Below are 60948 nucleotides of genomic sequence, written 5' to 3'. Positions count from 1 at the left end.
CCACTTTACAAAGGGATAACCTCGGAACAACAAAAGTGCTTACTGCTTAGTGTCTTTCTTAATTTGCCTTAAATAATACTTAGTGCAGACCACTTTATTAAATGAAATTGACGACCGGAGGAGCCCTTTTATATATGTTTAGACTTTAGATCCACCGGTCGATGCCGACAATCGTTCCGGTAAATTTATTTATGGGAGGAAAGTTTTACTCTTTCTACCTTTCAGTAACAGACTTGAAACCCACTCCTCTGTTCTATTCATACTGTTTAGACGAGTGTTCACTGAGCTATTCATTTTCTTACCACACAGATCTTGTTACCAGTCTGGAATTGGGACTCAGCATCACAGGATTTGGCCAATGCCACTGGGTATAAACCCTGAAAAAAAAAAAAAAAGGAAACCAACATACTGGGAATTGCATTAGGGTAAAGCTGGCATACACGAGCAACTAAGAGAGCCAATTCACACCACCAAGAAATCCAGTAACCTGATGATGGCAGATCAGAGAGATAAGTAAATAAAAATTCTGAAACTGAAGTGCCAGGTACAAGAAAAACAGGAAGCTTCTTCGATAGATAAACAGCAAGCTTGGAACTATCCCACATTGGTGATTTTAGGAAAGAACACACAAATCAGAATCTTGATTATTAGGCCAAAGAAATACAAACAAGAAACTTAAAACTTTGGATAAAATTAAGAACTAATAATTGGCATCCAACCCCTTCAAAGAACAACAAGAATTAATAATTGCAAAGGAAAAGAAAAAGAACAACAAGACAAAGGCTTTAACTGAAAATGGCATCCAACCCTTGAAAGAGTTGCACAAAAAACAATCCAGAATTAATAATAGGGTCTGTTCTGGGCCACTTCTTACTATTGAAATATTACACATGGTTCAAAATATTGCAACAACCTGTACCTAAAAACCAAATACACCTAAATACTAGTTCTTGTACATATACAAGACAAATATAAACACAACTACAAAACTTATTGTCAAAATCTGCATAGCCTTTAATCCTTCGGTAAATAACTGCTGAGAAGCCTTCAGAGCATTCGGCCCTTCAACAACTAACTTCTCTAGCTTTTCAATATGGCTTTCCAGATGCATTGCATTGTTCCTTGTTCTCACCTTGAGGTGGCTTCATCCAAAGTAATTATAGAAACAGTCCATTCAAAAAAAATTGCAAGACTTCAAATTGGATTTTCGAGTCTCCTCATCGGTATCATTTACCTACATACATTTAGACACAAGTCAATACATCTAATGTAACTAGACCCCTCATCACAAACACAATGAAACTAAAATACTACTTACAGATTTGTTAGGTTAAGTGTAAAACAATCTTTGAGGATTAGCAGGTGTATCTGACACTCGAATTATGCATTTTTTTCCACACTTGCAGTATCTTCCATTATATTTCAGGTACTTATAAAACCTAATTTTGGATGTGGATTGAGAACTCATTCCTATACTTATATGCACAAGAGTCAAATTTTAAAATAACATTCATTTCTAAAAATATAAATTCTCAAAATATTCAAAACATATGCTAAGTTTTATTCAGCATTCATCCATGGAAGCACTTTACTGTTTTTCATAAATTTAACAGAGACATCTCTCCATGTCTCCAAGGCTCATAATTCATAAACATAAGACTTTCAGAGTTTTTTCCATAAACTCTTTGTCAAAATTGATCAAACAGTTAGTCATGATTTGAATCAGCTCTAAGGATGTAGCTGCAAGATAAATCTATTCTGGTATAGTTATGATTTGATCAAGACAAATCTATTCTGAAGTCTTTTTCTCTTTCCCGGTGCATTGTGCATTAATATGAAATGTATGTCGGTGGCTTATCATCAGTTAAATATTTAACCGATGATAATACAAAATTATTATTAAATTTTGTACTTTGTTTTTGTCATAAATAAAAATAATTTTATTTTAATAATTATTTTTATTTAATATGACGAATATACAACATTAGAAATATTCCCAAATATTTTCAACAAAATTCTGTACTTTTTTTATTTTTTGTGTTTTACCTTTTTCTTTAAATATTTATTATTAAATTATGACATATTTTCTTGAAATGTTGGATCATTAATGCACCATCTAGATAATAAAATAGTTTTGCTTTTAGATCAATTTTAAATTATATATGTCATTTACATAATATAAAGAATTGCTCATCACACTTAATTTTTGTTTGACATAATTAATATACAAGTTTTTATATATTCTTTTGGCTACTTGTACTTTTTATTTTTTTAAAATTTATTATTTAACTATCATATCATCGATTAATTCATTTGACCAAAACCGCTAACCCGTCACCCAAAAGAAAAATAGTTTGATTACTAGGTTGACATTAAACTTTGTGCCCAAAATTTTCTCTATTTTTTATTTTAGTGATTTTTTGTATTTTCTATTTTTTAAAATTTTTATTATTTGATTATGGTATCATTTCATTTCTAGGTTGATTTTAAATTTGGCATTCTACTTTCATCATTAATAAAAATATTTCTTACATTTCATGCTTATTTTTGTTTAATATAATGAATATACAACATTAGAGATATGCCTAATTATTTTTTTGTATTGTATAGTTTATTTATTTTATTATTTAATTATGACATTATTTATTAACCCATTTGACCCCAAATGGTTGAATTGCTTATTGCTTATCCACCATCGGGAGGGAAGAAAATGGTTTTGTTTTCAAGTTATTTTTTAAAATATTTATTTTTATAGTATTAAAGTTAATATTGTAGATTTAATTAGTAGAATTTAATGATGAGAAAAATATATCTTAAATATAGGGTTTAATGAGAGAATATACCTTAGATATGAGATTTAATGAGACATAATAGGAAAATAGTCTTATTTCCAATTGGTTTTAAATTTTACATTCCATTTCCATCATTAGTAAAAATATTTATTATTTATCATACTTATTATTGTTCAATATGTAAAATGTATGATGTTAAAAATGTTTCAACTTTTTTTTAATTTTTATACTTTCTGCATTTTATCTATTGTAAATTTTACTATTTAATTGTGGTAACATGGATTGGCCCATTTGACCCAAAATGGTTTAATTTCTTACTACCACATAGTTGAGAATACTATTTTTTCTATGTAGATTTTAAAAGTATAATTGTTTATTTTATTAGAAATATTAATTTATTATATATGGATTTAATTAATAGAATTTAATGATGAAAAGATACAAAAAATGCCTTAAGTATATGATTCAATGAAGGTGAATGCAAGTTAATACCTTAAATGTTGGGTTTAATGAAAGGGAATTGAATATCTTAAAGTTACATCTTTTCAACTCATTTAATACCAATAACAAGTTACCCTATTTAACCTCATTTTTTAATCAATAAATTTAAATATAGAGGGATAAATTTTGCCCATAAAAAATTCCAGAAATATTCTTGGTGCTGCCTGTGTTTTTTAAAGTAGTATAGATATAGATATATTAATTATTTCTTATAAAACATATAAGATATATTTATTAGGGTTTGACTATGATACCAAAAGAACTTACAACCAATAACGAATCAGATGTTTTCTTGTTAAAATTCACAAGGGGTTTTGATTGGTCAAAACTCTTCCAATATCATGTCTTCCCGTAATCATATATTTTCCCATGCTTAATAATATATAGATGGGTTTACAATCAGGTAATGAGAGTGAGTACATGAGTATTGGGTTTGGGTATTAGGTACCCTGAGGGCATAACCCAAACCTTACAGGGTTTTAACCTAAAATCCCAAACTTATACCTTATATAGGTTTTGAAAAATGGGTCCTATTGGGGTCGGGACAAGTTGGGTGTCCAAAAATTTCCACAAAATTGCCATCCCAAAATCCAAATCTGATATAGTGGATTTTGAATTGGATTCGGATATGGTTGGATGTAATCCAACTATGACCCAATTATAGCCAAGGTTCAAAGTATTGTTACATATCGGTCAATACATATCGTTTCGAGACCCTTCCGATATGCCCCTACAGTGGGTGTATCGGGGGTCTGACCGGTTCAGGGGATGGAGGCATCCTAGACCGGCTCCCCTGAACCAATTTTGAAAAAATAAAAAAATAAAGTAAAAAAACAAGTATCGAAATGCCCGATACGCCCCTACCGGCATATCGGGCGTATCGATATTTTGAACATTGATTATAGGCCTAAAAACATGGATAGTTTACATGTAATTTTTTTTTTGTATTTTTGCATGTTTATATATTTTAATAATAATAATAATAATAATAATAATAATCATATTATTATTATTATTATTATTATTATTATTATTATTATTATTATTATTATTATATGATTTATGATGCCATAGGTCCAAACGGTTGGACTGTTGATGCACCATGGCCAAAGATGATTGAATTGTTAATATGGGCCCAATCCTTTTTTATATGCAATATAAATTAATGCTATCTAATAATTTCTTTGAATTAATTGTTTTAGTGTACGTAATTTTATAATTCCAAAAATGTGGATTATTTCAATAGTTTATGGATCTTTCATAGACATTCACAAATCCTTAATTTCATAGAATATTTAAGTGTGAAAAGAATGAACTATAATGCTAGACATAATGGCTAAAAAGTCTTACAGGGGATGTATTATTTAGTCCATTTTGAAAACAAAAGAGAAGGGAAAGGAAGGTCTTAGTATTTAGAATAAAAGTAGTGGGAGATTCGAAGTCTTTTACTCTATTATATAAACGACCTTACTTAGCTGGATAGTTGCAAGGAAACCTCTTTCTGTTTCTGTTGTTGCTCCACTGAGAGTGAGGTTTCAGGATTGTATTCTCTAGGAATAGATAAAGCTGCTGCAACAATAACAACAACAACGCAGAGGTACGTAGATGTATCAAGGAATAATGGGGTTATTTCTGATGCTCTTCTTTTCCTACCTGCTTTGTCTGCCAACAGAAGAGACCTCGGTTTCAGGTATTCGATCTCTTGTCTTTTTTCTTAATTTCTAGTTCTTCAAAGTCCACATTATTAATTTCCGCCTTGGATCCCTATTCATTACTGACTATACAATTCTTGGATCGGCTTGATGATGTACTAGTCTCTTAATTTGCTCAAAACTGACTGAAGTTGCAATTGCAGTCTAAGAGATCAGTTTCATTAATTAGGATGGTTCTAGGGTTTATCACTAGACACAGAAAGATACTGAAGCATCAATTGCTTTACCCTCTGTTGTTTAATACTGTTCCTGCCGACACCCAGAAGTGCAACTTTCGTTTCTTTTTTTTTTTTTTTTTTTTTAACTGAGCAAGTTAATTCTCTCTTTTCATTAAATATATATAACAACTCTCATCTCTTACCTAAGTGCACGTGAAGTCTGTAAAGCAAAAGCAGAGGATGAGAAAGACTGGGTATAGGAAGAGCCTACATGTGCCCTTCAGTCATCTATGGAATTATCAGTGATTTTTATTTCGCAGATTCTAGATCATGGAGTTTTTGTTTTCTGAAAAAGTTTTCTTCATAATAAGAAAGCAATAGTTCCTTGATTTTAAGAAGGGGAGGATTAGATAATAACTATCATCATCCCGCAGACTAGTCATGATTCATAATGACTTTGTGTTTCTTCTGGAATTTTGATTTAGAGATACCTAATTAAAAGAGTCAGGATCTCTTGCCAACAAAAGTTGTCTCTGTGTCTGCATATCTCACCATAAGACTGAGAAATCTCATAAGGCTGGGACCCACTATGACTATACATGAGATGTAAGAACACATATCATGTTGGAACCATGTTGGGACAGTTTTTGGCCCTAGCCCTTTCTGCCCCTTCAACTTATAATTGATCACTTCTTATGGGTGGTCTGCCATGTGCAGGAAGAAACCATCTTAATCCACTTTTTTCTCTTTTTATCATCTGTTAGATATATTCTTAATGACTTCATCTCTGTTTCTATCATATTTGTAGTTTTTCCACTCATGCATGCACCAACAGGTTAATATCAAGGGTTATTTTCTTAATATTATCATATGATATGATCATATCATAAGGGGGAAGGATTCAATCAGTTAAGTCTTTAATCAGATGCCAAGGTTATGTTTAGTTTGATAGAAAATAAGAGAGAAAGAAAGTTGAGGGAAGGAACTTTTACAAATTCCTTATGAATTTTCTCCCAGCTTCTTGTTTTCTCTCTAATTTTCCATCTCACCAAACACTACTTAAACGAAAAAGGGCCATTTATGTATAATGGGGGACCAAAACCGGGTTCAATCCAATTCCCAAAATCAGAGTATTCTTTTAAATTCATTTTCATTCTCTAATACATCTTTTCTTTTTGAGAGGGTGTTACGTGATAAGCTTGGCTTTGATGACAAAGAAAAACAAATTGGAGCTAATAAAACTCGTAAGCTTTCAAGTCCAACATTTTTTTTAGCCAAGCCACTAACAAATCGGGCCCCTTTTTCCAGTGTCAGACCAGTAAGGCTATGTGTTGTTCACTGTGGGAAAAAATTTTAAATATATATGAGAAATTGATAAATTGTGGGAAGGTTCTCAAAGAATTCATAAATATCTTAGGGCTATGTTTGTTTGGTTTGAATGAAAAGGTAGAGAAATGAGGTCCCTTTTTTTTTTTTTTTTTAGAAAAGCCAAATTGAAAGATGTACAAATCAGCTCATGCAAAAGACATCCTTGCTGAATTGTATGATCCTATGCTAAGGTGATCTCTTGCCAACAAGACACGGGATGGGCTTGGGCCTGGGCCGAGCTTATGTTGGTCAATGAATTCACGCTAAAATTATATATCTATTTATATATATATATATATATATATATATATATGTAAATATGTATGCAAAATTAACATATTGGATTGGGCCCAAACCCAGCCCGTGAAAAATTTTAGATTGGACCCACCCAAGTTGCACCCCTACTTTCAACTACTATATGAGGGTCCCGCCAATACAGAGTCTGAGTAAAGAGATATATACAAACTTACCTCTGTAAATATAGAGAGATTTTTTCCAAGATTTACACCCTAATAACCCAAGTCATAAAGGAACAACCCAACCATTGCACCATGTCCCACCCTCATCATTCATCATTTATTAATATTGAATCAACATTCATGATTTATGATGTTCTAAAAAAGAAATCAACATTCATCATTTATATTAATTATTCCTTGTTAGATCAGCAAAATAAAAGAAAGATACTTTATAATTTGCCTCATATCAACTCAACTACTAAGAATAATGAAGATATATATCAATAGCACCACCCTTGAATTACTGATACCTTATTATTATTATCTTCATGACTCTTGTAGGGGATGAAAAGGTAAATGAAGTAATGGAAACTAGGAAACAAGAAGCGCACTTTTTATTAGTCAATAAGCTCGTTGGTGGTGGTGGTCGTGGTGGTGGTGGTGGCGGTGGAGCAGCTGCTGCTACCGGTGGAAATGGGGATAGCAACTCAAGACCAGGATCCACCGCTGCTATCATTCCAATATATACAGCAGCATCCAGCCATCGCAATGGCAAGCATCACAATGCCAGTACTAGCAAGGGAAACTACCCTGGAGTTACAGTAATGGTTGCAGTCATCTTGGCCTTACTTATTCTACATTTACACAGTAGGAGGATGTAAATTAATAGTCCAAGAGTCAGATACAAAAATGGATGCTTCGTGTGATGTAATATGTGTGTGTGTTATAGTGATTGGAACCTGATCTCCTGCAAGCAAAACTTCATGCACACATAGCATTTAGCTAGCAGCACATTGGTATTATCTAGTTCAGATCTGCTCCCAACATTATTCCACCAAGTCATTACAGTTGCACATTGAAAATATTTTCCCATGAATGACAAGGGAGATATTCCCAATGTGTGACTTATTGGCACAATATTGGTAGTGTTTCGTTGGTAACAGATCACTGTATTAAATTCATATAGGGAGATATTCCCAATCTAGTGCTGGATTCCCATGCTTATAGAATGTGTACAGAGTTGTTGCTTCTTGTTGCTAGTGATTGATGTATGAGTCGTTGGAATGCAGCTACTTGGTTGTAAAAATGTTTGACTGATTAATAGCGAGTTGAATTAGCGTCTGATTAATTGGTTCTTGTTCTCAATAAAAACTAAGAATAACTTTTTTAATTGTGACGAGTGTGGGGGTATGTTGATTCGAAATAGTTCTAAGGGGACTGAGCATATTGAATCAAGCATCTGGCACAAAGGCTAAGTGGCCAGCCCAATCAAAAACTCTGTTTGGATAAACTTCTGCTTTTCAGCATGGGCCGTAGGAAATAAAAAAGACTCAAAAAGTGTCTTGAGAATTTGATAAGTGATAAGAAATACTTTAAAAAATATAACAATCTAAAGCCAAACCACTTTTAAACCACAAAGCCTAACAGACTAACAGTCCGTTTTGAAGGGCTCAAGCTTTGATTAAATTGCTTTGGAGAAGTCACTAAAAAGAGCTTTGGGGAAGCTGATTTATTGTGAATTCAATCAGTATTTGTTTAATTGATTCTTGTTCCAAATGTGAAGTAATTAAGGTCAATTTTATTTTGCTACTTCACTGCATAAATACATAAGGCGTAGTTCAAAATGTAAGAACCATAAATGTACTTTAGAGGAGAGGAAGGAGGATCTCATCTTGTTTTTCTTTGTTTCCTTTTTAGGAAATATGTCTTATATACTACTATTAAAAGTGCGAATGATAGTGTGAAACTTTTGTTAACTAAAATGCCCCAATATCTAAATTTGGCCCCTCTCTAATTGCAATGATAAAAATGTAATTTGAATAACCACATATCTGCTAATTTAAATTCTTCTCATTAAGTCTTATACTTAAAGTATTAATTTCTATTAACATTAAGTTAATCCTATTCTTCACTAAAATACCCTTATTTTTGAATTTCGCCCTATCACAAAATGTAATTTAAACTACAACATTTTTTCTCATTCAATTCCCTTTCATTAAGTCTTAGAGTATTAACTCACATTATTTCATTGAATCCTATATTTATTAACAACATTAAATAAAAGTAAGTGTGAAAAATATTAATTATTTTTATTAATGGTAGAAATAAAATACAAATTTAAAATCAATCCAAAAACGGGATTGTTTATTATTTGGTCTTCAATCAATAATTCAGCCTTTTGGGTCAAGTGTGTTAGCCCTAGATGTCATAATTAAATAATAATAGTAATAATAATAGTAATAATAATAATAATTAAAAAATATGAAAACACAAAAAAATATAAAAAGTACAAAAAAGCATTTGAAAAAAAAGCATTTGAACACATCTCTAGTATTGTATATTTCATCATATTAAACAAAAAATATAACAAATAAGAATAATTTTTATAAATATAAAAATATAAAAAAAATGAACTATCATTATCATAAAAAATTATTACATGTAAAACTCATACACACTTATTAATGTTAATATTTAATAAAGAATCTAAAATGATGTTATCACATTAGATCCCATCTTTTTCTTTTCCGCACATCAGATCATATCCCAATCTTGAAAAATGAAAAGAAGTTCCGCATCATGTGAAGGTCCTCTTTGTTATAGCGATCGTCAGCCAGATCACAACACCACAACAAGTTAACGGTTCCTCTTTCTATTTGTTGTCGACATTGATCAACCTTTATCGAAAATACCACGAAGGAGCTGAAGAATGTTTCACTTTTAAATCAATTCCAGCCACAAAGAATTTGGCTTTACCTTTTTGTAAATATTAAGAGAGAAGATTATGGGATGCATGCACGCAGAGAAGACAATATTGACCGTACAAAAAAGTGGCGAAAGAGTAAGTGAGTTGATGAGAGACCAGAGACAAGCTTCAACCCAAAGTTGGCTCTTTTAAACCCCACGTAACGTAATTCATCTCTTTTCTGGTTTTAATTACGTAACGTAGTTCATTTGTGTAGAGAACTTGGTTGCCTTGAATGCAAGTAAGAGAGATAAATCGCACGTACCTTTTGAGGGTGATGATGGTGCCTTGATATATGGTGTTCGAGATCACCAGCCCGCGTAACCCGGAGTTCGTTCCACACCCGAAGATGGACTCTGTTTAAACTGATAAGCCTTATTCGGGTCCCTCCGATCCAGGTGGGATGAGGATATATAAGGTTTGATGACGTGTGGCGTGACCCCGAGGATATGAGAGACAGTTGGCTCCCTTCTAGAAGGATGATACATGGCACCTCTACAAATCGAGGGTATGGGGAGCTGTTCGGACCTCGGTCTTGGTTGAAGGCCCAAGGCCACCGAGGTGGCCTAGCCTACTAAGGTGGCCAAAAATGCTGAGTTGTTGCCTAGTCGACAGGTCGCTCCACGTGTCATCATATTAATGGGTTGGGCCAAACTACCCCTCATCAATTGCCCCCCACTCCCGAACCTGAGGTAGTCAATTCAAGGCGGGAGTTCACGACGAGTTTAAGTGGATTTGGCCCAGTCTTTGGCTTGGCCGAGGTCCAACCTATGGGTTATACCCGAACAACCCAACTGGCTTAACCTTAAGGGCGAGGTTGCATCTCAAGTACGCACAGACGTCACGCAAACTATAAATACTGTGGACGCCAAAAACACACTCAACCAAATTCAACCTCGAAATGTGAATAGACACACCCTAGGAGCCATTGGATTTGACTGATCTAGACCGCCCGTGGTAGGTTATGCCGACTATAAATAAGACCCTTGGGGACCCATTTCCTTCATCCCGTTTTGAGCTCTCGCACATTCAGAGGTCACGAAGCATGTTGTCGTCAGTGGTGTCTTCAAGTCGGTCTTTCTTTCCTCTAGGTAAGCCATTTCCCTTGTCTATTTCATTTCGTTTTTCTCCTTGCTTTCTAGTATGTTGGGTAGTGAGTCTAGTGAGGAGAGGGTTGGGTTAGGTCAAGCCAAGGAGGGCACCTCGGTTCAAGACCGTCAAGGTTCCCAAAAAAGGGCCTCGTCTTCCCGTCGGCCCAATAGGCCTAGAGAACCATACCACTTCGGCCCTTTCTGGCTGTCTGTCGATTCCATTCGTGGCCTGGTAGCCCGATACAGGATTCCTGACCCCTTTGGCTATTCTCTTCCGGTTGGGGGATTTCCTTGGGAAAACGAGGAAAATGAGGTCATTGTCTTCGAAGAGGTCCTAAAAGCTGGTCTCCGATTCCCTTTTCACCCCTTTATTCCCAAGGTCTTGAATTTTTATAATATTACCCTTAGCCAGTTGTACCTGAACTCCGTCCAAACCTTGGTCGGTACAATTTCTCTTTTTCACCAGCTCGGCCTCTCTCTAAATATCAAAACTTTCACTGCCCTTTGCCAAATCAAGCAAAACCTAGCTAGTAGCCAAAGTGGACTATGATAGTGCCAATATATGCAACAAAATTTCAACTCTATTCAAAAGCCCATTTGAATCAATATAATGTATAATTATATTCTATACATAATATATATGTATATTATTTTAGATTTAATTCGTATTTTTATTTCAATCTTTAATTTTTTATTTATGAAAAATTTTCTTAAAATTGGGGTTTGAAGTTGAAAAAGAGGTTTTCTCACAAAAATAGAAAGGAAAGGTGGGACATATAGGTCCCGAAAAATTACCCCAAAAAGATATAAAGACCATCCCAATCAAACAGTTATGAATTTCAAAAGTTTATATATATATTTAGTTTACAACCATGACCTGGTAATTAGATCGAATGCATCAACAGTTCAACCACCCAGGTCGAATGGATTTTAACCGAATCAATAGTTTTTGGTTAAATCCTGGGTTTTGAGAAAATTAAACCTAGAATCAGAGCCGGTGTCAGTTTGAACCGAATGAACAGCGGGTTGAAAACATTGGTTTGAATGGTATAATCTGAAATTGTCAATACTGATCATTATGTTAAGGGTTACAGACTGCTATCCAATACTTGGGTTTAATGAGTGTTAGCCCCCCCACCCCACTCTCATTTGCAACTTTTCATAGTTGTTAGCCTTATCAGTTTATTTCAGAATCATGTGACTATCATGTGCAGCTTTAATTATTTCCAAATTCCCAAAATGTCTTTATATCAATATGATACCATTTTGCCAAAAAAAACGAAAGAATACAACAAAATTAGGAAAGAAAATAAAGAAACTGTAGAAAACCATAGAAATTACAACAAATAAAAATAGGAAAATATAGAAAAACAGGAAAATACAAAAAGCACTGAATTTTGCAAAAAGAAGAAATAAAAAATTAGATACAAAGAAATTTGAGAAAGATATGACAAAAATACAGAAAACTGCACAAAGAAAAAGAAATACAGAAAAATACAAAAAATACTAGAATTATTTATCAAAAAATGCTAAGACTATATGCCTTTTATTTTCTCAATCCATCAAACTTCATATGAGTATTTTAGTGATTTTACCTTTACCATCAAGCTTGTTAACCGCGGCGCAAAGTGCTGGAATTTGAAAGTTAAGAGTGGGCTTTGTCGGGGAAGTATCACTACCCCCATAATATAAGGGGGTAGTGAATACATACATACATACATACATACATACATATATACATACATGTATACATACATATATATAGAGAGAGCAAGATGCATATGAAGCCCACTGGCCATACAACGGAGAATGGGCATGTCCACAAATTTGATCCCACGCCTCCTAAATAAAAGGGGTGCCATGTGGCCATCTCAACTACTTGGTCATGTTGAAAACTTATTTGAAAGGGTTCAACTATGATATCGAAAAAAAATTTACATCCAATCAACCGGTATTAAAAAAGAGGTTATCAATCAGGTGGTGTTCATCACAATTCATGGGGTGCTTTTACATGAATAGAGTTTTATAAGCAATGGAAAACACCCTAAAACGATAAAACCCTCTAACTAGGCCATTCGGGACCTGCAATTCACACCTTTGTGTCTAGCTGGCTATGTAACCAATCACAAATGTTGTGTGTGCATGGGGCCTACACACGCGCATGTGTATGAAACACTTGTGTGTTCACTTGTGATTGGTTATATAGCCATTTACACAGTAGTGCAACCAGTTTCTCTAGACTTGCTGAGCTCACATTTGCGCCCCACAAGGGGGCACCCCACAATGTCCCACAGTGCATCCCCGCCGTGTATTGGGAATATCTCCTGATGATAGTACTAGACCCGATGATGTCATCATCGGGAGATGTTCTCAATACAAGGCAGGAATGCGCTATAGGATGTTGTGGGGCACCCCTCATGTGGCGCAGATCTGAACTCAGACTTGCCAGAATTTTTTGAACACGCCTAATAAACCATGACCTCAGGCTCTCTCTCTCTCTCTCTCAATATTACACTAGAGAATACCCCCACCCCCTACTAAATACGGGGTCAATGGTATGATATTTTTTTATTTATGTATTCTAATAAATTTTGTTTGACATCCATTTTTCATGTTATAAATTTAGGATATTATTTTATTTGATTTATTATTTAATTTAAGAGATTAAATCAAGTGTTATTACTAAATAATACCCCACTATATAGATCCTACAAAATGAGTTTTTGTTTTCGTTTTTTATTTTTTCTTTTTGGTGAAGGTAATTACTACTAACTGGAGGTAACTATCATTTGAATGGATAGACACATGACCTGAAGAAATACAGAGACATTATGGGGTGGGGACAGAGTAAGGAGAACGTGAGGTCCACTGACCTTACCACGATGAATAAGGGTACAATACAACTTGAATGGGCTCAGGTTGGGACATTGTCAAATTTTGAATGGGCCCAGCCCAAAATCCAGGCTTGATGCAGTGTAAAATGGAGCACCTGCATTTATGCACGTTTGATCCCATGCCTGCATATTTGGAGGAATGCCCAAGTGACCATCTCAACTACTGGCTCATGGGCAAAAACACCACTGGATCATGAGCTAAAAAACACCATCAACTATGATCCTATCACATTATCAGAGAGAACCAAAGGGTCACCCCATCTGTGCTACCAGGATCTAACCATTGATATGGGTTACTGTGACAAGAACAAACTAAAAGCAAATAATGGAACATGTAACAAGACCAATATGAAATTTGTTCTCCACCATACCAGTGATGTGTCAAGATCAACGCATGTAATAAGTGGTATCAAGATCTAAAATGAATAATGGGATGATATTCCTTCTTATCTATCTAGATTATTTTGCCACTAAGCACTGTTGGTTTCTAGAGATTCTCAAGGAACCGAATATTACTCTATCTGCACTTGCCGTGCATGCATATGGAGCAAATAGCATCAATGAAAAGTAAAGTGAAAAGCACTTCCCCTTCCCGGAAAAAGGGCTGAGAAAAGTTTTTTCCGACCATGGAGAATGAAGCCACATAAGAACCTGAGCATGGGTGACCTGGCTTGTAAATCAATATATACAAGGGTTTCTCCTAAAATATTAGAAGCCAATTCAAAATAAGAGGTTCTATTTAAAAGGCAACCGCCATCAACAGAAACAGCAGCTACAACAACAACAATTACAACAATTAATCAAGTTGTTAATGGAAGAGATGAGATTGTTACTGCTACTCCTCGTTTACATTCTCTTTCTCACATCGTCTTCTCCTTTTCACAAAGCTATGGTTCCAGGTATTAATCTTACATGTTTTCTTCATTCCTAATCTAAATTTGATCATAGATCCTTACAAGTTACAACTCCCCTTAAAACCTTGATATGAGTATATGAGGTTGTACCTGGTCTTTCATTCCTGCTGGTCAGTGAGAATTTGGATGCCTGATCTCTGGTTTATCATGAACAATGAAAAACCAGGAACAATATAATTATTCACCTTCCTACCATCACCCAACTTATCCCTACCCTCTCCCATCTGAGGGCAAAGGTAGACAAGCTTTCTAGTGTCTCCCCGAGTAATGCATACTCCCTTTTCAATTTAGAGTGTATTTGGTCATGGTTCATTTCATATGTTTCCTCTGGTTCCAAAACACAAAATCACATTAAAGAGTGTTGTCTAATGTGAATTGTTGTTTTTCTTAGTCAGTTTAATAAACAAATCAAGGTCATCTGGTTTGAAAAATAAATTAGTTTTTAAAATAGTATTTTCTGTTTCTAAAACTGAAACCAAACTTAAGTGGGTTGTGTTCAACTACAAGCTTTTACCTATAAAAAAAAATGACTCCATGCTGTTATTGTAGCTCATACGCAGGAACACACCATTATTGGACAGGAATGGGTAAATGAGAAAATGTCAATTAGGGAAGGGAATGCACGCTATTTACTAGTAAATGGCGGTGGGGATGATGGAAAGTCATCATCGGGCACCGGTGGAAATGGAGGTCAGGGAGTCAATCCATTATACGGAGCAGCCGGTGCTGCGGCTGCAACCAACAATCGCCACGGCAACGACAACAAAGACCGTCACAATCGCAACGATGGTACAAGCAAGGGAAACTACTTAGGCCTCATAACGTTGGGAGCTGCTGCACTCACTCTATTTTAATTTTTACACTTACAAGGTGGTGGTAGGATGTAAAAAATAAAAACCTCCTGCTGTATCCTGCATCATCAGCAACGGGAAAAAGATGAACTATCAACTAACAAATTTAACAAGAGCAGCTCCAATTTCACTATGTCTGTAATGGAGTCTTCTCTGTCTCTGATTGCTTGGAGTTCATCGTGCTTCCAGAAATTTGTGATTTACTGATTTGACAACCTCACTGAATTAACGTATCAGCTTTCAGCATGTTTTAAAGATAATGATGCATTTCAGTTCACTCCATTTGCATGTTGGGTCCCACTATCAGGCCCAGGCAGCCTGACTCTCAGCCCGTCTTGATCTTTCAACTCAATTTCCAAAACCTGGTTCAGAGAAGACCCACAGGTGCTTCTAGTATGGGTTCTGAGTCTGGACTCTGGAGATGATCTGTGGTCGTTCCACAGAAAGAAAAGTGGGACCCAATTAAATTTGGGATTCACTTTATATATATACGAGGAAACTTCGAATAAGATGACCAACATAGCATTTCGAAGCAAGGTATATCTTTCATCAGTTGAAATATATTCAAGACCCCTCAACACACACACGAGAGAGAGAGAGAGAGAGAGGTGAGAGAGAGAGAGAGGTTTGTATATGTAAGCTAAACTACAATAACTCCATAGAAACAGACGTTTAGATGCATCGAGGAATGGAAAAGAAACCAAAACCATGGCTACTGACGATGCTCTTCTTCTACCTAATTCTTTGTCTGCCATCACTTTCTCATTTGGACAAAACCTTGGTTTCAGGTATATATATTCATCCTCTTCCCCTTCTTTTCTCCCCTTTAATTAGTTTCAAAAGTCCCTTCAACCTTGATTTGGTTTCCCGTGTTGAGCTCGATTTTTATTTAATATATGTTAATCAACAAAGAAAGTTGGGGTGAGAATTGAGAGGTGAAATCAGTTTTTGCTTCAAGAAATTAAGAAATCAGATCGAAAGAAAAGCTACCTGGTTTATCATCTGAGGGAAAGAAAGAGATAGATGAAGACCCAGATGATGACTCAGTCACTAACTTTAGCTTTTGCTTTATCTTTAACCACCGATCGACCAGATGGATTATGGCCCTTTTGAGTGTAGCTTTTCTCAAAGCCACTAGCTTTACAAATCATTTGCTTGTGGGGTTGTGGACGGTGGCATTACCGTTAACGTGTGGGGCTGGAGCCGGACGCCTTGAGTGATGGGCCTTGATTATTTGGCTAAATCATTTCCTCTGGTGCAACATTAATTTACCATGGTCATGATGATGTTAATGGTGACATCTTGATTCACTCTCTGCATGTTGTTCTTGTAGCGTATGTGCAGGATCACGTCGAAGGAGAACAAGGGATAAATGAGAGAGTGTCAACTAGGGAAGGAGATGCATCCTTTGTGTTAGTGAGCAGGCGAGGCGGTGGTGGCGGTGGCCATGGCGGTGGCGGTGGTCATGCAGCAGCGAGGGGTGGAGGGGGCGCTGCCCACGGTGGCGGATCTTCTGCAACAAAAATTCCGTTAATAGCAGCAGCTGGGGCTGCAGCAGGTATTGCAGCGGCCAGCAGTCAGCGCCACAATGGAAACAACAGCGGCCGCCATTCTAATGCTGCTACCAGCAACAGAAGCTATTCTGGGCTTACAACTTTGGCCGCTGCCTTCTTCACCTCTATTGTTATGCATCTGCAAGGGTTTCGGCCGTGAGATACTCGTACATGAATTAACTACGTACAGAGTGGCTGTCTTAATTTGTATTTTGTTTACTCGTTTTCCTGTTTTGAATCTCAGTCTGATCGTTTGCTTCCTCTTTTCCAAGAAAATTATTTGTAATTTCACAAGCTTTATTGTCAGCGGATCAAATGCGTAGCACTACTTAAAATTATCATTTTAGAAAATCATGGAAACTCTGGCCATGTTAGTTAGCATCTGTTCTGCTCCAAATTAGAATCATTATTTCAAGAATGAGTTGTGAATTGAAAGTGATTCTATCTTTTAGCTTCAAAAAATCAAATTATTAAAATGACTTTTGAGAAATCAAAACTTAGGGCCCGTTTGGCTTGTGGGAATAAGAGTCTGAAATTGGAATGAAATGATCCAACTGTTTGATTGGGCGGAATCGAAATCATATTCCCATTCCTCGTGGAATGGCATGTTACCCCTCCCTTGAGAATGAAATCTTATTTCAATTCCCATTTCAATATTCTCTAAACCAATTTAACTGTCAATCATTCCAATTTTGGTTTTGGAGGATTTTGATTCCCAGTGTAACTGTCAATCAAACGGACTCTTAACAACCCGACCCAACTCACCCGAGTCGAGTTGCATAGTCACAGCCTCACAGGTAATACCTGAAACCATAGTATCAGACAGATGTCATTCAGATTCTATGGCATCATCACATAACACCACGTGTCCAGTTGTATTGGGACAAAGAAATTGTGAAATTACAGGATTACCCCCAATTGATTAGCAGAACGACGGACTGGCGACGGTCATTTCAGAATTTTCAGTCAACACTCAACTGTGGGAATTACGGGAGCTTTCCCATTCCTTTAAACAGGTAAACCCCAAGCCCCCTTTCCCCCTCCTACCAGAAAAATGGGGAAGAAGCAAAAATGGAGCTGGAAATCGGCACTCGTCGGGGCGGCAGCGGCGACGGCAACTGCCGCGGTTGCCTTGGGAAGGCCCAGGGATCCCTCCTTCGAGCTGCTATCACTCAGGCTTTCGTCCTTGAAGCTCAACCCACCTGACCTCGAAGCCGAGCTCAACCTTACCGTACACGTGAAGAACCCCAACATCACCCACGTCAACTACTCCTCTGCATCCATTCCCATCTACTACCATGGTGCGATTCTGGGCTTCGCTCAAGTACACGCGGGCACCCAGCGCCCCAAGTCATGTCAGGTGCTCAGGCTCCGGGCACGACTGCACGGTCTGGAGCTGGCCCAGCACTCGCCTCAGTTATTGGCCGATGTGGCCCGACGGGAAATGGTGCTCGATGCGGCGGGGGAGGTCGGAGGTACGGCGAATCTGCTGTGGTGGGGCACCAGGTTTAAGCTCCATGTGGAGAGTCACCTTGTTGTTGATCCGGTTTCTCTCGATGTCGTAGACCAGGAAAATAGATCGGAGATAGAACTGTTTACTGCTTAGTTCAGATCTCTCTCTATCTCTCTCTCCCTTTCCTTTTCTGGATAGATATGCTTGTAGAATGGAGATACTTGTCTGAAACTTGGAATTTAGTACGTGTGATTTACAATTTGACGTACACACCAGCAATGAGCAAACGCGTAGCTGCTTGCTGATGAGCTAGAGATGATAATGGCATAATGCATTGATGCCCACTCAGAAGAGTCCATGTTGTCTCTTCTATTTTAATCTTATGAGAGACGATAACCAAACCGGGCGAGTTTTGCCACCTGGCAAAATAAATTTTCGATTCCTAACCGCACCAAGAACTCTGGGCTTGTATATTGTATGACGCTTGAGCCGGTGCGGTTGGCACTATCAATAAATAATAAAAGATGTAAAATTTAAGGGGTAGTTGGAGGTCCACATCTCATTTCTCAGCATCCACAGTGTTGGAAGCCAAAGCCTCTCACTCTACTCCATGTGAAAATTTCTCTCACCGAAGTTGAATTACACAATTAGGCCTTCTATTTTACAGGCTTCGCGAGAAAATGTTTGTTAATTCAAATTAATAAAAAAAATAAAATAAAGCAATTCAATCATGCCATGGATGAGACTCACACTCTTCTTCCAGTCCTACTTCTACTTCGGGGCTTGTTCATGTATTAGTATTTTGTTTCTCTTTGAAACCTTTTTTTTTGTGGGTAGGGATCCGCTACCAATAAAACGCTCTCAATAACCATTGCTGTCCTACATTGGAAACATTTCTGTTATTCATTGGTAGATGTTTCCAATGTGCAGATGCTGTGATCAATTGGAACATATTGGGAGCATCTGATTTGTGAGATCACATCAACGCCCCATATGCACATCTTACTGTGCACCGGTAACATCTTTGACACTTGCCACTGGGAGATGTTTCCAATATATAGTTGAGATGTGTTGTGAGGATGCTCAATGTGAACTCCTGATTGGTAGTAGATCGGATCCCATTTTATTTTGTTGAATTAGGATCTCCCTAGTTTGGATCTTTCAATCAGATATGGATCTCCCCTCCATTCAATCCAATATATATGTTATTTATTTATTTATATAAATATATATAGCATATATATGTGTTATTTATTTATTTATTTATAAATAATGTATATATATATATATATATATATATATGATTAAAATAGTTGAAAAGATACTTATATTTTTTGTGTTTTTTTATTTAAATTATTATATTATATTTTTTAATAATTTATTTATTTTTTAAAAAAATAATATCAAATCCAATCCAAAGATCAAACGAATTCATTAGATTTGAATTCAAATCTACATTTATAAAATCTGATCGAATCTTCAGATCAAATCAGATCTTCCTTTAACAGTGTCAGATCAGATCCAATCCAATCCGTTTGCATCCCTAATATTTGACAATTAAAGTGCTTTTGAAATTAACTTGTTCGGGATCTCCTGGCAAGAAAATTCCCCAACCAACGCATCCCAACATGATTTCTGTCTACACATCGCATGAGTGGGTTCTACACATTATGTGTGGGCATGTTACATGTGTTGGAACCTATTAGGAGTATTACGATGGGAGGAGATCTGGACTGAACAAATGCTACAACGGGTCAAGTGTGAGACTGATGTAAATAAGGGACCAATGTTATTTTATAGGCTGGTCCAGTTTTGAATGAATAATCTGTATAAAATAACTTCGATAAAAACGATGTAAAAGTTTACATCCATAATACCGGTTCGCGTTTAACATTTTTAAATCAATCAATGTACAATTCCATTGATGTTAAATGGGAATTTACATCCACCACGCCCAACAGACGTCCCACAGCATATCCCATATTCGGGAAATCTTCCACAATTTCGGAAGATGTTCTTAATGCACGCTAACATGTGCATTAAACAGATTTGATCTCGTTACGTAGCTGAACTGACTACTAAACTGAACGACTTATTAAGTAACAGAAAAACCCACCGGCCACCTGCAAATGGAGATGGATTTGAACGAAACAGCAAAGTGCAGACATATACGATGAGACAATGAAAGACGAAATTACTAAATCACCCTCAGCCCCTATATATATGATATATGGTCGTGTGCGGGGCACCTTGATCATTTTACACACCCTAAGCCGGTAAGCCCAAATCCATTATCCTCCATTCCTTCCACCTACTCGCTACCCATCATTCTAGAGTTTCAAACGGATCAGTAGTAGCCACTAGCCAGTAGCATCTTTCTTTCTGCTCTCTTCCTTCTGAGCTGCATCCCCCACTCTGAATCTCAGAATCTGAACTGCACCACAATTTGTGTTTGTGTTACTAAAGCTCCTTGATGGAACTGAACGTGAGGAGCTGGAGGACGGCAATAGTCGGTGCAATGTCAGCGGCGGCAACGGCGGCGATCATCATCTGCAAGCCCAGAGACCCCACCTTCCACCTGATATCAGTCAACTTCACCTCCTTCAAACTCAATTTCCCCCTCCTCGACGCCGAGCTTACCCTCAACGTTCATGTCATCAACCCCAACATCGTCCCCGTCTACTACTCCGCCACCACTATGTCCATCTTCTACCAAGACTCCCTCCTCGGCACCGCCAAGATAGAGGCCGGCTCCCAGGCGGCCAAGTCATGCCAGGTACTCCACCTCCCGGCTCGCCTCGACAGTCTCGAGCTCGCCCACCATGCGGCAAGTTTCCTAGCCGACGTGGCCCGACGGGAGATGGTGCTGGATGCATCTGTCGACCTCGCCGGGGAAGCCAAAGTGCTGTGGTGGAGCCACAGATTCAATATCCACGTGGAAAGCCATGTCGTCGTTGATCCCGTCTTCCTCGATGTGATCGACCAGGAAAACAACTCCGCCCTCGAACTCTTCATTGTTTGATAGTTCAAACTGAGGCATCATGTAAATCCATACTTCCATACAGTGAGCAACCTGAATTTCTATCAAACAAGTTAGCTCTGAGTTTGAATATAGATTACTGACAGGAAGAAAATTTTAAGGGTCAGGAGAACTTGTTCAAACTTCAAACCCATTTCTTAATTCTACTTTGACGGTATCATCAATCAATGAAGCACACTAGCCACCACATTTTAGCATTACCCAGCTACTATATTTCATTTTAGCATAAAAGGGTTAAATAAAGAATCATATTATTTGAACAACAAAGGATATAAATAGGTTCATTCTTAAATGGAGCAAACCGCTCAGAGAATGTGGCAATAAAACAGACCCTCTCTGAACCCAAACATGTGAAGCTTTGCCCAATTTACAATACATCCAAATTTTTTGTAAACCCCGAGCTGAGATTTATCATTTATTGATATAATTTGTAATATTCTCTCCCAAATAATAGCCCTCCAAAACACAACACAGCTACATTATCACCCCCATTACGGCATTACCCAGTCTTCTTATCTTTCAGCTACAAAAATAACATACAAAAAAAGTTACAAGTTGCAGAGCAGATGAGAAGAAATCACGACGGCTTCAATTCAGTTGAATGAGAGGTGAGCGCGGTATCAGAGAAAGCATTGACTCCTTTGAGACCAATGCTTCGAATGGATTGTTTTCTCGGAACTCCTCGAGGAGGGCCTCCATGGGCATGCATTTTAAAGACTCAATCGTCCCCTTGCTCGGGACATCTGGCTCTTTTCTTGTTGGAGTTGAACCAGTCGGTTCATAGTCCTGCACATTTATTTAAAAACTAGTTAACGAAACCAACATATCCATGCATCATATACTAACTTGGTTTATTATATGAAGTATAATCAGTTCCACGAAAAGATCACAGGAAAATGTTAAAAGTATAAAAGGAACCAATAATGACATGTTTATAAAATAAAAAACAATGATGTTAAATATACTACTATATACATATCTAAAATTCCTGTCCATCATTCTACGTAAGTAATCCTGACTCTTGTAACTGCCCTTTAAAGGATTTCAGGAATAACTGAACAAGCCAGAAAAGCATGCCCTTATCTCCATATTGTAACTAAATTCCAACAAGCCTTGATTTTTGGAAAGTGGGATTAGTATTTCAAGATTTACAATAAAATCATGATGTTCAAAGTTTGATGACCAGTCAGTTTACCATGTATCTCTGCCGGAAAGTGTCTTGTGCTCTCTGTTTAATCTCTGCTGCCTGACCCAAATGATCCTCCCGAAGCTTCTGCATGGTTTCTGCATGAGTGTCAACAGAAGCCATGATACCAGAGATTGACCTCCGCTCTTCGCCTGATACACCTATAGAAGCAATTTTTCAGTCAAAAGCCAAACATAATACAATAAAATGCACCTATGCTTGTATCCAGCACCGGATCCATATCTAAAACAATCTCAGTATAGAGTATGAATAGGTGAACACACATTTATTTACAGACATTTCAATATAGTTTTTCATCTTTACGTTTAAAAGAACAAAAAAAGCACATGCACCAAGTAAACAACTCATATAACCTCTGCATTTAGAAGAACTCCCACCCCCAATTTCATTAATATATGATAGAAAAGTTCAACCATTTTGTACTTAATTGCGTTCTATCTCAAAAGGAGAAAAATCACACATAATATTGCTGGTAACAATACATGATTCTTTGTCATTGATAGGAGTTCTCTCACACCACCATCAAGAAACTGAGAGCTTAGTTAATAAGGTGCCAAGGTTGAAAATCAGAGATCCAATGAAAAGGTAATGAAGATTAAAAATCAGAATTCTTCCCCCACCCTCCACATACACACACAAACCAAGAAGTCTTTCTAAACCAAGAAATGATAGAAGAGCACGCTCACTTTCAAACTGCTTTAGAATATCTTCACTAGAGTTCACCACATCATGCTCTGCTGCAGCCCTCGCAGAACAGATCTCAGCATCATGTTGGTCATTACTTTCAGAGGCATTCCTATCCAAAAAAAAAAAAAAAACAAAACAAAAGGAGAAATAATGATGGAAGCTAAGAAGGCTTCACAATACAGATGGAATCAAAATTAACATTAGGTGTCAATTCAAAATGATCCTGGGATATGTTACTATAGTTTTTCCTTAATCAGAAAGCAGGAAATAAGTATTCGCTGTTCCTCGGGAAAGAAAAATAAAATCAACATTTTCTTCAAAGCTGCCTTAGTTTATGCAAATAGGTCACACAAATAACAGGACTACCCTTCGTGTCCAAATTGTTTGCCATGGAGCCAAGAGGGAAAAAAATAAATGAAAAACTACTCATAACTAACCTAACAAGCAATGCCACAGCTGAAACATGGCCACTGTTCATCTCATTCACGGATTCATGTATCATCTTGTAGTGCTTATAAGCGTTATCTGTGGTGCTTATACTGGAGAAAAAAAATAAAAATAAATAGTTATATAAATTTTCATATAACAAGAATACTATAAAATCTAAGAGTAGTAGGTAAATATTAGATGTAATATATGACAAAACTATCATATAAAAAGGAAAAAGTCAGTTCCCAAAAACAGTTAAGGGCTCCTTTCATTAAAATATCTGAGCAGAGAAAACTGACCATTTCTGTAGGAATGACTCCAAGCGACAATGTTTGGCAGCAGAAAAATCAGCACCATCTTTAGCAGCATTCTCTGCTTGCATCGAAAAGGACTGCCACTTCCTTTTGGCATTAGTGGTTATACCCTCCATTGATGAAGCACACTCTTCCAAAAATGCCTTGTTTCCAGCAGCAGTGTCTCTTAAACCAATAAGCCTAGCATCCACCTGCACACTCAGATGTCAAGCCAACTTAGAGAACTAAAGACAACAAATAAGAATAAAACTATAAGAGACTCTAAAGGACACCAAAACAGACCAGCTCTTTTTGACGATGTATGTGATTAGAAACCAAGGCTGCCATATCTGCTAAAAGCTTCTCTGCTTCAGACTTTGACTGCTCCTGCGATGTTATGTGCAAACTAAATCAGAAAGATAAATAAATATATTTAACACATTTTATGCATCTTGGATTTCATAATATACCTCATAAGCTTTCTGAAACTCGGAAATACTATTTGCCTGAACCTCATGAGCTTGATTTGCATGGCTTTCAAGTTTGTGAGACTCTTCCTCAAGCCCATCAAGAACTCCAAGAATAAAGGTGGATATCTCCCTGGAATGTTGAATACTGGCTTGGAATTTCTGTACAAATCAAGTTATGAAAAGGAAAAGAGAAGAAAGTAGAAAAAAGCACTTAAAGTGAGCAGGAATGCATAGCCAAAAGAGGAGAAATCCTTGCAGTGTTTTGAACTGCTTATGGTTGTATTCAGGCATAATACCAAAAAGATAGAAAAGCCTATAGGAAATTTTTTTTGATAAATAGCCTAGGAAATATTGCAAATGGAATGGGTTTACCACATCCAATAGACACCTTCAATGTCCCAGAAGAGACGTAGTTTTACTTGATTTTCAACAAGTATTTGTTTTGGTCCACTGTTAATCTACATGACATGGACAAAAGTAAAGGGTGCATCTATGCCTTAGTGCGAGGACCCAAAAGTTGGATGAGAACTTGGATCAGAATAAGGGAAGGTAGAGAACCGAAGTGTTGAAAAACTCCAGAAGTTTTAGAAAGTGACACTAGAATGCTTATCTGCTATTTCATGATTTCTAAATTGTTAACATTGTTTATTTTCCTTCATTTCCATGATTCCCAACCAGTTACATTTAGTTATTTTTCCATTTTTCTCTGTTTTTCCATTCAAATCTAGCAAATGTTTGGGTAGTTGTGTTCACAAATATTTACTAGAAAAATCATCACTTCTTTAAAATTTTTAGTTGTAATAATTCATTCTATTTCAGTAGGTGTATCATGTATGACCAAAATACCGACTGCATAAACCATGTTTCACCATATGTGCTATTCAAAGCTAATTAGGACCACAACTCCAGTTGAAACATATTTCACAAATCACTTTTATCAGAAATTGACTCCATAACTGTCTGATCCACACTTTTGCCTAGGGTTAGCCTTCCACTAGACTGGTTCTAGGCACTAAGATATTGACTACAAATCTAAATATATAGACAACACAGAACATCCCATAATAGATAGCTAGCATGCACTAACAAGTCAAAGTTTCACACAACTAGAAAAGGATCCACATCGGGAGAAAGAGAAAAGAAAGAAACCTGCAAAGCATAAGTACTAAAAAGTTTCTACAAATATGGAGTAGTCCAGTCATCTATGTTTATTGGGTGAATAAAAAAAAAACAAGTTTGTCAGGATTCCACAAGGACTTTATGAGAAGAAAATACTTGCATGTCAAACTTTTCATAGCATATGCTTTAATCAAGGTTAAATGACAAAAAAAATAACAAAGTTTAGGAACAAACCTCACGCAATTCCCTTGCAAAAAGAGCCATCTCTCCTTGGTGACTTGACAAGGTACCTTGAAGATCAGCAAATATAGAATTGGCATCCCCAGCTTCTGTATCTAGAAACTTATGCAGAGAAAACAGGATGTCAAACACAGAGTAAAAAACATAAATAGAGCTCAAAAACAAAAATAAGTTTTCAAACCCAAATTCATAAATATCATTACTTTCTCAATTGAAGATGCATGTGTGGCAGTCAAAGATGAAATCTCTTCCAGGCCAGAATTAAGGCTTGCCTTGTGCAAGCGCACCACATTTTGCACAGCTTCCATGCGAGATATATACAATGACCTACAAGCTGCTACTTTCGTCTTTAAATCCAAAACCGACTAGAAGAAGAAAGTAGCAATAAACAGATAAAAAAGCAAAGGAGGAAAATGAGTAAACGAAAATTGTTAAATTGAGAAATAAAACAATGTCACAGCAAGGATGAAATCCAAGAAAGATAAAATACATTGTCATGAAAATCAAGGAATGAATGGCAGAGTTTCTCAATACACTGCAAGTGCTCATGTTGACGAGACATTGATGTAGCAACTTTGTTACATAGATCACCAACTTGTTCAGCAAGTTCTGACTGGAAGTTGTTCACTACCAACCGGTTTTTGGCATTCATTTTATCTTCCCTAGCTACAGTGTATCAAGGACAAAGATCAAAGAAATGAAACAACTAAATAATATTTAATATCATCATTCGTTTAATAAAGTTACAGTTAGCCATCAAAAACATAAGAATTAACATCTAATTCTAAGTTATAGAAGATATTAAGGTACCTATTTTTGAAAATAGCAAAGCATTATCCTGAAGAGACTTCTCCAAGTCAGATCGTAGAATGCATGCCTGATGTGCCAGAGCATTTTCTGGTTAACAGATTCAGAAGGATCAGAAAGATAAGCATACCCGTCAAACTCCAAGTGAATAGGGGAGAAAATAGATAAAAATACAGATGTAACAAAATAAGACCTGCTTTTTTCTGTTCAGATACAACATAATTTTGCTCCTTCAAGGCATACTGAGATTTCTTAAGTTCTTCTTCATCCATAGCCAGCAACTTCTTTTTATGGTCTAAGCTTTTCTACATCATTGGCCAATATTAAGTGCAAGTCCACATACGATCACCGAAAGCAAAATACCATATTGTATCATATATATTTACTTATATTACCTGCGTTATATCAAGTTTACTGCTCACATCAGAGGAATGACGAACTTCAGCATCATATTTCTCTTGCAGTTCTTCGATTTGCTGGCAAAATAAGAACAATGAGCACAACAGTAAAGGAGAAAAAATCAGAAGCATGTTTTTGCATGAATCTCCATGTGTGACATCAGCAACCAAAGAACACAAGTCACACGACAAGGCACATCTTGCTCAAAGTGCAAGGAACAAGAATAATGACACTTCACCCAAAATTATATTTTCATATTTCGTTAGGCTCTTTTTTTCCATTCGTTCAATATATTCTGTATATGTTACTGAATAATCATTTCTATAAGCACAACTGATTCTATTGCATGGTTAACTTAGTGGGTTTCTGAAGCCATGAATACTTGAAGTTTGATATGTTGGCAAATGACACTAATAAAAAAATTGAATATTGTGATGAATAATATAATGATAATACATAATCATCTTTCAAGATTACATATAATATATTTTCAGAAATAAAAAACTAAGGGAAGTGGCCACAGGACTAGGATATTAGAGCTGTCAATGGGTTGAGTCTGGTTCGTGACAGGGTGTACCAGTCTTGGACCAATTATCAACCAGTTCCATATAATAGACCCAGAACTGTCACAAGTATTAATCAGGCCTGATCCAATTATAATTGAGATCTATAACTACCAATAAATAACAACTTAAAAGTATTTTTGATAATATAACTTTATTAAAAATGACAGTAAAATATCTAACTGTTTATATGTTGATAAAACAAGTAAATTTACTAGGGAAAATCTATGATACCGAAAAGACATGGTGCCACTAGAGCTTTGACCAATCAAAACCTTACCCTGAATTTTGATAAATACCACCTGATTGTTAACACATTTATGATACCAGTAGTTTGGTCACAAACTTTTCGGATATCATGTGTTTTCGATATCATAGTTGAACCCATTTAACTAAAATTATCTTATACACTATCTATACAATTTACCCTTTCAGACATAAATATGTATAACAAAAATTACAAGAAAACCAGGAGGACTTCATATATTGTTAACTATATAATCGGTTTGGAAGAGCATAAACCAGTCCTGACCCTATTATTAATCAGGACAAAGCCACAGAACCAGAACAACATAATTGATTCAGTCAGTTCAGTTCTGTTGTGTAGACCAAAGCCATTAACATCTCTGTAGGATATGCAACTAACCAATAGGGCAAGTATACCATTTCAATCTTTAGTCCTTTTCAATATTCTTTTTTTCTTTCCTCGTCAAGTTATATTGTCTGTGAATGAAAGCATAGACCATCCCACTCGAACAAAGCAATAAAGAGGCCTTATTGCCTCACATCCATTTTGACCAAACTTCCATGGATCTAGCAGTGTATAAGCAATTCCGATGTACAAAAGCAGCAAAACCTTGAACTGACCTTCTGATTGGCCTCCAAAATAGCTCCCATCTGTTCAATTTGCTCTGCCATTGCCTTCACACAAATACATAAAATACATGAGTTAAACAGTGATTCTCTTTCATTGGATCAGCAGAGGGAAATTGAATATGTGAACATAAGGGAAGCCATAACAGAACAAAATCAGCTATAGATAAGAAAAATGAACCTAAGAGCCAATTCTTCAAAAAGATCAACCCCATATTTAGAGAATAAAATACAGCAACATAGAGGTGACTTTATCTTACCATTAGCCACAATTTAAGAAAATGGACAAAACAATGACGGTCACACCAACACAAAGTCAAGTTAAAACCATAATTAAGGATCACTAACCACGATAAGCTGAACATATTCCATTCGCATGGCATGAAACTGCCAGGGAGAGAAACAATACCTTCCTTTCACTCTCCTCCTGAAAGTATCGCTCTTTAGGAACATAAACTCCATTTTTCTCACGTGCAGCATATAACTCTGAAGGAAATATACAGAGTTGTTTGAAAGTCAGAAAACAACAAAACAGGCAAGCATACAATTAAGAACTAGAGTCAATATGTTTCAGTCCCAAAATTGACACAACTAAAAGGCTATGCAATGTCAAAAAAATGCATATTTTGATTACAACAATTCCAAGAGGAACACCATAATAAATTGACCAAGCCTGCACTTTGATTAAGACTTAGTAATTCATTCAGGAAAGTTAGCCATATATCCAGTTGATGTTTAGCCAATAGGCTGTTAGATTATTGCTAACCATTAAGGTTGAAAAAATATCAGATTCAAATAGACTAGATTTACATCCAAATCCATTCCATTAATATTATATTTGAATCAAATTTTATCCATCAGATTCAGAATTTATTCAGATCAGGTTCAGATTATATATATATATATATATATATATATATATACACTAACAAGAAACAAATTAAACTAAAAGAAAGAAAAAGGCCTACTCAATGCTGGTTAAGGCTACCCAGAATCCTTGGGAAAGGTAGACTACAGAACCAGCTACCAGCATTTTTTACACAAAGTGGATGCTCTAACATCACTCCAAGCAATGGACCCTAATAATGTTATATTATTAAAAAATGAACAGTATCATATCTCACCAAAAAATTGACTTGAAAACTAACCTGTATGAGGCTTGAAAAACTGAACTGATGAACCTTCAGTAAAAACACAACAACCAAGCCAACTTTCATGATAAATAAGTGCCAGCATCGGAAATTGAAGCTCACCTCATGGTTGGGAATCCTTGGAATTGCCACCCACCAAACTGGCAAACAGGGAGTGACAGGTCTCCCGGATTCAGAACCGAAAACCATTTTGAAATTTAGTGTATTCACAGCCAAGGAAGAATCTATCTAGGTAAGTTGAGAGAAAAAGAGAAAGGGTTAGGCACCCCTCTCTCTTGTCAGTGTGGGAATCAACATCCCTTCCTGAATTTACACACTTAGGCTGCATTTGTTTTTGGTGTAAATGTGAATCAACGTAAAACTCCACCACCAGATCGCATTTACCCACGTTTGTTTTCAGTGTAAATGCGGACCAGTGCAAAACTCCACTCCCAGTCCGTATTTTCACATGATTGTTTTCAGTGATGTAAGCCTCCCCATCGGTTGAATTTTCCATCAATAGTCAATGTAAATAATACATTAATTTTATCGATGTACTTTTACATCAATTATCACATAAAAAAAGTTCCAACAGTCCACTAAAATTTTAAACCCATCGGCGTTGAACTCCATTGTTTGAGTTTTACATCGATGGAGTTTACACCGAAAACAAACAGTCTTAGAAGAGTTACAGAAGAGAATAAGGGAGTGTACACCCAGCCATAACCAAAGGGATCAATTGTGAATGAGAATGTATCTGCCCCCTCCTATCCAGATCCCCAGTCAAGCGTAGGGACTTGAGCAAAAGGATGAGAGAGTACCAATGCTTTAAAAGCGCAAGGTGCAAAAAAAGCGCAAAGGACATTTTGTGCTCAAGGGGGAAGGCGCAAGGTGAGGTGCACGCCTTTTTCAAGCAAGGCGCATAATTTTAAAAAATCAAAAAAATGCAAAAAGAAATATAAAAAATCAAAATAACTTAAGAAAATAATGAAAGCAATATTAATTAGAAATGCAATGTTTAATTTTAAACTAAATATTTTTAAAAATCTTATTAGCTCAAACTAAAATACATAACCAAAGCATATCCAAAGTGAAAATGCAAACAATAAAATCAAGCATAGCATATAAAAAGTATAAAACATTCAATTTCTTTATTTCTTTCCTAATTGCACAATTTCAAATAGACAATGTGGTGTTAAACATATTTCATTCCTAATTCTACAAGCCACCTTTGTACCAAGCCCCTTGAGGCAAGCCCAAACAAATCCATGTTAAGGACTTAAACTTTTAATCCCTACAAAAAAAATGGTTTTACAATTTTAATTACCTTGTAGAAAATATCTTTTATTAGGAAGAATGAAGGAACAACATTAGCAAATAGAGGGGTTCTAGAAGCTTCAGTGAGTGAGCAAAGCGAGTGAAATTGTAAAACAATTGTTATGAAAAAAGTGAATGATTATTCAATCATGATTTGTTTTTAATGAATATTCTTGGTGATGCAAGTTGCAAAATCATTCTGCCTTGCACATATTCTTTGTAAATCCCACTATTCAATAGGTTTTAATTAAGAGGGAGTCATTTACTTTTATTTATTTTTTGTCGATCTTATGTAACATTTGGTGTATTTGATACATTAAATCTCTAGCGAAGAATTTAAATGGTAAGGGAACTCCCAAACATGAAACTACCTCACGATAAAACAAATTGGTTCTTCTTCCTTTTGGGAAAAAACAACTCATACATGGTTACTACAAGAGGTATTTATCATGAAATTAGAAAAAGTACCTACCCACTTTAAGGCGATCAATTTCTCCATACAGATCCGTAATAAGAGTTGACTTCATCATCTTTTGGTTGACCTACCAAACATACAGCCAATGGAGAAAAAATCAAGTAGAAGGAGAAAGGGGGAGAGAAGAGAGAGAATTGTAAAAACATGCAAAAAATTGTCAATAATCATACAAAAGGAAAAATATTGGATAAAAAATTGTGAAGTATGCAACAAAAACAAACCAAAAAAGAGTATTCACTCAATCTTCACATTCACATCTTGTTGTAACTATATCTTACAAACCAAAAAAAGGCACAAAGGTACAACATAGATTTTTAGTTAGTTTTTACTACTTAAACTGGTCATAGTTTTTTGTGCATCCTACAAAAAATATTTCCTAAACTTTAATCATCTGAATCATATAAGGTGAAATATGATGCACACAAAGCAACTGCATAAACACAACTATGTATATCAAAATCAAGCATTATGAATCTCGATACAAAACTTAATCATGTTTAATCTAAACTTCTTGTTTGATAAGTATTGGTATTAATGCAGGAGTATAGCCCATCAAGGAATAAATTGATGATGAAGAAAGCAAGCCACAAATGTTCCAAAAAATGCTATAAACAGCTTTCCTTATACAAGCCAATCAAAAAGGAAAAATTTTACTCATAAAAAAAGAATCATGTATAAGTTACTTCATTCACTAAAGGCTAGAAAATACAAACCTCAGGCTTATTTTTTATGTGCTTTGCCCTATGTGCATAGTCCAATGTGCTCAAGGTCTCTTCAAGACAATGAACAGCTGGTGACACAGTGGCAATTATGCATGTTTTGGTTCTTCCACCCAAAGAATCACGTAATAAGCGTGTGAGCTTGCTATCCCTAAATGCCAACCCACCAACATAACGATTATTAGCAAGAATTAAAAAGATAAGATATTGAGGTACTAAGGATTTCAGGCAAGAGGTTGAACTTAAAACCTGTAAGGAACATGGCCAAGATGTTCCACAAGAGCATTGATAACACGCCCTAAAGTAAGTAAGCTTTTGTTGATTTCCCCAGCTTCTCTTGCTCGGCCCTAAAACATTTAATAAGGCAAAAAGAATAAGAAACAGCATATAATGTTTAGAAAAAAGAAAACGAGAGAGTGATGAACAACCAGGAACTAGCAATTTGTTTATGTGTTTTCTAAAGTAGATCCAGAGCTTCAAGAAGCAACCACAAAAAAACATGCTCAGCCTATATAAATAACTCAGATAGCATAACAAATCAAAACTTTCATACCTCCCTAGCACCGGAACGGGAAATGTTCTCTGACCCAGCCAAATCAACCAAATTCAGCTTCCCACATTTAATAAGCTCCTCACCTTCTGGGGTTGCTTCCTTAATGTGAATTGTAATGGAAAAGAGAGAATGCGACCGGCTAAAATAAAGAACAGATTTTAAAAAATCAGAATTTGGACTCGATGAGAGAGAGGGAGAGAAGAAAAAGATAAAGTATGACCTCGATTGTTTGTTCAATAGGGTCTCTGCAGTGTGCCGTTTTGCAGATCCCCTCTCAAGTAGAGTAAAGATTTCACTGGCACTGGTAACTATTTCCTCCTCTAGTCCTCGGACAAGAACCCCACCTTTCCCATCCTCCATGAGAGGTAGTTGCTTCTTCTGTCTTTCCTCCAGAGCAACCTTCGATATTTCTTCCGGAGCAAGCAAATCAGTAATTTCCTCATTATACAACTCCAAGAAGGTGATCTTAACACTGTATTCTGCATTCTGACTCTCCAATGTATCAAATATTTGCTTAACAGCTCTAGGAATGACACCTGCTCCCGGAGGCAATTGTCCACTTGGCCCATTCTGCAATTACATTTTAGCTTAACATTAAAGCCCAGTACTAACCTCAGAAGTAATATACTAATAATAAAGGACTAATTAAATATCAACAGAAGTAGAAAACTTTCTCTGACATGAACATATAGACAAAACTGTATCTAATTATGTAAGTACCTACCTTTGATCTTTTGCATTCACCTTCCATTGTATATGTTTTCCCTGTCCCGGTTTGACCATAAGCAAAAATGGTGCAATTGAATCCTTCTAAAACTTCACTTACTATGGGAACAATAGCCTGTTCATACAAATTCTTTTGTTGAGCAGAAGGGCCAAAAACCTGCAAATACAATAAGTTCAAAAAGATTAAAAGCAAGATAAATGTTTGTAACAAGGAAATATTCGTAAATAGCTACCCAATTGACTCATACTTCATATTTCAGAATTAAAACATACTTCAATACAAATTACCAACTACCAAGATGAAATTCATCTCCCTGTGAGAACATAGTATCAAAGGCAAATCAGCTAAGCTACTAAATAGAATTGAACAGGTTAAATATAGAAAAAAAAATGATTGTGTGCTGAGTGATTAAGTGTTTATTGAGGAAAACACTATTTCCAACAAATCAACCTAAGTGTAAAATTAAAAAAAAAATGGATATCAAAAATGTATAAAAACATACGTATAAGAGAGACTTGGCTCTAGATGACTCTGTTGCGTGGACTTTCCTTAGTGGATGAAGTGTCCATGTTAATGAGCATTGGATTCTGACAGTCCAGAGATTCTTTACAGCCACTTAAACATAACACTTTCCTTTATCTACTTGCTACTTTTAATAAATGAATAAATAATATATACAGTGAATGCAATTTTCCTCTTGGCCAGTCTCACCAAGATCCAAGAAGACCAAGGTAAATTGTAAAGATAGGAGTCATCAGTCATCAAAGAAATCCCTCCAAATGGAATTCAGAGATGGATGAAAAAAAAAACAGTATTAGATGTCAAAGTGAGACTGAGAAAACAATATTGATCAACAACTCTTGTGAGTCACTATTCCATTTATGCCATCCTTTACTCTTCAATGCAGTTTTCTCAGTTCAAGACTTATAAATGTATTGTAACATGTTTCATTAATAACAGAGAATAAAACTTAGTTGTTTGCCATGCATATTTAAAGGAACTTCAATTTTGATTGCTAGCCACCTGCAGTAAGATAATAATGCTCTTGAATCATCAAGAAAATGAACAGAACTGTATTAAAAATAATGGACAGCGAGGAAATTGAATTTTCCATTAAGGCTCCATTTGGTTGCTAAGAAAATACACAGAAGCAAGTGAAGTTTAAATCAAGATACAAATACAACTAAAATTTTATTGTCTTAGATATGTTTGGTTGGAAAAAACATCAAAAAATAAATAAATAAAAATGAAATAGATGATGGTTGATAGCGTTCTCACAAGAACCTGCAATTTGCATTCTAACTTTCTAAGGTTTCATTGAATTGATGTAAGTTGCAACTGTTGCATTGAGATGGGAAGCTAACTGAAACCACCAATAATGAAAGATTGTGGGGATGCTCAGTTTGGTGTTGAAGCATGTGGATGACTGGATGAATTAATGTATGATACTGGAAGTAAACAAAAGAATATATTTGCCATAAATAATAAGTACATATAAGATCAATAGACTTTTAAGAAGGCAATTAACTATTAACTTCCAGACTGTAAATTATCTCAATTCGTTTAATGGGTTTTCAAGTATAATACATTTATCTCATGGTTATGACTGCTTGAAGAAATGTCTTTTAATTATAGTTAGAAAGGTTAATTATTTGAAAATCACTGAAGAAAAGATACGAGACAGACAGTGGATTGTTAGAAAAGAAGCAACTATCATCTTTAAAGAATGAATTCAATGGTACAGACTGAATGGCTCAACTGACATGTAATCATCTTCTTTATGTACCACTTACTCTACCTTGGTTTCAAATACAAAATAGAATAACAAAAGTTGCCCAACTAGAAGCAAAATATAACAAGCCCTCATACACTAACAGAAAAGGTCATTTCATCTAGGGAAAGGACCTGAGAACTTACGGAGTCGTTATAAAATGCATAAAACTACCATTCTGAACTAGGACGTTCCAAGACATATCCGATAACTATCTAAATTCTAGAATTGCAGAAGTTAAAAATGAAGTTACTCAAGTACAAGAGTAACTGAACCTATAATCCATAGAGAACAAAATCCAGAGAAGAAACGTGGAAAATCGGAATACCTTGTCGAAAGTAAAAACCCTATCGATCTGCTTCCCAGCAATATTCTGATAGACAGCAACTTCTCTCTGATAGTCGTTACAGGTCACAACTTGCGGTGCCTTGTTCCGCAGCTCTTCATCGCTGAACGGCCTGAAAATTTAATTGCAAGTAGGAAGCAATGATGAAATCAACCAAAAGATACTGGAATAACGCTAGTAGGTAGCAAATCCATAGTTGAAATCAAAACAACTAGAATGATTCATTCCCGAAAAGAAACAATGTAATAAATAAATAGAGAGCATTCAAGCCTAGCTCTAGAGAGTGAAATCTCATTAGTCATTACCTGCAACGAAGGATGACCTGAACATTCACACCTTTCTCTTTCTCGTGACGACCAGACATCTTGACGAGAAAAAGAAGGCGATAACGAGATAACCCGCACAGACCTTAACTGAGAGACTAGATCCGGTCTCCTTTTCTTCCTTGTTTTCCTCTCTCTCTCTCTGACTGTCTTCTGAAAAGAGAGCGGGCTGAGCGTGCAATTTGAAATATGCAGACAGACCCACTTGAAATTTTTAACGGTGGATGTGAAAGCCACGCCTCCTTGTGTTTTTTGAGAATTTCTGAATGTTGGATCAGATCAGATGGCATCGGAGGCTGCCAACATTTGAGCACCATATGACGAAATTATCCCTGTAGGAATTATGAATTGCCTATTTAATTAATCATCCGGGTACCGGGTTCGAAGCATGGAAATAATAATGTTTTACAAACTGATCCGACCAAGCTTCGATCAGGTGAATCTGTTGTACAGGGTGTTTGTTCCCTTTACGGTTATTAGTAAATGTTTATGGATGGTGCCATATAGGTATCATCTCAGTATTTTCTATCTCTTGCTTTTCTGTATGTATTGAAAATGTAAAAAATGAATTTTGTTTTATACGTATGTCAGCCGTTTGTATAAGTTATTTTTTTGAAGCTTTCACAAATGACCAAGCATCTATTTACTATTACGTTGAAGTGGCATCTAATTATCATAAATGGTGTAATTATTGTATTTCTCCATTTTACCAACAAATAAAGTACAAACATTTATTCAATAAACATAAATAGAACCAAATGCATACTTAATATAGATACACCCAAATAATGCCCAAATTTTGGATAATCCAAATGGGACCTGATGGTGCGCAATCCGACTGGTCTTAACTGTCAACGACCTTTGCCTCCAACTGTTGTAACAGGGAGCCTGAAACGAAGAAGATGAGGAATCTCCGGGGAGGAACTCGGTGAGATTACTCTAAAACTCAAGTTAGTATTCTCTTGAAGGCAAGATAAACCAGATGGCGCAAAGTTCACATACCTTGTTCTTGTTCTAGTAGTGATTTTGTCCACTTCGCTTAGTGGTCTATAGGTAGTATCGCCTTAAGTTGACGATGTTCCATGCTCAGGGTACTTGTTTGCCCTTTAAGGTTTCAAGCTCGTATGCCCCCCCAAGCGCTCTCTTTACTCTGTAGGGCCCTTCCCAATTTGGTCCAAGTTTGCCTACACCGGGTTTGGGCACCATGATCTTACGGAGAACCAGATCGCCGATGCGGAAGCTCCGCTTCTTTACTCTGGCATTGTAGTACCGAGCTACTTTTTGCTAGTAGGCCGCTGTCCGGATGTGCGCGAGGTCTCTGACCTCATCTAGTAGGTCGAGGTTAGTACGTAACTCGTCTCCATTTGTCTGGTCGTCATATGCTTCTAGTCGTGGTGTAGGTATTTCGATTTCCAACGGGATTACCGCTTCAGTGTCGTAGGTGAGGTTAAAGGGGGTCTCTCCCATGGCGGTTTTTTCCATAGTTCGGTGAGCTCATAGAACACTTGGTAGATCGTCCACCCACAACTCTTTGGCTCGGTCTAGTCGTGCTTCCAGTCTGCGGAGGATGGCTTTGTTCATTACTTATGTCTGACCATTTGCCTGCGAGTGTGCGACCGATGTGAAGTTCTGACGAATTCCCATATTTTGGCACTATTCTTGGAACTTGATATCCTCGAAATGTTTGCCATTGTTGGATATCAGTACCCGAGGTAGCCCAAAGCGACATACTATGTTCTTCCAAAAGAAGTTCTGTATGTTTCGGGTGTAACTGTTGCCAGAGGTTCAATTTCTATCCACTTTGTGAAGTAATCTACTGCCACCACTAGGAACTTTCTCCCACTTGTTGCTGGTGGGAATGGCCCCAAGAGGTCGATGCCCCATTGTGCAAAGGCCCATGTACTAGTGAGGTACTTGAGGTTGGCGGCAGGCTGATGGTGGATATTGGCATGCTTTTGACACTTGTCGCATTTTCTGACAAGCTCGACAGCTTCTGCCTTCATTGTTGGCCAGTAGTATCCTTGTCGAAGTGCCTTTTGGGCGAGGGCTCTGCTCCCCAGGTGTCCGCCGCACAGACCTTCATGAGTGTCGCGGAGTACGAGCTCGGCTTCGGTAGGTCGCAAGCAACGCAGGTAGGGGAGTGTGTAGGACTGTCAGTACAACCGTTCGTCTATTATGACGTATTTGGCTGCCTGGCGCTACACCCTCTTGGTTGCATTGCAGTCCGCAGGGAGGGTTCCATCTAGCAAGAAGCTCGCGAGTGGGTCGATCTAGCTCGGCTCTGCTTCAAGGACGGGAGTGACCTCCTCTGTCCCACCGAGAATGTTAGGCCAAGGTAAGTCCTCTATGTACACGGTTTTCATGGTGTTGTGACTCGTGATGGCTAACTGGGACAGGGCATCGACCTCAGTGTTCTCTGACCTTGGGATTTGCTTGATAAAGTGTGACTGGAAGTTGAGTGGAGCCTCATTTACTTTTGCCAAGTATGCGATCATAGAGAGCTCGCATTCTTCGTATTCGCCCGTAACCTGGTTAACCACGAGCTGGGAATCACTGCAGATAACTTGTTCTTTGCTCTTACCTTTTGCGCTAGGTTTAGCCCGGCTATTAGTGCCTCGTACTCCGCCTCGTTGTTGGATGCCGCGAACTCAAAGCGTAGTGTGTAGTGCGCAATCTGGCTGGTCTTAGCTGTCAACGACCTTTGCCTCCGACTGGAGCAACAGGGAGCCTAAAACGGAGAAGATGAGGAATCTCCGGGGAGGAACCCGGTGAGATTGCTCCGAAGCTCGAGTTAGTATTCTCTTAAAGGCAAGATAAACCAGATGGCGCAAAGTTCACATACCTTGTTCTCGGGGGGTAGGGAGCCTTTTATAACCACTTCGCGCACTCACTCTGAGGCTTCTATCAGGTCAGGTATGATTATTTATGTGCTTCTGCCAGTTCGGGTGTCATCTCCTCTGCGGGGACAGAACCACCACTGCTCCTTGTCGGAGCCATCTCTGTAACTAGAGATGGCAGGGTTAGGTGGCAGTGGCAGGTGGCCATTGGAATGCGGTCGTCAAGTGTCAGATCCCAAGTCAATCAGGCGCGCCGCCCCTGGATACGGACTCCTTCGGTGTCAGGTACGGTTTGTTTAGTTCGGTGTCCTAGGCGAAGTGCTGGAGTGGTGTGCGAGGCGAAGTCTTGAGTTCGGAGAGAGGTGTGGCCCGAACTGCCATGGGACAGGCCAGTTCGGGTTGTGCCCTTTGTGTTCATAAGTCTCGGGGCCTAAGGGAGAGCTCGGGCTCCGTACTAGGAGTTCGGGCTCCTTGCGGAGAGTTCGGACCATTGGTTCCTCCTTTCGGAGTTTGCGCCTTGGCGAACGGTTATGCCGAGCTGTTGTTTTTGCCACGTGTTGAGTGATTACGAGGTCGGACCAAATCTCCCTTCATCAGGACCCTAATATCAATCCAAATGTATCAAGATTTCAACTATTTGTCCCATCCAAATAGTGTATCCAATCAACTAAGGTTGCGATATAGGCCCAATCCGGCCCAGGCAAAAAAATTTAGGCTTGACCTAAGCTTGGATCAATACTTCTGGTAGCATAAGGGTTTTTTTTTTTTTTTGAATAGTAAAAATTATATCAGCAAAAAGAGAGGCAAATACAACCTTTAACCCTGCATCTGCAAATATAAGATAATCTGTTTGTTGAGACAACAGAGAGTTAAATGACTATTCAGAGGAGGATTTAAAGAAAGTCAAGAATCATCATTAAGGTTTATAGGTAGATGAAAAAGTTGATTCACAGTTTTGGCAATTGAGGAAGGAGGAATAAAATTATTTTGGAATAGCTGTTCATTTATAGCAAGCCAAAAAAAGAACATGGTCGTTGATTAAATTATGCTATCTTTTAATGCCCTATGACCAAGAAATTTGGAGCATATTATGAAAATGGAGATTCCAAGGATATGTGAATAAAACTGCTTGGGAAAATTGGCAGTGAAGGAATAAGTGAGATAGAGATTCCTCCTCGGTTTTACAAAGCGCACAAGTTTTCTGAGAATCTTCAAGGCATAACAGTTCTTTTACTGGGATAAAATTATTTAATACGCCCCATAAAAACATTTGAAACCAAGGAGGCACAAATAATTTCCAAGCATTTGTAAGACAAAATTTCAAATATGGATTGACATTCGGCAAGGATGCTTGCAGTTCTTTTTTATAGTTGGCTTTAACTGAATACCTTCCAAAACAATGATGAACCCATATCCAAGAGATAGAATTAATGGAAGGGTAGATGGGGATGTTGAGGATTCTAGAGGTTTTAGTTAAAGAAAAATATAGGGGTGGATTCGAGCTAAGCCGAGCTGAATAGTACGAAGCTCGAGCTCGGCTCGTGTTCGATTTTGAGAAAAAATATTTTATAAAAATAAAAAATTATATATAAAATTATTTTATTTGATATTTAAAAAATAAGAATTATAATAATTAATAATATATATATATATATATATATATTCGAGTTGGCTCGCGAGCCTCATGAGCCGAGCTCTAGTAGGCTTGAGCTTGACTCGTTTCATAATCGAGCTAGTGAATTGGGCTCAAGCTCAGTTGAAACCAAGTCGAGCCGAGCTTGAGCAACTCATGAAAAGCTAAGCTCGTTGCCACCCCTAGAAAAATATGACTGAATAAGATCAATATTCCAATTCCCTATTTGCATAAGATTTGCGATATTTGCATTGCTAAGTTGACGGGGTAGGGGCTGAGAGATCCAAAAGAATTGACCCTCATATTGAATCCAAGGACTCTAAGAGTGGGAAAGAGGAGTTTTCATTTACTATTTATCCACATTCATTGGCTAATTCGATTAGCTTTGGACCAACAACTTTCCAATAAATGGAACTTGAAGAAGGGATGGAGTAGGGGAAGAACACAACATTTTCAAGATATTTTGCTTTCCAAAATTGTGACCATAATTTACCTTTTTCATTAAGATATCTCCATGCTTTAACTAATTTGAGTCTTTTAAAGCCAAGTCCACCATGAGATTTAGGTAAAGAGAGGGTATTCCAAGAACACCATCTATAGGGATGTTTATTGTTATTTGAGACACCCCACCAGAAGTTTCAGATAGTCTTCTCAATACTATCAATCGTTTTCCAAGGAAACTTGATTAGTGACATTGCATGAAGAGGAACTAACTGAAGCACTGATTGAATAAGGATTGCCTTCCTTGCTTGGTTGATGGCGGAAGCTTTCCATATGCTTAATTTAGCTTGAAGATTTTCCATAATGTAATTCAGGTTGGCATGTTTATTTTTAGAACAAAAAAGAGGGAGACCTAGATACTTAAAGTGTCAATTTAAGAGCTTGATTTTTATTTGCCTATTGATCATGTGTTGAAGTCTAGGATGAATATTTTTACTGCAAAAGATTCCATATTTTTCCAAATTGACGACTTGACCAAAGGCATACTAAAAAGTTTTTAGAATTTGCTCGATATTATCAAGTACATCCCTATGGGCTCTTAGAAAGAGCATTACATCATCAGCAAAAAAACAAATGGGAAATTTTGGTTGTTGAGGAAGTAATGGGGATGCCTTGGATTTTCCCATCTTGTTTAGCTTTAAACAGCAATCTCAAAAGAACTTCCATGGCTAAAATAAACAGATAAGAATAGAGAGGATCTCCTTGAAGAAGGCCTTGGGAAGGTAATTGACCCTCAAAACTATCATTTACAAGAACGGAATAGGAAAGTGGAAATACATTCTTTTATAAGATCACAAAAAAGAGTTAGAGAAGCCTAGAAGAGACATAACCTTGAGGAGAAAATTCCATTATAATCTATCGAAGGCTTTGAACATATCTAGTTTGATAGCCATAAAACCTATTCCTCATTTTTTGTGTTTCAGAAAAATGAAACATTTCCTGAGTTAATATTGAGTTATCTGACATTTGATGCCCTGGGACAAAAGCAACTTGGTTGGGAGCTATGCACTTATCCAGGATAGAGTGAAGCGGATTAGTTATCAGCTTAGCTATCACTTTATATATTACGTTACAAAGACTGATTGGTTTGTATTCTTATACTTTTGTACAATCAACCTTTTTAGGGATGAGACAAATGAAAGTGTGATTCAGTCTCTTGAGAAGTCTCTTATTTTGAAAGAATTCCTGAACTACTAAGATTATATTTGGTTCCATCAACTCCCATAATTGTTTAAACACCAAGGAAGGCATCCCATCAGGTCCTGAGGATTTGAGGTTTGCTATTGAAAAAATGGTTGATTTAACTTCTTCAGGAGTTGAAGGATGAAGGTACATTAAATTTTCTTTGTCAGTAATGACAGGGGAAATAACCTGGGAAAGCTCTTCCAGTTCATCTAGATGTTGAGAAGTATAGAGGGATTTGAAGTAATCTAGGATGGTATTTGTAATGTCTGCATGTGACGTTTACCAAATATTCTTATCATTTTTTATTCCCACAATAAAATTTCTCTTTTTCCTAAAAAGAGTACTTTTGTGAAGAAGAAAAAACGGTATTTTTGTTCCCTAACTGTAGCCAAGTTTGTCTTGAATTTTGTCTCCAGTAGCTTTCCAATTGGCAATTTGTTTTCTCATACTCCAGATATAGCTCTTTCAGATTATGGTGGAAGTTCATTTGTTTTGCATTTAAAATTTGATCTTCCAATTTTCGTAATTTCTCTTTTGGCTCCATAAAGATGTTTTCTTCCAATGAATTAAATCTTTCTTCAAGGCATCTAATTTTTTAGAAAGCTTAAAGACTGCATAACCATTATTATTGGTTTTCCAAGATTCTTCAATAAGTTGGTGGCAGGATTGGTCTGATAGCCACATTTCAAAGAACCTAAAGGGTTTAGGCAAATTCTGAGTGGGTGGGTCCAAATTTAACAACAAAGGGTGATGATTTGACCCCATTTTTTGCCTAGAGAAAGAGCAGCATTAACTCTGGAGACATTAATGCTCTATCTAAGGTTCAAGTGATGAAGCCTTTACTCCAAAAGATTGAAATCATAAATAAGCTTTCTATACTTAGTAGAGGTCAAACTTGAATTAAGACTAGAGGATGAGAGATCACCAATATTATAAGAAGCAGCCTCATTAAAATCTCCTATTAATAATAGGGTTAGTCCAACTTAATCCAACCCAACGTACATATGCATTTTGTCAGGTGAGGCCAAGTCCGAACCTAAAGTAATGCCTTAGGTTGCATTTTTTTGAGGTGTAAATAGAGAATTAGAGTAAACTTTACTCTCCAATCCGATTTTACTAGTGTGTGGATATGATGTTGTCTTTAGGAGTGAGCAAAAAAAACAAAAAAACCGATTGAAACCGAACCGAAAAATTGGTTAACCAAACCAATTGGTTTGGTTTCGGTTAACCATTTAAAAAAATTGGCGGTTAAACGAACCGACCGATACATACAATAATATATATTTATATAACTAATATAAATATAGACCCCATTTAGCATGTTTTTCCATGTGGGTTATCAGTTTTTTAGAAGTCCGACAGCTTGCGTTTTAGTTTTCCTTCATTTGGTTGGAGGAAGATCTTTCTGTAGAAAGATTATGTTCAAAAAGACATGAGAAGCTCAATTCAAGCTTATTCTAGGAAGCTAGAAATTGAGCTTCTTGCCTTTTTTTCGTCCACTCAAGTCTCATCTTCATTTGAAAAGACACGCCTCCAACCAAACGGCCTGTGGACTACCAATATCTTTATGTAAAAGCTCATATTGTCATTTGACTATCACATTTTCCAATAGATCTTTCAAAGAAGACTTGCCAAATGACCCCATATATAAAAAACCATTGACAACATAAATAAAAGATGATCATTTGCAAGTTGAAGGTGTTAGAAGTAGGATTCAAGTAGCTGACCACATCTATTAGGATAATTAGGATAAGGCTTGACGATATTGATGATTCCTGCCCCCCTCCCCAACAAATCAGGTCTAGATCTAATCAAATGTATTATCCATTTTGTGATTACCTCATCTTTTTTAACAATATGGCAACCATTGTTGTTAGAATTAGACAATTAGGTAGTGATTGGATATACATAAATGTAGAATATTTGATCTCTTAATACTTGGAATCATCAATATCGTCAAGCTGAAGATATATGGCCCTGTTTGAGAGGGCTAAGCTGAAGATTCCATTTTTGTTATAATTGTTTAAAAATAGCATTCAAGAGGGTTGGATATATGGCCCTGTTTGAGTGGGCTAAGCTGAAGATTCAACCAAGTTGGTTCAACTATTTTCAAGTTTCAAGTGCTCTGTGTAAGTTGGGCCTGTTAGTTTCCTCTTAATTCCTATCTCTTAAGAGGAATCTTACAACTTTAAGAGGAAAATGGATGTTTGTTTCCTTTTATATATCTTTTATCTCTTGAAGAGGAATCTTACAATTTTTTTGCTTTTCAATGATACCTCCAAAATACAAACAAAAATTCTCATATATGGGGTTGAAATGAACATTAGACAATTTTCAAAATTCAAAAGTCAAAATTCATGACAATATTCTTTACATTCATTAAGAGGAAAGAAAAGCTCACCAATGTCAATATAATTCTTGATGTAATTATTGCAGATGTTACAGCAAATAGCAAATGAGCATGCCCATTTTGAGTAATGTAATCATTACTCAGAGATTGAACAAGGAATGACTGATTAACAGCCAATTTGGGCTATTTGGAGTTTTCACCAAAAGCTTATTGGTTGTTTGTGCGGGCCCCATTTTGAAAGACAATATTATATTATATATAATTTTAAATCTTGCTAAGTTTTTTAAGGCTTGACCATTGCCCAAGCTCTGTCATTCTGGTTCAAACCACGTACAGGCAGGTTCTATACTTTGTGCCAATTGGCCTTATTTGCACTTAGCTACTAAGTCGGATTAGATCGGATTTGAGTCCAAATTTTATATAACAAGGGCTGGATTTGGATACTCCCTTTTGATCCTAATACTTGAAGTTACTGCTGTTAACAGAATTTTTAGGTTGAAGAATAACTTTTAGAAATCAAAAGAGAAGAAAAAGAATAGAAGTATAGAGGCAGAATGTTACGTTATTGCCGCCCTAAACAATACTATTTATATGTGTTTAACATAATATGAGGTAAAAGGATAGAAATGCCCTGGTCTACCTATAACTGTACAAGAAAGCAAAAAATAAGCCAGATAACAACAAGATAAGTGAATGTAGGGAACCACAAATAAAGATGTCAGGTCTGGTCCACTATATCACTACACTAATGAATCAGATTGAATAAAAAATTGACCTGTTTAGTTAATGGATCAAATTAAAATATTACCCGATCCGATCTACCATGACCCAATATGATCTGTTAGTTTTTTAGTATTATATATTATAATTATAATATAGAAGTATATTATACAAATTTGATATCATCAATTTTTTTACCACAATCCAAATTGAATCAGATTCAAATCAGATATCCGATAAGATATTTAAATTTGAATTTGAATCATAATATTAGAAATCGGATTTGGATTGTTGTTGGATTTTGAATCAGCTGGATTTTTTATTTGATCGCATGGGAATGCCCCCTTGACGAATTTGATTCAATCGATTTGCAGCCCTATCCATTAAATCAGCCTAATGTGCACTAAGCCTCTCGTGGCCCATGGGCGATCAAAGCTGCATTTGAATTCACCCCCAAGGGTGGAGCCAAGATTTTTAGGGGTGGGCTGAATTCTGCCCGTGGATTGATATCAAATTTATGGGCAGAATGCGATTTATAATGGGGGTTATTAGTAGACTAGGAGTAAGGGTGAGTATTTGGTTAAAAACCGAACAGAATAAATCAAAATTTTAAAAATTGAACTAAAAAAATAAAAACCAAACCGAAACCAAAATTTAGAAAAATTAAAATAACCGAAACCAAAATTTTTGGTTTGGTTTTTGGATATTTCGGTTAAAATCAAATTTTAATAATATATACTCTATTATATATATATATATATATATATATATATATTATAATATATAATATATATTGTGAAATCAAATTTCAGTATATTATATATTATATATTACATATAATAATAAAAAAATCGATTAATTCAGTTAGCTGAAATTATAATTCTAAAAACCGAATTAGTCAAAACTGAATTAACCGAACCGGTTTAACCAAAAACCATAAAAACCAAACCGAAATGACTGTAACTGAAAATTTTGGTTTTAACCGAATAATGCTCACCCCTAACTAGGAAGGGGCTGCAATTCAGATTTCTAAGGTGGATTGCAGTCTACTTATCCCTTTTTTTTGGTCAAAATCCCAACCTTAACCCACCCAAATTAGACATGTAGCTGGTATATCATATTTTGCCTTATCAATACAATTTTTTGCAATAACTGAGATAGGTTTAGCTGAACACAATAGCTATTCAGTAGGATGTGAAACCAATAACAACACTCCACACCAGTCACAAAATACATGAGACGAACGGTCATCAACCTTTCACTGTAGGGTCCATGTAATTTATCATTGGCAAGGGGCATTATCATTGGTTCCATGACCCACTACACAGTTAATGCGTTCAGCTAATCCAAATTGGTAATGATTTCCTATTAACTCCAACTCCTAACACCTAATAAATATATGATAGTAGAAAGACATGATATTTGAACTTGTAATCAATCAACCATTATCATAAAAGTGGTAACCAATCAAGTGGTTATTTATGCCAACTGATGGTGGCTCAGTTGGTAGGTTCTTTGACTCGTCGGAGTAGAGACCTGAGATCAAATCCCGCTGCCACCAGGGGTTGGGTGGGGGAGTTCAGGGAAAGGGGATGGATTACCCCCTGTTGTGTAGCCCCATGAAGCGAAAAAAAAATCAAGTGGTTATTTATCAAATTCAATGAGGGATTTTGATTGGTGAAAATTCTTCTATTCCTTAAGCATTGGTGGTGTTTGGAACTGATGTAAATTCCACCTAATCAAATTTTCAAAAATTAGTGATTTTTCAAAGATCACCTAATTATTTTTGTTGTTTGGTACCATTTTTTCCATGTAAGCTGATTTTTGAGGAATCGGCAATGAGTTTGTTTGGTAGTGATTCTAAATAGTGTTTCTTTTTTTCATTGAAATTATTATTAAGTATATCGCACTCCCATATTTTAGTCACCATTTAGTAGTTCCCAATGGCAAATCCATATCAAACAGTCAAACAGTCTAAATTGCATAAAACCACAAAGATTGCAAAAATTTCCTAGAAGTGATTGCCAAAAAAAAAAGCTTAAAATTGCAAAAAAAAGGTACAATTTTCTGAAATTAAAATAGAAGAAAAATGTGTAGAAATTGCATAAAATTGCGGGAACCTCCTAGAAAATAGCATAAAACTGCAGAATTTTGCAAAAAAAAAAAAAAAACTCATGAAAAATGTGTCCATGATGGTTTTATAAGGCCTTCATCAAGGAACCAGGCCAAATTTGCAAGGACCCTAGAGTATAACTATAAGCAAATAAGCAAATAAATAGTGGAAACTGATCCGGACAGTTATGGAACTGAATTTTCAAAATTTCAAATGTGCAAATAAAGGGTGGGATGTAGAACTTCTAGGGACTAGGGGAATAAACACATAAACTATTATTTGTTTGGTTTTCCTTTTTATCTTGTTATCAATTAGTAGAAATACTTAAGTTATTAATCTTAGTATCAGCTAATATTTCCCTTAAGTTATGTTTGATTTGAAGAAAAAAGGTAGGGAAAGGAAGGGAAAAGTAAGGAAACTTATACAAGATTTGTAGAGGTTTCCCCAAGGTTCAAAAAATTGATCCGATCGGACATATTGTATTGTATCTTTTGAGTTCCGATACGCTTATTTACAGGTGTTTCGAGACCCGACTATTTTCTAATGAAAAATATGGGTATTAAACTAACCAAAAACCAAATTTTGAAAAAAAAAATCTGCATAGTTCAAAGTACCGATACGCCTCTGCTGATATGCAGAGGTGTATCAAGACTTTAAACCATGGGTTCCCCTATCTTTCCCTACTTTTTCCTTCAAGCCAAACACAGCCTTAGATGAAAACAATTGCAAAGATGACTTGAAATGAATACAGTTGTTAAGCATGCCATCTGAATGTTGATATTATCATCTTCTACCTCTTAATGTCTTTGTAATGCATCCTAATAATTCAGTTTATATTATCCTTAATATTTTGTTATCAACATGTTTCTTTCCCTTCTCCTTTTTTCATTGTAAATTTCTATTTGAAAAATTCGCTTTCTTTTGTAAACAATCAAGAAATTGCACTATTAGCAAAATACATTGCAGTTATATAGGTTGACCTTTACTTCCTATAATTTGGAATCCTAAGCCTGGGATAGTTTCCAAGAACTATAACTTATCGCACAAGAGAATATTAGGAAAATACTAGCTATTATCATCATATATTCCTTCATAGGCATTGGTTTCTGAAAATTTGTAAGGAGAAATATATTTTGAGATTGATTTGGATATGCACAGATTCAATTATATCTTTGTGTCTTGGATCAATAGTGATTTCAATAAGTTTATCATCAATCCTTCTAACAGAAGTTAGTGGAAGTGTCTTTGGTTTATTCTAGTTGAACCAAAGGGGAAAATTTTTATTTAGAGAGCAATTCATAACGGTCTAGTAGTGTACACTAATCTAGCCAAAAGAAGCATCCTCCCCAGGGACATGTGTTTGTGCCATAAGAAACCTGAAAGTGAAATCATAACCCATGCCATGGTGAAATCACATCTCCGCCCCACAATGCTCCACAGCACATCCCCGCTGTGCATAGAGAACATCTCTTGATATCATCGGTTTTTGTACTATCATCAGGAGACAGCGAGAATGTGTTATGGGGCAGAGATGTGAACTCTGCCCTACTGTCATGTGACCATGCCAGAAGATTTTGGTTAGGAAGCATCTTCAATGCTAGAGTGGGAGAGGTGGAAGACACTGCAACCTTCGCAGATTGATTCTTCTCTTGGCTTGACTTATGCCATTTAATTACATTCATATAGGAATCAAGATCTCTCCATTCAGCTAACTCTGCTAGCTTGGCATATTTGGAAATCTTGGAACTTTATCATTTTGAGTGAAACTATATAACATCTCATCTGGTTTTAATGCTTCTGCCTTCCACAGAGATGCAAAGATATCGATAGAGAATTTGAAGAAATGGTCACAAAATTCTCGTCACAGCGAGAATCTCAGCCGCGTGCGGCCCAGTTTTTTGGCAACCCTCTGAGCAAGGATTCTTCAAAGTGAACACAGACGGGGGCTTTTTGTGTCTTCATTCTCAACGAACCAAGCAGAAGTTATTGCAATCAGACAAGGTGTTTTGTTAGGCAAGCGTTGCGGCTTGAGGAAAGTGATATTTTTGATGCTTTAGTTGGGTTTGGCATCGCCTTAGTTTGGAAGTAGTACAAATATTATACAAAATATAAGGCTCAGTTTCAAAGGAGTACAAATGCAAATTTATAGAACGTAAGACCTTGTATTTTATATGTATTTACACTTTACAAATTTGCATCTGTACTCAATCCAAACTGAACCTAAGTTTTTATGCTCTACATACATATTTGTATTTACACTCCTTCCAAATGGAATCTTTAACATTCTTTCTCACGACTTATCTACGAGAGGATTGGAGGTTTAGGGTCTTTTTGTTTACAATTATCCTAATTAGTTATTATCTTTAGCTAATACTGATCTCTCCTGCTCGATTCTCTCTGTACTAATGTTATTTTTAATGATTTTTTTTTTATTTGAGAGTCAAAAAAATCCTTTTTATTTCAATTTAAGGAAACATTTGATACAAATGCACACTTGATTTTTACAACATTAATACTCTCAATAATAAAATAATCATTATAAATAATAAAATAGATAATTAAAAATACATAGATAATAAATAAAATTATAATAATTTATAAATGTCTTTTCATTAATAATTATATAATTAGAAAATTAAATAAACAGTATTAATTGTTTAAACAATAGTTTCTCAAAACTACCTTATTAACAAATTAACAATATATTATTATTATTTTGGTGGTTGTTGTTATTTTAATATAAGGTGATTATAGCAAGGAGAGTAACCTCTTGGGGTATTTTTAATTTTTTGGAGTAAACATTATTACAAGTGTACATTTAAGGCCGAAAATAAAAGGGTCCGAACCAGAGAGCAAACGAACCTGACTCGACGACACGTTGTCGTTGCTTCTTGCAGTCCTCGTTCATTCGTTCATTCGTGTACGTTCACTCAACCTCGCACTCGTAGAGGACAAATTACTGAACTACATTCGACATATTTCTCCGTCTCTCTGTCATGGCCGATCCGAGCCTCGAGACCAAGGGTCGACCCGTCGGCGGCACCGAGTACAGCTGGTGCCGGGCCGTGCCAGGCGGCACCGGCATAACTGTCGTCGCTCTCCTCCTCTCCGGCGCCCTTGAACCATCATCTCTCCAAAACGCCCTCAACAAACTCCAAAATTCTCACCCCATCCTCCGCTCCAAACTCACCCACAACGCCACCACCAACTCCTTTTCCTTCACCATATCCCCCACTCCCTACCTCCAAATCCTATCCTTCGACGTCTCCTTCACTTCCCATCTCCTTCACAGCAACCACTCCGTCTCCCCTTTCCACCGTATCGTCGAGCACGAACTGAACCAGAACCCCTGGTCTGCAGAAGACTTACAACCGCCGGTCCATCCCGAAACGGATGTCTTCTTTGCAAGCCTCTACGCTCTACCCGATAGGAAGTGGGTCGTAACCCTTCGGCTTCACACGTCAGTCTGTGATCGCAGGTCGGCGGTTTCTCTGCTTAACGAACTGTTGGGTTTGATAGCAGGAGAAGGGAAAGAGGATAAAAAAGGGATAGAACAGGAAGTAGGGAAGGAAGATGAGGTTAGTTTGGGAATTGAGGCGCTCATCCCGAGTGGAAAAGCAAATAAGCCGTTTTGGGCGCGTGGAGTGGATCTTCTTGGTTACTCGTTGAATTCATTCAGATTTGCGAATTTGGATTTTAAGGACACGACCGCCTCTCTCCGGTCGTCGGAGGTGGTGTCGTTGCGGATGGACCCAGATGAGACCCGTCGCCTTCTTACTGTAAGTGGCTTCGTTCCTTCTCCCACGTTTCAACTGCAAATGACACAGCCACGAGTGTGTGTCATATTGATTCGGTTTGTGTGGATAGAAGACGGTTAATGTTAGTTAATAACTTAATATCTTCCACAGTTCCACGGTTCCACCTTCCACCTTCGATTTGAAGATAGAATGGAGAGGCGGAGGCGGAGTAGCGTCTTGGGTACGGGACTACTGGATAACGTAAATGGGTCTGGGCCCTTAAGCCCATAAACTAACATTTCAACTGTGTCGGTGGGAATTGGGTAAACTAACAACTAGCAAGTCCATATAATGATTGAAAGGTCTGGGGCCTCTGGGCCCTTGGGCTATGGTTTAGTTTGATGGAAAATAAGTTGAAGATTTTTCCCTCCACTTTCTATTTCTCTCTTTATTTTCTTTGGCTGAGAGTTGAGGGAATGCTCTGTTTCTCTTTTATATTCTATCAAAATCAAACATAGCCTGAGCGAAAGTTGGTTAGAAAACACTCTACTTCTCTCTTTATTATCTGTGAATAGAACCATTTTGTGGTGTTATCTGAGCTTATATATGAGTTGTGGGATCAATCATTTTTCTCCACTAACCATAAATGGTAAGTGAGAGATTGATTGAGGGACATGTAATGCTTCAGGATGTGGAGCCAATAATAATGATTCACACCGGTCATAAAACACGTGGGGCCACAATCATTTAACCTCTTGTTGCGTGTCCCTAGCATTTTATATTTTATGACTGGCACATGGTGCAATACCCAGTAAGAGGACATGCGTCCCATTACATGCATTTTGCCCGTAAATTTAGCATCAATTCTCGATCAGGATTCACTCCACCTATACAAATCTTAGCTCCACCACCCTAAGGCTGGATTGAACAATAAAAACCCCCAAGGGTCAGAGGTTTAGGGTTTATATGTAAAAGTCAAGAAATGAGTGGACACTTTTGTCCTCATGTCATGACAGGAGCAGTATAGGATGTGGGCACCCACAATACACTACAACCTACCCGCACCCTACCTATACCCAACAAGTCATGTATAGGATGTGGGCAGCGGACCTGAGCTCCAAGCTCCAAGAACATGCACGCTAAGTTTAGTAAGAAAACTGTTTCTTGTGGGAGGCACTTGGGAAGCCAGATGAGGTCACATTTGGAGTTCAAATCAGTCTCCCACAAGACTACCCCACAATGTCTCACACCACATCTCCACCGTGTATTAGAAACATTTTCTGATAATAATACTAAGAATGATGATGTCATCATCAAGAGATATTTCTAATACACAGGCAGGGATGTGGTGTGGGATGTTATGGGGGGCAGTCTTGTGGGATGCTGATTCGTTCTCTCACATTTGACCATAAGTTTAGTTGGAACTGACATTGTGAGGACTTGGGGAGCATAAAACCAACAACGCTCCGTGCCAAGAGAAGGTTTACAAGGAATTAATACAATAAAGGCTTTAAAGTCATGGAGTCTTCGGTGACATTAGATGGCACTCTGAGGGAGAGAAGGGTTTCCAATATCTTATAGGATTATATTTGGATTGGTGAATACCAAAAACCAGTCATGAGCTCATATAAGAATAAGTCTACTGCTCGATGGCAGAGGAGGAGATCAAGAAGAATGAGCTGTAAGACCATTGCAACTTCATTAGTGCTTCTTCTGTTTTGAAGATTGAACAGGAATAAGAGAAAGTGGCCATGTATTTGATGACGCTGCCTTGGGTTGTGAGTGGGTCCACTGGGTTGGATTGAATTCAGAATTTCGGATGAATCCTTGGGACCCAGTAGGTGACTAGGACTTTGTGGTGATGTTGCTCAAGTCCTAGTTGACCTAAGGATCCTCCCGAGACAGAGTGCCATCTAATGTGACCTATACAACTGATGGGCTCTGTTTGAAAGAGACCGATGGGCTGCAAGGTTGGCTGCAAACATAGCCTAAAGAAGCAGGTTGGCTGCAAGGTCTTTCAGTGTTGAAGGAGACTGATGGGCTCTGTTTTCCCTCTGCTCAGGATATGCTGTTTACATTTCAGATCCTTCAGAGTTTAGAATGATCCTTTAATCCCCATACATGCCCACAGAACAGCTTAGTCTTCATTGAAACATCTCCTGTACTTGTCATGGGGAGATATTCCCAATACATGATTGGGATGTGCTGTGGGGCATGCTCGGGAGCCGTGCAAATTCACTAGGCCGTGGGATATAAATGACTTACTAGAAAAAATATAGATAAGCCAACTATTACAAAAAGGAAGCAAAGCTTTTGTTTCCAATGGAAATTAGACTGAAGATTCATGATCCAGTATAATCTTGATACGCTTATTGAGATAGACACTGATGGCTGTGTGGGATGTAACTGGCAGGTGGTTGGAAGCAACAAAGAAGAGAGGAAGGCCATCTTCTTCATGGCAATTTCATCCAAATAAGAAAATCTTTTTCCCCATTTACTAACAAATCTTGGTTTCTTCCTTTGGAGTCGGGGGCTTTTTGGTGTTAGACTCAAACAATCAAAACCCCACAAGGGTCTGCTTGATATATATCCCATTCTGTCAAAATTAACAACATAGGAGGAGTGGGGGGGGTCGTTTAAGGCAAAACTGAAGGAAGGTTTTAGTATTTGTTAGAAAGCTGAGAAGAGGTTCAAGGATTTTTCTCTCAATAGAAATGTTACAAAAAGCTCCAGTTAAAATGAATGGTTTTAACTACTTAATTAGGTCCAACCTAAAACAAGCTATATTCCAAAAGATGGGCATGTTTAGGTTAGGGCCCCATTTGGCGTGTCTTTTCACATGGGCAATCAGTTGTTTAGAAGATCGATAGCCCGCGTTTTGATATTTTCTCATTTGGTTGGGAAAAGATCTAGTCGTCAAAAGATGTCTTTCTGAAAAGACGCACAAAACTCGTTTTTGGCTATTTTCGAGAAGCTCTAAATGGAGTTTTTTGACTTTTTCATCACGTTTTTGCACAAAAAGATACCCGGGAAAATGCACCTTAACGAAATGGTCTTTGGGCTGTTAAAATCTTAATGCAAAAGCTTACATCGTCTTTTGACTGTTAGGTCTGTTAGAAGATCTTTCAAAAAAGACATGTCAAACGACACCTACTTTGACCATCATCTGATTTGTACATAATTTATCTAGTTGTATTAGATTATCTCCCAAGTAGGACCCGTTCAATGGAGGGTCTGATCTTCCATTGATTTTGTAATCCATGGTTTTATCCTTAGAACTAAAGAATCTCCATTTTTAATTAATACTAATCAAAGCCAAAGGTTCATCATGTAGGCATGCAAGGCACGAGATATTAAGCTTTGTGGTGCATTAGCAGCTGCTGCATTGATCGCAGCACGTTCATCTAAAGACCTTCCTGATCAGCAGCAAGAGAAGTATGCAACTGTTATCCTTATCGATTGTCGAAACCTTCTAGACCCACTCCTTCAATACAATCATCTTGGTAAGCCTCTCTCAATTCTCAGTGTGATCTCCATTGTCAAATTTGTGTATAGAAACTGACAAAACTGGGTGCAATTTTTTTTTCAAGGGTTTTATCACTCTGCCATCCTAAACACCCATGACATCAAGGGAGGAGAGGATCTCTGGGAGTTAGCAGAGAGATGCTACATGAGCCTGAGCAATTCAATGAAGTCCAACAAGCATTTCTCAGACATGGGTGACCTCAACTTCCTCATGTGTAAGGCCATTGACAACCCACGCCTCACCCCCTCTTCCTCCATGAGAACATCCTTCATCTCTGTGTTTGAGGATCCTGTGACAGATGATTTCAATGAATTACATCATGAGATTGGAGTAGAAGACTACATCAGTTGCTCTTCGGTTCATGGCGTGGGCCCCTCCATTGCTGTGTTTGATAGGTTACGTGATGGACGGTTGGATTGCGCTTGTGTGTACCCATCACCTCTGCATTCAAGGGAACAGATGCTGGAACTGGTTGACAACATGAAGAGGATGCTGGTGACAGGGAGTGGTTAAGTTGGAGGGGTGAAAATAGAAAATCACGCATAGATCAGATTTCAATTTTCAAGCAGGGAAGGGAACAACAACGGATTATTATGATCATGGGCCAATTGGGGCTATTTCTGGCCCAGTTGTTTTTATGGACAGCTTAAATAGTTCAAATGTTCTGTGAATGTACCAACACTTGCACAACACATAAGCAATCTCATTTGCCACTCAACACTTGCACAACACTTAAGCTTAGTTTGGAAGGAATACAAATACAAATATGTACAATACAAAAATATAGGGTTTTGCGCTCTACATATTTGTATTTATTGTCCTTCCAAATGGAACCTTAGTCATGCACCGGGATTTATTAATTAGCTTAGATGTTCTCTCCTTCTGAAGCTTCTGATCTTCTCTTGGCTATTACTGAGCGTTCCTTCCACTTGCTCGTTGTTCATAGTTTAAAACATTTCCTGCAACAATGCATGCGACCCCAAATGAAATGTTAATACGCCAATGTTTGAAAAAAAAAAAAAAAAAACAGTTGATTGTGATGTTCGGAAAAAAATTTCCTGCAACCACCATTGCAGCTGGACAATTTAATTAGAAACATCCCAATAAAATATAAACACTCCAATGTTTTTATATGCAGTAATTCGATGTTTTATTATTTTTTTTCTTGAAAATAATGATATATTCACATTTTATATGCAGTAATTCGAATCTTCTCTATTACAAAAACTGGTATATTCGCATTTATTGAAGGAATCTCCATAGCTCGTTATTTTCTCTGTTCCATTATGTATCAAACCAAATATCTCATCTTCTATTGGTTGATCGCCACAAGGCACTGACCTACTTTTCTGTTTTGTTTTCTTTTCGGTCAAAAAGTGAAATTACTTGGCATTGAAAGGAGAGTCAGTAGTGTAGAGGCTGCCGTCATCTCCAACCAAAATTCTCGTTCAACTGCTAGCTTGACGGAAAAACAAACCAAGCTCCACCACCCCAACCAGCTTTTGAGCTATCCAAACTAATTCAGGCAAGGCATGTTAACCCAACCCCGGAGGACCTTCCTAGAAAGCTGGTGTTGAAAATCTCTCTAGTCCAAAGTTTCTGATTTTCTTGTGTTGGGAAAATTAAATAACGACTTCAGTTTGAAAGCGCAAGAAAAATATACTTTAATAGTTCATATGAAAAAATATATTAGATATATCATACAAAAATTTTACTAATAATGCATCAACCAAGAGCCTAAGACGCTATATAGCATGGTTTTTAAAAACGAACCGGTGACTGAACCGGTCAGGGGTCCGGTTACCGGTTCAAACGATCCGAAAGATTGGCCTGTTCTAACAAAAAAATAAAAAAATTAGAAAACGGTCAAAACCATTCGAATGGTTCGAACGGTTAACTGGCCGGTTCAATGGTTTGCTGACCAAAATCAACGATTTTGAGGGAAAAAAGCGATTTTGGAGAAAAACAGAAACGGTAGATGACCAGTTCCCGATTTTTCCGGTCTGACCGTCCGATCTGATCTGATTTTGGAAATAGTGCCATATATCTTTTCACAAAATGCATGTATAAGTCCATCAATGTGTTATTATTTATTTTTTATATGTTATGTATTATTTATTTAGGTGAAACTACAAATTAATAGTTATAGAAATATATAAATTTAAAATATATATTAGATCCATGAGACTATAGAATGCCCATCAATCCAAGAGTCTGGGGTGATTATGTTTTTATTACTAAATCAATATTTTTATATTTTATTGTGTTTACTTCTGTATATTACCAAAAAAATAAGTCAACATAATCTTAAATTCTTAAAATATTATTAATGTAATTAATTTTTGTAAATGATATATTTTTATTTCAATAAATAATAAATATGTTGTTTTTTATTATAAATTTAATTAAAAATTATAGTATTATTATTTCTATAATATATAGTATTATATTATCATTTTAAAAAACACATCAGATGTATTAGAATTTCTAAATGTACATATCATATCATGTACAGTTCACAGATTTCAATTACTAAAACAATTATTGATTGACAATGGATTTGATAGATCATTCATAGATTCATCTTATGGTTCTTTTCTACCATCACAACCATTTAAAATAAACTATGTTTATTATTTGTTGGATTTTCTCAATTTTCCATGCATTTAAACTCCAAAACATCACAAATCCAACAATAAATCAATATATCCCTGCATTTAAACTCCAAAATTGAAATTTAAATGGAAAAAGTGCATAAAGAAAAAAAAAACTAATTCTTCTTGATTTATGAGTTTTTTTCCTTTTGATGCAAGATCTCAAGTGTTTTTGTAAATATAAAAACTCTTCACAAAGCATCTAGGGCCATGTTTGGTTCAACTCTCATTCTTGATCTTTCTTTCCAATGTTAAAATTCTAAAATAGACAAAAATAAGTAGAAATAGGTAGAATGAGAAAATATTGTTATGAACCAAACACTTTTTTCTCAAAAACAAAATTCTTTTTGTGGCAAGAATGAAAACAAATTCTGGACATATTTGATTACAAATTTAATTTTCATTCATTTTTTTCATAAACCAAAACAACAATATAGGTATACATACATAGTCATTAGCAAATACATAGTAGAAACATGCAAGACCTGAGCCAACAAAACACAAATCAAACCATGTGGACAATCACAAGTTTTATCTGATTTCACTTATTATGCTATCCATAAAAAAGTATTCAACTTATTATGCAAAAGTGTAATCATGAGATTGATGGCATCATAAGAATAAAGAAAAAATATAACAGATAGAATGGACCTTAGATGATTTGTCTACATCTACAAATAACACTTAGCCCTTATCTATTTTCATTAATCACATATGGTATTGTTTTAATTGATGAAACTAATGAAGGATTAAATGCAAAATGGAACTTATGACCAAATTAATGCCTTACAAACAAGAGTTTTTAAAATAAGTAGGACTAAAACAGAATATATGACATGTAAATTTGGTAATAATAATATAGAAATAAAAATCAAGAGATAATTCAATATGACAATTTCCGGTATCTCAATTCAATAATTCATAATAAGGGAGAGATTGAGGAGGATGCCACCCAAAGAATTAGAGCATGATAGGCAAAATGGAGGGGGCATCTAAACTTTTGTGTGATAGTCAAATACCGCATAGATTGAAAGGAAAATTTTATAAAGTAGTTGCAAGGCCAGCTATATTGTATGGAGTATAGTGTTGGGCATTCAAGAAAAAAAAAAAACATGTCCAGAAAATGAATGTGGCAAAAAGGAAAATGCTAAAATGGATGAGTGGAAAGGTAGAATAGATAGGATTATGAATGAAGTTATTCATAGGAACTTTAATCCGTAGCTCTAATAGGTGATAAAATGAGAGAGAATAGACTAAGATGATTTGGACACATGCATGTAGAAAATCACCAATTGTATCGATTAAAAGAAGTGATTTGTTACACATTGAAAAGGCTAGAAGAGCTTGGAATAAACCAAAAATGACATGGGTAGAAATAGTAATAAATGATTTGTGCACTAATAATTTTACAGTGGATATGACTTGAAATAAAACCAATTGAAGAAATAAGATTCATGTAACTGACCCCATATAATTGGGATAAGGCATGGGTGATGATCATCATGGTGATGTCTACATCCAAAGACAAGAATGTGATCAAAATACATTTAGTAGTAACACTATCAAATAGAAGATTACAAGAAAATACAAAACCAAAAATATTAAAATTGCTAAACAAAAATTCCCTTCCAAAGAATGATGCTTTTTTCTCGGAGGAATAAAACAATAATTCAAAAAAGTCTCACATGGAAAAATCCATCCTGTAGAAGTCACAATGGATGTTAAGTGTCATCAACTAATGGTAAGTGGCCTGTCCAGAGTTTTCTTTGACAATTAGGAATCGGTTTGAGAGTTTACAACACCTATTCCGAGCATGTGTGCTCTCTGATTTATTACTCCCTAGCATGATTTTTAAAACCAGACTGGATCGGACGGTTGAACCAAAAAACCCGATAATTGATCAGGTGACCAGTTCTGTTGATTTAGTCAGTAAATCGTCGACCGAGGCAGTTGAATCATTTAAACTGTTTAATGGTTTTAGTCATTTTTATCAAAATGAGCTGTCCAATCGATTCAAGCAATCAAACCGTTCACCCAAAAATCATCCCATTCAATTTAAAAAACCTTGATCCCTACGGACTCAACATGGGAGGCCATGTGCTGAAGCTTATTAAAAAACGTTATATATGAAAAGATAGGTAAGTTGGTATATCATGATGCGACCCACTTAGGCTGTGCTAGCAAAGCAGACATACAGGAAATCTCTTTCCTACCAAATCCAACATTTTGAGTCTGACCCAGTTTCATATACTGCCATGTCTAATTGAAAAACATCACTTGTATGATTACGTAATTTAAATTGTCATTTCATGTTTTAAACATTTCACGTTGAAAATTCAGCTTCGTGTCACAGTTCAAAATCGTGCAATTATGATGATCTATAAATGAATCAATAATAAGGATTATATTATAGACTAGTTATGCCCCTTGAAATCTAAAATCACTCCAACAAATTATAGCTGAAGAAAAAGGAAGACCAGAATTACAAAAGGAAAGAGGGGAAATAGAAGATCAAAATTACATTGACTGCATAAATTTTGGTTTCAATCAATCACGTTAAAAACCATTTGGAAACAAAATTCTGATTTCTAAAACTGCATTTAAGGTTCCTGGCATATGCATTACTTAATTTGTATATGCTCTTCAAAAATAAAAATGATTTTTATGATGTGGGTGTTCCACCAAGCACCAAGCAGGTTAGGGTGCTGTTTGGAAGTTGGAACCTTAGCGTTTTATTCTGATTTTAAATTCATATAAAAGAACATGAGTAAATGTACTTATCTAGGTAAGGATTTGCTCGGATAAGTATCTTTTTGAAAAGCGAATGGCCAGGGCCTTAAAGGGTCTTCACACCCATATTATGAATTTGCTTTTCAAAAAAAATTGTAATTGCGAATAAATCAACAAAAAACAACATTATTTTATTGGTGCGTAGTGTTCTTTTTCTTTTAAAATATCATCTAACACCCCCTTTATGATATTAAAAAAAACATGGGGAAAATGTTAGCATGGTCTCTGGACAGACCACTGATAGAGTTAAAATATTAATACGTCGAAAGTCAAACGATAGGTATCAGTGCATATCAGTATGACTGATATTTCTTTTTTTATTGATTTTATTTTATAAGAATTATAAGAATGGGTTTTATCATCTCAAAGTTCTAAAAATTTTTGAAGGATATATGCATCCATAATGTCGATTTGAAAAAAGTACAAATACAAATATGTAGAGTGCGGATTCTTACATTTTGTATTCCTTAATTTGTATGAATTTGCACTGTACATATTTGTATTTGTATTCCTTCCAAACTGAACCTAAATATGGATATAATACACCCATTCTTAGATACAGTATAACAATAACCCTATTTTTGGCAAATAAGATGAGGAGGTTCTTATGTAGACTAGCCTCTAACCATCTTTTTATAAGGGAGTTTGTTCTTTAGCTTGCATTTAACTTATTATCATTGAAAAACTTGTGATGCAAAAAAATCAACTTCTCCGGTGGAGAAGAATGGGCTAAAACTATGAATCATATTGATGTTGCCCCACCTTGAATTGGTTGAAGCACATAAAATGATCAAATCCCATTGAGAATGTCTACCTCTCCCATCTTCATTGGTCAAGAGGGTATAATTGTTTTATTGACGTAGCAATTGCTTTTGTTTTAGGGAAACAAAATCTGGTAAAAAAATATACCCATCGCGTGTTCA

The 60948-nt window shown here is 36.5% G+C and overlaps 5 protein-coding genes and 1 long non-coding RNA gene across 9 annotated transcripts; 5 read left to right on the top strand and 1 right to left on the bottom strand.

Moving 5' to 3' along the window:
* The first annotated feature begins 4610 nt into the window (after positions 1-4610).
* On the top strand, positions 4611-8118 carry LOC148847474 (uncharacterized). Its single transcript, XR_016100176.1, has 2 exons — positions 4611-4983; positions 7332-8118. It is a non-coding gene; the product is annotated as an uncharacterized LOC148847474 (long non-coding RNA).
* A 6171-nt stretch (positions 8119-14289) lies between these two features.
* Positions 14290-17419, top strand: LOC148847473 (uncharacterized). Of its 2 annotated transcripts, XM_088952354.1 has the most exons (3): positions 14396-14619; positions 15184-16273; positions 16819-17419. In XM_088952354.1, exons 2-3 carry the CDS (start codon positions 16162-16164, stop codon positions 17196-17198), a joined length of 492 nt encoding a protein of 163 aa, XP_088808480.1. In that variant the 5' UTR covers positions 14396-14619; positions 15184-16161; the 3' UTR covers positions 17199-17419. The 2 variants fall into 2 exon arrangements, with proteins under 2 accessions (XP_088808481.1, XP_088808480.1); XM_088952355.1 differs by lacking the exon at positions 15184-16273 and having other exon boundaries at positions 14290-14619.
* Positions 17420-18092: 673 nt separating this feature from the next.
* On the top strand, positions 18093-18644 carry LOC148847472 (uncharacterized). The gene has a single exon (XM_088951268.1). The coding sequence runs from the start codon at positions 18093-18095 to the stop codon at positions 18642-18644; it is 552 nt and encodes a 183-aa protein (XP_088807394.1).
* A 2182-nt stretch (positions 18645-20826) lies between these two features.
* LOC148847471 (uncharacterized) lies at positions 20827-21718 on the top strand. The gene has a single exon (XM_088948172.1). The coding sequence runs from the start codon at positions 20965-20967 to the stop codon at positions 21511-21513; it is 549 nt and encodes a 182-aa protein (XP_088804298.1). The 5' UTR covers positions 20827-20964; the 3' UTR covers positions 21514-21718.
* A 31-nt stretch (positions 21719-21749) lies between these two features.
* On the bottom strand, positions 21750-36135 carry LOC148847470 (kinesin-like protein KIN-5C). 2 transcript variants are annotated; one of them, XM_088948170.1, is made up of 23 exons: positions 35962-36135; positions 35639-35768; positions 33537-33695; positions 33033-33382; positions 32813-32951; positions 32509-32606; positions 32254-32410; positions 31538-31607; positions 29028-29104; positions 28613-28666; positions 27179-27259; positions 26977-27088; positions 26787-26873; positions 26467-26642; positions 26180-26341; positions 25971-26078; positions 24618-24776; positions 24451-24534; positions 24154-24359; positions 23863-23964; positions 23425-23534; positions 22727-22878; positions 21750-22317 (listed from the first exon to the last, which is right to left on the bottom strand). In XM_088948170.1, exons 1-23 carry the CDS (start codon positions 36018-36020, stop codon positions 22120-22122), a joined length of 3030 nt encoding a protein of 1009 aa, XP_088804296.1. In that variant the 5' UTR covers positions 36021-36135; the 3' UTR covers positions 21750-22119. The 2 variants fall into 2 exon arrangements, with proteins under 2 accessions (XP_088804296.1, XP_088804297.1); XM_088948171.1 differs by having other exon boundaries at positions 22727-22869; positions 35962-36131.
* Positions 36136-48554: 12419 nt separating this feature from the next.
* On the top strand, positions 48555-55299 carry LOC148847469 (uncharacterized). 2 transcript variants are annotated; one of them, XM_088952173.1, is made up of 4 exons: positions 48555-51097; positions 51227-51316; positions 54390-54558; positions 54646-55299. In XM_088952173.1, exons 1-4 carry the CDS (start codon positions 50315-50317, stop codon positions 55092-55094), a joined length of 1491 nt encoding a protein of 496 aa, XP_088808299.1. In that variant the 5' UTR covers positions 48555-50314; the 3' UTR covers positions 55095-55299. The 2 variants fall into 2 exon arrangements, with proteins under 2 accessions (XP_088808299.1, XP_088808300.1); XM_088952174.1 differs by lacking the exon at positions 51227-51316.
* The last annotated feature ends 5649 nt before the right edge of the window (positions 55300-60948 follow it).

The sequence above is a fragment of the Nelumbo lutea genome, chromosome 6, assembly GCF_056320005.1.
Source record: "Nelumbo lutea isolate HS-2025 chromosome 6, American lotus-T2T, whole genome shotgun sequence".
In the NCBI taxonomy this organism is placed as follows: Eukaryota; Viridiplantae; Streptophyta; class Magnoliopsida; order Proteales; family Nelumbonaceae; genus Nelumbo; species Nelumbo lutea.
This window is presented reverse-complemented; position numbering and strand designations above follow the sequence as displayed.

Coding starts and splice junctions, on each gene's coding strand:
- LOC148847473 (XM_088952354.1), top strand. CDS start 16,162: ATGCATCGAGGAATGGAAAAGAAACCAAAACCATGGCTACTGACGATG. Junction 16,274..16,818: donor GGACAAAACCTTGGTTTCAG/GTATATATATTC, acceptor TTGTTCTTGTAG/CGTATGTGCAGGATCACGTC.
- LOC148847472 (XM_088951268.1), top strand. CDS start 18,093: ATGGGGAAGAAGCAAAAATGGAGCTGGAAATCGGCACTCGTCGGGGCG.
- LOC148847471 (XM_088948172.1), top strand. CDS start 20,965: ATGGAACTGAACGTGAGGAGCTGGAGGACGGCAATAGTCGGTGCAATG.
- LOC148847470 (XM_088948170.1), bottom strand. CDS start 36,020: ATGTCTGGTCGTCACGAGAAAGAGAAAGGTGTGAATGTTCAGGTCATC. Junction 27,260..28,612: donor TTTTGGAGGCCAATCAGAAG/GTCAGTTCAAGG, acceptor TTATTTTGCCAG/CAAATCGAAGAACTGCAAGA. Junction 26,643..26,786: donor TTTGCTATTTTCAAAAATAG/GTACCTTAATAT, acceptor GATACACTGTAG/CTAGGGAAGATAAAATGAAT.
- LOC148847469 (XM_088952173.1), top strand. CDS start 50,315: ATGGCCGATCCGAGCCTCGAGACCAAGGGTCGACCCGTCGGCGGCACC. Junction 51,317..54,389: donor GTACGGGACTACTGGATAAC/GTAAATGGGTCT, acceptor TTCATCATGTAG/GCATGCAAGGCACGAGATAT. Junction 54,559..54,645: donor CCTTCAATACAATCATCTTG/GTAAGCCTCTCT, acceptor TTTTTTTTCAAG/GGTTTTATCACTCTGCCATC.